Source organism: Chelmon rostratus, chromosome 8, assembly GCF_017976325.1.
Source record: "Chelmon rostratus isolate fCheRos1 chromosome 8, fCheRos1.pri, whole genome shotgun sequence".
Taxonomy (NCBI): Eukaryota; Metazoa; Chordata; class Actinopteri; order Chaetodontiformes; family Chaetodontidae; genus Chelmon; species Chelmon rostratus.
The window spans coordinates 19,269,601-19,341,689 of NC_055665.1; the positions used below are offsets into that span (position 1 = coordinate 19,269,601).

The 72,089-nt window shown below is 41.0% G+C and overlaps 4 protein-coding genes across 4 annotated transcripts in view; 3 read left to right on the top strand and 1 right to left on the bottom strand.

Moving 5' to 3' along the window:
• The first annotated feature begins 36,544 nt into the window (after positions 1-36,544).
• Positions 36,545-40,650, top strand: cmtm8b (CKLF-like MARVEL transmembrane domain containing 8b). Its single transcript, XM_041942902.1, has 4 exons — positions 36,545-36,676; positions 37,984-38,157; positions 38,252-38,371; positions 39,774-40,650. Exons 1-4 carry the CDS (start codon positions 36,545-36,547, stop codon positions 39,858-39,860), a joined length of 513 nt encoding a protein of 170 aa, XP_041798836.1. The 3' UTR covers positions 39,861-40,650.
• Positions 40,466-42,367, bottom strand: LOC121610675 (zymogen granule membrane protein 16-like). Its single transcript, XM_041942901.1, has 6 exons — positions 42,348-42,367; positions 42,091-42,167; positions 41,854-41,980; positions 41,561-41,660; positions 41,153-41,245; positions 40,466-41,066 (listed from the first exon to the last, which is right to left on the bottom strand). The coding sequence occupies exons 2-6, from the start codon at positions 42,140-42,142 to the stop codon at positions 40,920-40,922; spliced, it is 519 nt and encodes a 172-aa protein (XP_041798835.1). The 5' UTR covers positions 42,143-42,167; positions 42,348-42,367; the 3' UTR covers positions 40,466-40,919.
• Positions 42,368-66,937: 24,570 nt separating this feature from the next.
• On the top strand, positions 66,938-69,917 carry LOC121610702 (nuclear receptor coactivator 7). The gene is made up of 6 exons (XM_041942939.1): positions 66,938-67,094; positions 67,455-67,607; positions 67,719-67,871; positions 67,986-68,081; positions 68,340-68,413; positions 68,580-69,917. Exons 1-6 carry the CDS (start codon positions 66,987-66,989, stop codon positions 68,716-68,718), a joined length of 723 nt encoding a protein of 240 aa, XP_041798873.1. The 5' UTR covers positions 66,938-66,986; the 3' UTR covers positions 68,719-69,917.
• Positions 69,918-71,483: 1,566 nt separating this feature from the next.
• Positions 71,484-72,089, top strand: part of hint3 (histidine triad nucleotide binding protein 3) — a 3,523-nt gene continuing 2,917 nt past the window's right edge. The window contains exon 1 of the mRNA XM_041942985.1: positions 71,484-71,621. Within this exon, the coding sequence (XP_041798919.1) occupies positions 71,484-71,621 (138 nt within the window). The remainder of the gene's footprint in view (positions 71,622-72,089) is intronic.

Sequence of the window (72,089 nt, forward strand, 5' to 3'; positions counted from 1 at the left end):
GGTCTTTTGGTAGCATGTCAGTAAGTACTGTGTCACTGCAGGTTGTTAGTCTTTGTTATAATGTATTTACTTTATATCTCAGATACAATTGTCATCATGTTCCAGTTGTTAATACTATTTATTTGAATCAATCAATTTAAAGTCTAACACTGAAGGGTATTCACAAATCCTTGTACCTGTACTGTCCAGATATTTAAGATATTTCATATTCTATGAAAACACCATCAGGAGGAAAAATGTAGCTGCTATTTTTCTTTAAACTGTTCTTATGATGATGCAACATGGAAAATGTGTGAACGTTGAATTGCATCTATTCTCACTCACTTATAATCACAATCATTGTATAATTTTATGATTATCTAACTGGCTGATATGAGCGTGCATCAAAGTCTGTATACAGGCTGAACAGGGAGCTAAAGATAGTGGGGATACTGTTGTGCATAATATCAGTGCCATAAGTTTATTTCTATGACTTACAATATATTTCTAGAAAATGTTATGTCGATGTGGAGAGGCTCTTCCTGCTGCTCCAGGTTTAACCTGCGGATTGATGCTACTAAATAAAGAAAATGTTGGACTCAGAGGGCCCCATTTCTTTCTACCTAAGGCCTTCTTCATTTGTTACAGAAAACATAGAAAATAAGAATTATGAAAATGTTCATTCAGAATTAACACTTTTTTTGATTTATTCCTTTTTAATTTATTACCAGATATATCTCTAGTGTGCTGGCATACGTGATTATTTACCGTTTTGTCTTATTGCCATCACTCAATAATTATTATTTTTATAAATAATATACATCTTAATTGGCCAAAGACTGTTGCAGTAATAGGATATCTGTTTTTCCAATAATAAATACTAATTTTATGAGTCCGTTTTTTTTTTTTTTTATCATAGCATGTTGATGTTTTTGCTTCAACTGTTTGCTCTGTGATCCTTTTTGGAATTTCAAAGACAGCTATTTGGCAGCATTTTTGCACAATATATCATCGTCTTTTTAAATATCAAACTTGAAACTGAAAGTTATGGTAAAAGAGCAACTGTCTTGAAGAGTAAATTGAATAGTTTTGTGGTTGTAAAGGTGTGCATGTGCGGCAGGCTGAGTGAACAGTGACTTTGTTAGGTGAAAAGCTCTGTTCTGTTTGTCAGTTCTCTCACCTTGATGTCTGAACTTCAGCTCTGAAAAACAACTCTGGTGCCAAGAACCGTCCATGAAACATCATTGCCACGGTGCTTTTTATGTTACTCCAGCTTAATTAATTATCAGAAAAACACAGCACCAATCTCAGCTGAAGCCTGTGTATTTTCAGGATGTTGCAGCTGATGTTTTGGACACACATCTGCGATCAGATCAGTAACTCTGGACTCTCAGAAAACCATTAATCACTTTCTCCGTCTCTCAATCTCTCTCTCTCCTTTCAAAAAGTCCTTTAGAGGCACACAAACCATCTCCAGCAGACAAAACAGTGGACAAGGGAGTGTGATGTCCTGACTCATTCTGCTCTTCTCCTCTCCAAAGCCTTGGGGCCGACGCAATGGGACCCAAAACCAACACGCACATAATAGGGCCTTGTTGGAGCCGCCTTAATGTTTCTAATGTTATGTAAATGAGGAGGGAAGAGGGCAGGAAAGGAGAAGAGAGGAGCAGAGCGGAGGTGGAGGCAGAGGGAGTGTTTGTGTGTCCGAGGAGGCTGCTAAGCTCCCATTACCAGGGGATTAGGCAAATGCTGCCGTTGTATCGATGCTGGTTCGACAGCGAACCGCCAACCCTAATCCCCTCCTCTCTTCTCCTTCCGACAACGCCTCGTCAACGCCTCCTCTACGCCTCCTCTCCTCCTCTCTATATAGCCCCCCCCCATAGTCGTTTGTTAAAAATCTTCACAGAACTTTCTGGATTCAACTTTTAAACCCTCTCCTCTTGTTTTTCAGTCATGCATATACACTCGATCTCACATAAACTCAAAAAACACAGATACTACCAGAATTACTTGGTCCACAGCCAGTGTAAATTTGTCTGTTCATTGATTTCTCTGACATGTGAAGTGTGTGTGTGAGTGTGTGTGTGCTTGTGAGTGTGTGAGAAGTGATCAATATTGAAAGCCAGAGAGTGCCTTTCTGGTTTGTCTGTGATGTGTTTGCCTGGAGCCTCAGAGTACAGCTATGACCTACTGGCTTCTGAACGCATCAACTCTTTAGTTCACTGCTCCTCAGACTCCAGGCAGGGGACGAGTACTGGTCTCTGGATGCTGCTCACTGGTCCCTGGGCACACTGGTGGCTCCTTTAAAGGGATTCTCAAGACATCTTTCTGCTTTGTCTTCCTGCGGATGGGAGAAAGAGAGGGAGAGAGCACATTATGTTCTATTTGTAGGCAAGCAGTCGCCTTTAAACTTTGTGTGTTACGTGTTGTCTCTTACATCTGTCGTGTTTTGCACACATTTAATTATCCAGAAATCACATATAAATAACAGGTGATTTTGGTTTATTAGCATGGCTGTTAAATCATCTTTTAGCATGTTTTGCCTATAAGGTTTTCACATATGTTTTGGAAAAAACATGGAGTTAAGATGATGCCACACATGCATCTAATGCACAAAAACAACAAATAAAGAACAGATTCATCTCTGCTTGTGTTATCACAGCTAAAGCTGAAGAACGTCATCAAGAAGTGAGGAAGCTATTCTGAGACAAACTAGCTGTGTGATGTTTGTGCATGTGTGTACGTGCACGCATTTGGTGTGTGTGTGTGTGTGAGAGAGAGAGAGAGAGAGAGAGAGAGTGAGTGCTTGGTGACACAGTTGTAGGAAGAACTTGGAATACTCAATTATCACATTAGCACATCCAGGAAGAAGCCGAAAGGCTACACACACACATGCCTGTGCACAAACACACACATATGCGCACACACACACACACACACGCACACACCACCCCCACATATCTCTGGAACTGCAGGCCCCCCGCTGAGAAGCTCAAACACACCAACTGAGGGCGGGTGGTGGTGGTGTTGTGGGGTGGAGGAAGAGGGGAGGGCTGGGTTGTGGAGAAGCGTGAGGATGGTGAGTGACATTGAGACCAAGGTTAAACACAAACCACCCGTTCTGTTCTGCTATAGGCCACGTTCAGACCGGCAGCAGCACTGCGTCACAGCCATTCATTTGTACGAGGCCGCTGCTTTCGTGCAGCAGGGGTGATGCTGCTCAGGGCTCCAACAAAATACTGTAGTTGATCTCAGTTCAACCTTTGCTGCATCGCAACGCAACATCTTCCAGCTACACATTGCCTTAGCCAATTAAAATGCGAGGATGTGAGAATTCCATGTAGATTACCCTGCAGAGTGTAGCTTGTAGCATAGCACTAATTCCACTGTTTACCCTGCAAACAGGCAGCTTTCCAGAGCCAGGAGCTTCAGATTGTAGTAAGCAGACTGCTCAGGCTGGCAGCAAAACAACACCAAATTTGGCACAAGGACAAAACGGCAGGGTTGTGGCTGACTCAGTGTGCGAAGGCCGGTCAGCCGAAGCTGATGAAACTTTTGTGCGGTCTTGTTAAACACCCACCAGTAGTTTACCTGCAATCGTTAACAATGTCAAGGACTGCATAGTTACACTTCACCTCCACACTGTTATTTATACAGCTGAATGATTCTTCTGTATTGTGAGGTTGTGTGGTACGTGCAGCGGCTCTGCAGGGTCCTGCCATAGCTGATGTTCACGTCCTCCAAAACAACTTGAAACTGCAGCATGTTTTTTTGCCTTTCTTCCACAATTTTATGTTGTCAAAAAAGTTGATTTGTTGTTGATTTTTAAAACCAGCAATGTTTAGCAATGTTAAGACTAATGACTATCTTTTTTATAAGTCAGTGCAAAGCTTCTGGCCAATTATTGCGATCCATTTCAAAGTAAATTGGCATATAATGAATGTACTGCCTGATCATGCATAACACAGCAATCTATTGCAGAGGAGGTAGGACAAGGAAAAAAATTCAAAAATTCTGCACTGAACTATGAATAAATGTATTTGCTGTAAGAAACGTACTGACAAATACGATTTGACCACACTCCCACTCAAGGAGAACCACTGATATGATCAACAAATACATGTACAATATACGTTAAAGAGAAGTTTAGTTTCTGTCCTGACGTGTGTGGTCTATTACATCCCATTGAAATACCCCAATCATGGCAATCACAGTTATGTCATCGGTGACTGAAACTATTCTGAGAATGGAAATAATGGTTGTTGAAATATCTTGGCCAGCAGAGTAAGGTTCCTGATGCTGTTTGATGGTTCATGGAGCGCTAGAGACAGACGGTTTTGTTATGGGAATTCACACAGGATACAACAGATAGAAAACAAAGTGCAGAGACAACTGTTTTCAGTGCTAGGAACACAATTAATATGTTTGAACAGAGATGATCAAAATCTGCTTCTTTAGCTCTTAAAGAAATAATTGAAATGAACAATTTTTACACTGTCAAATTAAACTGCTGTTCTCTCTACCTGGAGGTCATTATTTATTAGAAGATTCAGTCTGGAAAATGTTTTTATTTAGACACGGTTTGGACTGAGATGAGCTATCTCCGATAGCATTGCTATATTGCGTGAGTACTGTAGCTTGCTGCTTTTGAAGAGTTGGTATCTTGTAACAGTAGGGCCTTGCATTTCTATTAGCTATCCACACAATTATTACAGAGAGAAGCCAGAAAAACAAACAGGTGGCTACTGCTGTTAATTCCTTTGTGTAACAGTTGTTCCTAAGGAAACGCTGAGGAAAAGTGAAGGGAAACAGCTTCCACTGGTCTTTATTCTGGGTAGACACCTGGAAAATGCAGCAGTAGGTGTATCACTAACAAACATGTACACTATTCATTTGTGAATCACCCCTATTGCACTTTCCCCCCCTAATTAGCATTTTGTGAGAAAATGTATCTAAATTAAAAATCCCATACAGATATCAGACTATACAGCAAATAGCAGAGGTTTAAATTCCCGGCTTACAAAATATCGACAGCTTCTCCTCACTGCTTCGACAGCTGTAAGGAGACCGAGAAGCATATAGTCCTGGTTTAGTGATGGTGAATTACTGCTCAGCGTCAGCTTGGCTCGCTGTCAGCTGATATGTCGTAAGAGGTGTGTCTATTTAAAGTCCAGTGGTTAGCCATTCAGAGACAGACCCGTTACTAACTTGAAAAGAAAAAAAAAAAAAACAAGTGTTGTGTGTGTGCATGTGTGTGTGCTGCGCCATGTGTGAGACTTTAGTGTGTCTCAGCTGAGGTGTTGGTATGGCACTTTGACTCCACTGGTATGTTGTATGGAAAGAGGGGGAGAGCAGAAATGTAACTGTGATGGGTGAAAACAGACATAAGCCAGGCAGAGAGGCTTGTTGGGAGTGTAATGAGCGCTCTACAGTGTGAGATATGATTATTACAAATGATGATTACCTGGTACCTGAAGGAACGTGCTCCAACTAATGCCACTTTTGCTTTTTTTTTTTTTTTTTTAAATGCAGTGCTATTTGTGGCTCAATGCCTGGCAAAACAGATACTCTAACACCAGGCTGCTCCTGCCCTGTTACAAATCCAACTCAATCATAATGACAGTCAGCTTAAAGTTTACATGATAAACTTTGAATTCTCAGGATAGTTAAGATAAAATGTAAGAAAATACACAGGCTTGTTCTACTCATTGAAAATAGGAGAAATAGGAAAAATGAAGAGAGAAATCAAAACAGAGAGGTAAGAAAGTAAAGGTGGAGCAGTGGTGATGAGTTCAGATATTTTCCTCAGTTTCCATGAAATATACTTATTTATTCCAGACACATAACTTTGCATTGTTTGTGTCCATGGAAGTTAGATAGTGATTGACAACAAAACCTGCACTGATCTCAGCATTTTCATGATTCAGCACATGTTCCAAGTAGACACGTAGATTTTCTTCAAAAATGGAACAACACAAACAAGTTCTACCCCAACACTTTCCTCGCCTTTTATGCTTTTGGCCTTCAGTCTACTCTTTCTTCCCTCCTCCCATACACTGTAAAAACTGTCCACCTGAACAAATAATTTCATCTCTAAAAACATGTTTACCGCACATCAGAGTGAATCCTCGCTGTTGTGTGCCATTTTCTGTACAGCGTCTATTCAATAACTTAGTGGACACATCTTGACTTTTTGAACAGAGATGTAACTAATATTGTTGATAAAGGCTACTTTGCTTTTTGTTCTTCAAATCCCAGGGTTTTTGTTCATGGTGGCACCTAAACTAAACAAGCCCTTATTAATTATTGGCTACACCTGTACACCTTTTATGCCTCTGTTAACAAGCTTTAGCAAGTTTCTTTTGAGTGATAACAGTCAGCTGTTATTCAGCTAGCCTTTGAGTCACCTGTCTGCATGAATTCACATTTATAAAGACTAATTAGCATCAGTAGATATCGCTGACTGAATTACATTTTTTTATGAGGTAATGTTGTTAATTAAAGTACCTGGCAAGTCGCAAAAATGTCGATACAGAACGTATGTTTTCTGACAAGGTATTTCATTAGTTTTACGTCAAAATACGCAGTCTTACAATGCACAGTGCACTTGTAGTGACCAAAGTATTATTTAACTTTTCTATGGTTATGTTTAGGCACTGGCAGTGCTCAGGAAAAGATCTGGTCTGTTTTAATACAGAACAAGTAAGCAGTGACTTGTGGCGTATGTTTTTTCATCCACATTCAAGTGAAATTGCTTCGTTTCCCTAATCAAAGTGCTTTTGTCACCTGAACCTAACCACAGACAGTGGCCTGGATGTGAACCTTGACCTGGTGTCACAGTCCTTGCACTTGGTACAGCCAGCATCCACCAGGACCACCTCCTGGCCTGACTCGAGCATGTTACATGATATGTCGTGCTTCTTCCACTCAGACAAACGTTGACTCTGAATATAATCCAAGCAGCAATTACATTTCATCTCAACTTAAGTCTGAATACAAATTAGTTGCATATAAACAGAATTTTTAGGAGACAGGGATGAGAATCAGCAGTGAAATGTGTGTGCTGATGAAAAAGACCAGACTAATGCTGCATTCACACCATGTTGTCAGAGAGGCAAGGACTGGGAAACCTCCTGTTTTCCTGGTGGGGGTGTTCATGCAGTTCTCCAGGATGGTTCACATATGTTGTTAGCCTTGCAGTCACAGTAGAAAAAGGAAAATTAAACCAATTTTTTTTTCTTTCATAGTGTAGCATATTTTGTAGTTCATTAAAACAGATGTGTTGCTCAGTTTTAATTAACTCAACATTTTGGTTTCAATATTGTATTAATAATGGATTATTATTTAAATGTAACTTCAAATTAGTTATTTTAGGAAATTCTCCATATCTGTGATTTATAACCAGGCTGGTATTAATGGTCCTTGTCCCTCGATTGTGTGAATTGTATCATAACAGCTAGCAAAGTTTACCTATAGCTAGCTAACAAGCTAGCCAACACAACAGCCTAGTTATTATCAGTTTGAAACCTCAAAAACATGTAAAAAAGTGGAAAGAACTTACCCATCTCCATTCAATGTGTTTTTAATTGCCTTAGCTGTATTTTATAGCTCCATTTAGTAACACTCTCTAAATCGAGTGCCATTACTTCCTGTAGTGAGAAAGGAAAGCTAGCAGTAGCTTTCTGACAGGCGCCACCATCCCTCCAGTATAAAAGCATGGGCCAATTAAAGATCCAAAATTAAACTAGGTTTTTTTTGAGGAAAGGACCAAATCATTGTTAAAATATCAGTAACTACTACTCTTACATTCAGCGTTGTTCCTTTACTACTTGGTACTTTTACTGTACAGTTATTTCCAATACTCATCTATGCAAGTCAAATGAAGCTCTTTGATATCAGTCAGTACAAGAGGATATGCCACACACAATCTTGCACAGAATATAAACAGGCACTGTTTTGTATAGGAGGTCTTTGGTCCTTGCTTGAAGTGTTAGTCCAGTTTCCAGTTAAAACTTGAGTTATCATGTTTTTGTTATTCTATTTTCTTATCAAATTCTTGGTCTGTGTTGTTTGCTTTGTGTTGTGATTCATGTGTAACTTGGCTGCTGTAATGCTCCAATTCCCCAATGGGATTAATAAAGTACTCTCATCCTGTTTATCTTACTGGTTGCAGTTGTTTGAGAACATGTTAACCACAAAAACCTGATCAGTGATACATCAAGACTGTATTTTTGTTCCTAGTGGTTAGAAAAAATTGATGAATGCTGCCATAAATATGGATATTTTTAACAGTACAATTACTTACTGTTGCAAATCCTTCCTATTTCCTCTTTCCTTGTGTCTTCTCAGCCAACATCAGGCTACACACTTCTGTAGCCTAATCTATAAACTTTATTGCTGCTTGTAAAGTTTATTATTTTATTTTTTTATATTGATCCATTGTAATAGACTTTCAGCTTCTTATTTATGAGTGTAATGTTTTTCCTGTCCAATTGTCTAATTGGCTGATAAATCACAGCTGCAGAAATGGGGTGATTTAATTGGATGGTGACTCACGGGGGCCAAACGGCGCCTTTAATATGCGATACCTCTCGATGCGTGTCCACCTTTGTTTATGTGTTTAAAGTTGTGTGTGCGTGGGAGGATTTCACGCTCTATAGCATGTTAGAGACAGCAAAGAAATGAGAAGGAAGAGAGTTAAAGGCAGCATAAGAAAGTCAGACAGACAAGAGAGAAAAATCAGATGATTGAGGAGAGAGGTTGTTCTATTACACAGTAGATGAACAGAAGGCACTTTGACAGGTCACAGTAGGAAAAGCACAGGTGTGAATAACAAAATGAACAATGCTGAATTCCATTGAGCTGCTTGTGCATTTTGTCCATATCGAAAATCAAACATGGTCATGCATGACATGTACTGCATGTGCATGTTCACACACACACACACACACACACACACACACACACACACACATACACACACACACACACGTACATCAGAGTTAAAGCCAGTCATTCTCTTCTGTCTATTACATAAACTGCTAAAAGAAATCCACTTCGGCCTGAGGGCAAGAGAAATATAAACAAGCAGCCGTGAAATTAAACATCAGTAGAAAAAAATGGAGGTCCTCTAAACAGGGTAATTGCAGGTAACTCATTAAAGAATGAGTGAGCCATATGTTGACAACACTTGAATAATAAATCATTTCTCACCTGCACAGAGATGAAATATGGTTTCCTGGTAAAAACAAACAAGCAAAAAAAGTTGGCTGCTTGTATACAGTGCTGAACAGACCTTCAGCAGCTCTGATGGCACAGATCACACACATCACAGTTAAATTTAAGGGACAACTGACCTTCAAAATGGTGCAGTTTACAATAAAAAATCTGTCCAACGACGTCCCCTTGGCACCTGGGGCTGTAGCCCCAAAGATCTTTTCTTTAGCCTTGCATAATTTCTCTCCACTTTGAATAATTGAATTCAATAAAATTGAATAATTTCTCTCCACTTTGACCGGTTTGTCAGGTTGTCACTAAAGAAGATGCTATAATTTTGTATCTTCAGTGAAAAGAATGGAGGCAACAACAATCAGAGAGGGTTTACAGGAAAATACGTGGGAAAACTCTTGTCTTATTGGCTGACAGGTCTCTGTCATTTCTTCAGTGGATGGGGTTACTATACCAAAGAGTCAGCTGACAGTCAGTCAATCATGGATAGAAGAAGATTTCTCACAGTAAAAGGGAAGCAGTGGCACAAACATCCTCTCATACTGACCAGGAAAACAAGGTGTGTAAATGTCTGTATGTCTGTAAACATGATATGTAAGCTATATGATGTAATGTAGTTTGCAATGCACTGTAGCCAGCTAAACCATTAGCAACGATAGCATAGTTGTGCCTCCCCCCTGAACTCGGCAAGCCAGTACTGGGACACACAAAGAAAGGAATTATTTCATGTATTACATTTGCCGAATTTACAAGAGTGGATAAATAATTAAGAGTTTTTTACATGGAAAATGTTTCACAAAATGTATAAAGCTTACTCTAACTCAACAACTCATAAAACTTTGCAATTTTTAAGGGAGTCTGGGGACTTTCTCTGCGACAAAGGATCAAATTGAAGTTACTGTTGTTGTAAAATTTTACAATTTTAATGTCAGTGTGTTCACAAATATCTGCTGCTTGGCGGGTCAAACACACTTGAGGCACAGAGGAGACCAACAGTAATGTTTTACTTTGCTGAATTCACATGCTGAGCTTTCTCCTAATTGAACAACTTGAGAAAATTCAGCAATCTGTTTTTTTAAGGAATGCTGATTCTTTCTCCCAGGGTAACAAAGGAATACTGTATATTGTGGTTCCTCTTTATAGATTGTGCCCCAAACACATCAAATCGGCTGCACTGCACCATTGATTTGACCCAACTTTCTCTGTCAGAGCATCAAGTGATTTTATTTGCCAGCATTTCAACTCCTGTTCTTTTTTATGCACCTTGACATCCTAAATTCACTTTCTAGCTACAACTCACAAGCTCAGTTTGAAACTGGTGGCGGGGTGCTAACATAAATACATTTAATTGTTTTTTCGGTAGGAGGCGATGGAGAGAGAGAAGAGAACGGCGGCAGCAGATGATGGAGAGGTGAACAGTGCTCGCAGTGCTTGAGCTGTATCTAAAAATTGTTTGTGTGTGTGTGCGTGTATGAAAGAGTGAAAGAAAAATTAATATTCCAATAAGCGACATTTAAATGTTTTTCACAGCTCTAGTCAATACATATTTAATGATAGTAGTTGTGAAGTATTCTCTTTCTACTCAATACGAATACTAATTATCAACAACTGCTAATATTTTTAACATCACAACTCGTAATGAATGTGGAAAGTAAACAACAGTTGATGAGGTACACATTTCAGTTTAATCAATGATCAAGATGTTGAATGTACAAAAAGTGCCAGAGTGCATAAATAGATAAGATTAGATCAGAAAAGCATAAAAATAGATCTTGTTTGTATAAGATAATTCTGGGGGAGGATCCCCCTGTTACGCCCAACAGAGGCCTGGGTGTTGCCCTGAATGTCCCCAAATCATAGAAATGGCCCTGTTTGTAACTTAAGTAGTCTTGGGTTATCATGCTTTGTGCGTTTCTACATCTTACATATAAAATGGCAGAAGGGTTAACAATGCTAAACCATGCTACACCTTCATCTCTGCAAAAATGATTCACTCGAGGGTACTTCTTTTTGTTTTTGAAATAAATCATAACCTTGGCCAACCTTTGTAATCCACAATCAAAGCTGGCTGCCAGAAATTTGGAGCCTCTTTGATTTTGGTTTGCATTCTGGGACTCGAAAGCAAAAGGTTATTCAGATATGTTTCCCTCTTAAGAAAATCATCTCCATCTCTTTGTGATTTTTGAATTCATTTATTTTATTGCCTGTGTTGTAATATATATGCCATAGTTCATAGGGATTTTGTTACATTGGTGCTGAGGTGCTCGCCCATGAGGACGTTGTGACGTGGGGTGACCATATCAAGAAAATATAGAATAATTTACTTTATCCATTTTATTTGCTGTTGTTTTGCTTGATAAACTGACTGGCATAATATGGTGATGCAATGTTTTTTTCCCACTTAGTGAGCTTCATATAAAGATTCATGTTTCAGATATTCCTTGCAAAATAAATAATTTGGTACCTATGTTGCAGTGTTTACTTAAAAGAGGCCGTTGCGTGTATAGTTGAAGAAATACGTAAAACTTTCTCGACAGCTCTACCCCCAAAAGGCATGGTATTGCAGTATTGTGGTAGTATTGTACGCTAATTAGCATTTGGTTTTGTTTTTCTATGATGAAAGCTCTTTGAAGTGAGCAGCGTTATTTGGCATCAGTCAGGTCAATTTATGGCAAATAACATAAGCACATCCCCAATCGTCAAAAACTGGCCCCAGATGGTCTTTGAGTCTTTCTCGCAACAAGTTAGGTCAAGTTAGGAACAGTGCCTACACAATTAAAGTATGTTTGGCCGTTGCGAAGGTTGTGTATCTCTTATTAGCTTATTTTTCTCTGGACAACCTGATTTTTCATTCGGCCCTCACTCAGTCTATCCTGGCTCATGTCCATCTTACATTCAGTCTGCTCACCTAACAGCTGATGCAATTATCTCTCTACAGATTCCTCCGGCCAACTGAGACTGTGGCAGGGACACCTGAGTGTGTTTGAGAGTGTCAGGTGTGGCTGTGCCAGCCTAGCCGAGTCGGTTTGATAGATTCTGACTTAATCCGAAGGGGTGAAAATGTGTTTGTGTGTGTGTGTGTGGTGTGTGTGTGTGGGGTCAAGCGAGTGTAAAGAGGTAACCTTTAGTCTTGGCATGGCACGGCCTGGGAAACAGCAGAGTGGGGTCAGGTGTGCTACTTCCCGCGTAGCTAGCTAACCTGGCTGGGACTGTGTGTGCATATGTGCGTGGGTCAGCTGTGGTATCTGACCTGAGAATTTGGGGATTAGCTTGGATTTATCTGGAACACTTACTGTTTACAGCGTGGGGTCGACAGATGATGACAAAATGGCAGGTCAGACCATCTCAGATGATAATAACCATGTTCTGCGTGTGTGTGCGGCTGCTCGAGGCTCACCAGATGAATCATGTTTCAACTGAAGACCGAATACATGACTGCTGCCTGACGCTGTATGTGGGCCCACCAGAGTTTGTTCCACGATGCAGTGATTGAACAAAGGTGTAGCCCGCAGATATTCTGTGTACATGTGCATGTGTGTGTCTGACAGACTGCAGTGCCTGTAAGATAACAGTCTTTTTGTTCCTCTTTCTGTTAAGCTGCCCAGTTTGCAACCTGCAGCTCTGTTGCTTTATCTCTTTATCTCCCCCTTTATATCTCTCTCTCTCTCTCTCTCTCTCTCTCTCTCTCACACACACACACACACACGCTCAAATCATTTTATAAATCTCGCTCATGTTATCCTCTTTCCAAAACAAACTGTATGTGAATGTACCAGAAAACAATATACCATCTTTAGTCTATGTGATATGATTGGACAATCATGACCTGGCAAGAAATAGCATCATAATTTAGCACACCAATATGTGTGTATTTGTCAGTGTGTGTGTAGATGTGTGTGTGTCTGTGTGTGTGTGGTGTGTGTGTCTGTGTGTCTGTGTACCAAATCCTCAATAATCTGACTGTACTCTCTCACTGTACTGTTGGCAGCACATCTGGGCTGACACAGAAACCCAAGGGACGATCCACCCTGCAACTCTGTGTCAGACATGGTGGTTTTTCGTTGTCAGTGGCAAAAATGCAATGCAGTTACACGCTTGTATATGCACACACACACTACAACACAGACCATGCAAATAAATTGACGAACTTTCTTTTGCAAAAGACCCATAGAGCTGTGAAACATGCTGCCAGAAATACGTGCAAATTGTAAAGTGTGCAAAATGTCCTGTTCCCCCTTCCCCCTGATCATGTGAAATGGACAGGTTGTCTCTCTTGGAATGAGGTGATATAACGTCCTGCACGAACTTGATTCAGAATCTGGAGATTTCCCAGCCAGCTCGTGATAGGTGAGCCCAAGCTGAGCTGCAGCTCAAACGGGTGTAAAAGAAAAGCAAATCGGGCAGCATCACAGCATGCACTATGATGTTGTAGTCATCCACAACACAGTATGCAGGGACTGCTTTTTTGCACGCCAGTGTGTTGCTAAGCACTACAGCCTTGGCTCGTTAGCTGTTGGATTGAGCGTGCACGACTGAGCTACAACACCGGCGTTCAGTGAACTTCAACAGTATTTGGTTTAAGATACTAGATAGATAGAAAGAAGACACCTAAAGATGCATGATGCATGTTGTGTTTATATGAATCAGTGGATATCATGATCATCAAAGTGCTCAGACTTTTAAAAATATGCACATTAAGTCCTCACTCAGTACTCATTCACTTCTAATAATAGAGAGAGAGAAAAAAACTTCTTAAAACTAAACAAATTTGTGTTGACACTGCAAATGGCATTTTCAAAATTCTATATAATCCTCCGTTTCTCTTACCATTTTAATATTGAAGATAAACATGGATAAATAAACTCTCGGAACTAAAAACTAAAACAAGAGCCTAAGAGCCGGGACTGTGCTGCGTAGTCTTAGACAAGGTGCTTTTCTAGCTTTATTTTTTAAAAACAAAATACCAGGTCTATGTCACCTTTGCACCGAATATGAAAACCTGAAAGCGTTCAACGGTGAACCTGATCCCTCTGAGATCTTTTAAGGCTTCGTGTCAAAAAACCCATCAGATAGGCCGCTGAACTCACCAAGAGGACAATATGATGTCTGTGTTTCTCCTGTCTGAAATTCTCTCCCACAGACACAGGTGCAAACTGAGAGCTAGTGTTTGGGTGTGTGTGTCTGTGTGTGTGTGTTCGTGTTTATGTGTGTGTGCGTGTGGGGAGCAGGGGGCTGCTATGGGAGAGATGGCACAGGTGGCACGGAGCCCTGGCAGTGCCGAGGGCATCGGATCGGCATGTGGCGCACAGCCAACCACACACAACATATGCCAAAGGGGGAGGAGAGAGAGACAGAGGGAGAGAGAGAGAGGAATAAGAGTTTTTCTAACTACCACATGGGTTCACAGGTCTCCTGTCTTGCACCATATGCTGTCAGCCTGTCTGTCTACCTGTCTGTCTGTCTCCCTGTCTGTCTGCCAACAGAACAAAGTGCTGTCAATGGTCAAACTGTCAGTGCCAAGATGATGGGAGTGTGATGCGACTGGGGCATCCTCTGCCTTTGCCCTGAACATCCAGTGTACACACAAATATGTACACACACACACACACACACACACACACACACAGACCTACACCCTCGTGTACACACAAATGCCCACATGAACACAGTGCCAGCTTGTGTCATTATCATATTCATCAATTATGTAAACAGTTATGTGAACAGAGTAGTAACACACACACACATACACACACAAACACACACACACACATTCTCCAAAACACATGCATTTTAATGAACTGCCGTGGGGCTAGACATGACCTCTGCATTGCCTCTACACACACAAATACACACATGCACACAAACATGTACACACAGGTGTTTGACAGTGCATAGCTGAGGGCAGAAAGTGTGTGTTTGTGTTTAGATACAGATACAGATACAGATGCGTGAGCACGAGTGTGAGTAGAGTTTTTTGTGGAATATTTATGGCAGAAAATATCAGATTTTTTTTTCGTAAAATGAAAGTTAAATGTTCTTTCATGATAGAACACTGATGCATGTCTTAAATACTGTATCTGTTAGGCAGTGTAATCTAGATCTAGAACGCAGTCTAAGGTAAACGTACGTACATAAGAACATTATGTGCATTATGCACTTTAAGTATTGTATGTGATGCACATCTGCACAAAAACAAGAGAAGAAAAATCAGCTGAAAGCCTACAAACTTGACAAGGATGCACCTTGGGTAAAAAGGTAACAACAGAGATGAACTACGGAGAAGCTTGTATCATTTGGCATGTGTCTGGTAGAGGTAGAAAAGTGCAATGCCCGGGAAAAGTTGCTGTCAGTTTTGAACTGGACTTGTGTGAGTGCTCCAGTACAGCTAGTGACATCTGATCGTGGATCTGTCAGCTGTAGGTCCTGACAAAGGTTCAAGCTCTGACATTGACCAATAAAATTTCAACGGTAATAAAACAGTGCAATGTGTCCTGCAGGTAGAGAAATACCTTTAATGGGATATACTCGAAATTAAATGAGTTTCACAGAAACCTCCACTGACAGTGACACAATGACAGTTCACTTAATCTCCCAAACTTGAAGTTATGTTTATTAAATTAACCAAAAATGAGCACCGCAGCGTGCAAATACTGTTTTATGACTCTGGAATCAAGACAAACCACCGATTATACACTGTACAATGTGTAAAACATGCAGCAACACACTGTGAGCAGCTTGTCAGTCTTAAAGTGTACTTTTCTGGATTAGCTTCTGCAGAAGGCCACTGCCAGGAGAATATGAAACAAATTGCTGAGCATGCATATTTCATTTGTTTGTCAGGTCTGGTTTGGAGTGGGTGGAGTAGCAAGAGTGGATTTGTCAGTTTCATTAACACACACACACATACACACAAATGCATAGACACACTCAGACACACCTGGCTGACAGCGCTGTTGTGATGGGGGGGTGAATGCACAGGAGAGAGAGAGAGAGCTGGATGCAGGAAACCATGAAAGACAAAGACAGTGAGGCTTCTCAGTACAAGCTGAGGTGGATTCATGCAGGTAAATGAAGATGAATAATAATACTAATGAATACACTTAGGACCACAATTCATTCATTCAGGCAACATTTGGCACAAGAAGGCAGCCATATACACCTGAAAAAGAAACATTAAAAAAATACAGTACTGAACACACCTTCTATAAACGCTTTAAAGATGAATGCCTTATCAAAGCAATACACTCTATAAATGCAAAGATTAATGATGCATCTCAGTTGTGAAAAGACAAAACAAAATCTGCTTCCAACTGGTGAGCACATATGACTGACTGAAAAAAACGAGGTCAGTTCATGAATGGCTTTAAAAAACAACACAATCAGAAATCTGTGGTATTTTTGTTCAAGTAAAACTAGCCAGCGTATGAACGCCCTCTTTTTTAATTTGTCTCACAACTACATCTATCACTTTCCATGCACACAACCCATGTATTAAAAAAGCTTTGCTGGCAGTTTACCCCAGTGGCCAACTGCAGTACTGCAACTACAAACAGCTCAAAAAGCATACTACCCATGGACCACCGTAATATAAAAGAGATATCTGCTGAGCAGAGTCAAGTTGGCGGGGCCAGGGAGGAAAACACTCATGTGCATGTGCAGTGGGACTGAAAAACACAAACCAGAGAGCAAGAAAAACTCTTTCGTTTTTTTTTTTTTGGTTTATATGCTCCATAAGCAATTCTTACTGACTGAATGGATGGCATTTTGTGGTACGACTGAGTGCAACACCATGAAGGATCGTCCAGGTTGTGCTTTCATCCCCTTTTGTATGATTAACAGAGTCAAAGCCACAAAGACATACAAAAGACAGACTCCTTGGAGAGAGGTCAGGGAGGTATCAGGATGCAGCCAGGAGGAGGCTACGACAGGTGTTGTTGGATAACATGTCTTATGAAAACATTAACTCAAAGCATAGGGCGACCTTTAAAGGGCTACATCTGTCCCACTTGTCCTAGATGATAATGTAATTTGCAATTTTGTTTGCCCATCAAAAGAGAAGGATTTCTTTTAATGTGGATGAGGATGTTTACAATAAAAATATGAAAATGTAACGTGTGGACACAAGTCATTTGCACATGTGAAACCCCTCCCAAATATATCCAACTGACTGTAGTGTTCATATGGTCTAAACTTGTACAGGGAAAACCCACTGGAAAACAAAGCCATCTATGGCCTTTTGCTTTGTTTTCTGTATATCTGCCCCTCTGGGTGTGTCTCCAGTTTCGGCAGGTAATAAATAAAACAAATAAATAAATAACAGAATTGAGGCACTGACTTATTTTTCCAGAACCAGAGTTCAAGAGGCTACGCTTGAGAGGGTCCGGCACACATCCTCTTCTGTCCGTCTATCTGCTGAATTCCGTGGGGTTCAGTAAACCGTGCCAGCTAAATGAGTGGCAGACTCAAAAGGGGTGCCGACTTAATAGCAACAATTTCCACAGGCGGTAAGTCAAGGCTTTGACACCCAGACAACATTTGGAGCCAAAGCAGACAGGCAAATTAGCCAACGATTATGACCAACAGTATTTTTCCATGATACTTTGCTCCCTTACAGCCCACTGTGTTGTAGACATTGATTTTGTCTGAGTTGGCAATCCCAACCTTGCTGAGGGCAATACTGTCTAGCTATATTCCCTTGAATAGTTGTGATGGTGTAAAAGCAAAGCAAAACAAAACAAAACAAACAACAAACAACAAACAACAAAAAATAAATGAAAAAATAAAAACTGAAGAATATTCTCCCAGGCAATGTAAAATACGCGTAAAAAAGGAACAGCGTTCTTTCAAACTTGGGGCCATCACGTTGTGCTTTCAGCTGGCAGAGTCATCTAATATCCATTATAGTTTGGGCATTTACAATCGCTGAGGCTCCTGAGCTATTGTACTGCTCAAGCTGGTAAGTAATGGTGTGGAAAGTAAAGCTAGAAATGTAACAAGTGCAAAGCATGTCTAAAAAGTGACAGACCGATGAATAGACAAAGAGAGGGATGTGCTCTGTGAACAGCAGCATGCAGGGAACACAGCTTTCAGTGGCCTCTGCTGTTTGCTGACTAATGAGTGAATAATTGAGTGCAGTCGGCCCTGCGTCTCCCTGATTAGAGCAAGACTGGGCCCCTGAAAAGACAGAAAGACAGGAGTCAGGTCTTTCTTTCTTTCTATTTTATCTTGCGATCTCTGCTCTGCTCTCCACTCTCAACCGCACAGATACTCATCGCATCAGATAATAAATTATGTGCACACACACTTGCACAAATAGACACAATCTCTTACACAGTGGCACTGATTGCTGAAACAATATGTTGTCCAATCAGACAATACACGCTGCATAATTGGCCCACGGGACAGTGACAATGACATTAGCGGCACAGAGCGTGGCGCGAAAGAACTGAACAGAATAGCAGGACTCACAGGTTTTGTTTCAGAAATTAGGTTTGAGCAGCAAAAAATGGTCTTGTCGGATCAGCAAACCACATCCACAGAGGTTGAAGTGTCCCTGAAGAAGACCTGATGAAGTGGTTTTCAAAGTATGGAGCTCAACCTGTAGCTGCAACGTGGAGAAGTTATCGGTCAGCTGTGTTCTCCCACTGAAATCTGTCAAGTCTCCGCCGTGAAGGACATACTCCATACGATTTCAAATAGCAAAACATGTTGAAATTAGCGGATTAATTGACACATGTAGAAATGTGCTCTCACCCTTACCATTACGTTTGGCATGAAAGTGACAAAGCTTGAATTTGAATATCATTTCATAATGACAGGGAAATAAAATCTTACAAATACAATAGAAACAAACACTAATACAAGCTTTGCACCAGTTGCTACAGGAAGAAATTTCAGCAAAAAGCATTATGGTTTCTACTGAATGAACAGCAAGTCCGCAAAATAGGATGAGGATGAGCCTCATCTCAGGACTGATGAACACATGGAGTTTTACCAATTTGGTCCACCATGGTCCACTGTGTCCCATTTAGCCTCACCTGGGTGTGAAAACAACGTCTTCTTATTCTGGTCAAGTTAGCAAAAATAGATATGCAATGTACAGTTGGCCTTTCAAAATAAAGCTGGGTGAGAAACACTTCAGGTTGTACTTTGGCGAGGTTTAGGCACTAAAACTACTTGGTTAGATTTGGGAAAAGGTGATGGTTTGGATTAAAATAAATGCGCTAGCTATGTGGTTATGAACTTACTTTCTGTATGGGACGCAAGTTAAGTATGTTTTGTCAGTTAATTTATGTGCCTAAGTACACGGGACACAAACAGTGATCTCCTGAGGGAAGGTCCAGCCACCTTGACCTCCTCCCTACATGGACTTTGTCACTGTTTTGCTATGTTCGTCCTTTATTGTCATTATCGCCCCCTGCTGGTACTGTTCCTTCATACGTATGTACTTTTCACACCTCGGTGGGGCAAAACATGACAATGGCATGCTATCCTGTAGTGGATCGATGGGTCTATTACACACATTGGGCAGCATGTGACAGAATCAAGCCACCTTCCTTTCTGCACGGCTTAATTTTTCAAGTTGCTGCTGTTCTCCAACAGTGGTATCCATTGTCGACAGGAGGAAAAAAATATTTCTCTATCCTCAACAGTCATGTGTGAAAATGTGTCGAAATGAGATTGTTACGTATGGGAGGCTCGAGTGTGAACCACAACCTTACACAGATATCTGAAGTAAGCAATGTTCCATTTTCCATGTGTGAAAAGGGCTGTTGTGCCTTTCACATGCTCCCAATTCTTCAGCATTTGTCTCTTGTGGTCTGTGAAAATGGAGAAAAGTGGAAGCAACACACACACACACACACACACACACACACATGCACGTACACCAACACACAAAACCCTGATGCTGCAGTGCCTGCAGCCACAGTGCAGCAAGAGTGGAGGTGTGTGTATGTGTGTGTGTGTGTGTGTGTTAGCGGGACCAGTGCCAGTCCTGGCATGGCTGGATGCCTGTTTGTGAACCTCCTGAGAGGGGACCAGGGGCACAACAAATTGGCACACTACACTCCTTAGTCCCACCTGCGTGTGTTTGTGTGTTTATGTGTGTGTCTGTGTGGAGAACAGGCTAATATGTGTGTGTGTGTGTGTGTGCACATGTGCATAGAGAAGGCTACTTTGTGTGTTTTCTCTGGAACCCTCTGGCTCAGAGCAGCATCAGCTGCAGATGCCCTCTCTCCTTCCTCCTTTTCCTCCTTCTCTTCTTCTCTTCGTTTTCTTTCTCTCTCTTTATGTCTTCAACTCACTTTTGTTTCACTTTCGGCCCTTTCACGCACGTATACTCAGTAACACGAACAGAATAAATTGCACGTTTCAGCCAAGCCAGCAGCTTCTATTGTTTACACAAGTGACATCTGAAAGCATAATGCTGGCAATATTCTATATTTATCTTATTGTCAACAAATGCCATGGCAAAACAAGAAACAACAATGTGTCAGTCTCAATAATTTCCAACTTTCACAGCTTGCCTGTGGCTTTACCCAAAGCCCATTTGTTCCAACTGAAGATGTTCATATGTAAAAACAAGTCACACTTTTACTATTAAAAAATGTAAAACAATTTCGAACAACAGCTGGGCGCTGCAGTTTTTAGCAAGTGGCACTCAACCAGGAGTAATTTGTTAGAGTTTGCAGCAGCAGGATATCGTATGTAGGACTGACTCAAAACAAACTACAGTGCTCATATTCATCGTAATGAAGGAACACGGGAACATCATAAGGAATGAACATAATTCATTTTGGATATGTTGGGACTGCATCACGCTTCTGCAAACAAAATGTTTTACTGTTATTGTTTGCATTAATTATTTTTTAAGGGAAGAAAACACTAAGCGGAAGAGTCCCTGCAGCCTTGACCAACAGCTCTGTTGGAAATGTGAACAAACTCGCGCTCTGATGACAGCTTTACATTGACCGAGCTTTGATGTAGACTGTTTTGAGCTGTTGAAAAACTGCTACAGCTAGCCAGCTAAACAACAATCTCTACACACCTCCACTTCTAGAGCAGTTGACATGTGTTGGATTGGTTAATAATCCAAGACATGCAAGACAAGATATATTTCTGTACTTGCGAGCAAAATATTCAAGTGACAGCTAGCAAGGGAGTTTCTGCTGTGGTGCACAATCTGTGGTCCCTTTGGGTCCATGTCTTAGGGGGCGTGTCCACCAAAGTGTTTTTTTTTCCAGCTGAAAATGTCAGGTGAATATGTTAATTCGTGTTGCAACGGCCTAATTTTGCAGAGTTTTTTTTGCAATCAACAAATACTTAATGTAAAAATGTTGGAAATGTCTGCGTCAGGAAGAAAGTATTTGACTGACACAGCCTCTTACTCTATGCTGCTGTCTGGTTATCAATCAGAGTCACGCAATGGCTGCTACTGTTTAATGAATAGAATATGATGTTTGTTTGTATGTTGTCTGTTTAGCCGTTTCCTTTATCTTCGTTTCTTCACTGTATTCATCATTTACAAGGACACTCAGTGGCACAATTGAAGAACCAAAAAAATTAAATGTAAATTTGAGTTTCAAAAAACCTCACTTCTTTGCTCTTGACATTTAATAAAGGGCAGTCCCGTTCCTTCATTACCAAAAGGTGAACAGTGAGGATGGTTTTTCCTGTTTCCGAGAACCTTAGAGATATTAACCTAGAGGTTAACCTTTAGACTGTTTATTTAAACTGCTCTTAATATTCAGTTAATCTCTAATTTACAGACCCCACAAACAATCAGAGCAAAACTAGACTATAGACAGAATATTTCCATACAAATACATGGTGACTCTATCTGCAACAGTTGTAGTCTAAGTGAAGCTTCTTATATTGTTCTATACAGAGAGCAGCAAGCATGTTGAAAGTCAGTGGCTGCTGCTTGTATTGAATCATGTGCTACTGTACGCACACACACACACACACACACACACACCCACACACTCATGCATCACGACTATTTCAGCTTCATTGCAATTCAGAACGTCACTGACATGAATACATCTCCAGACCTCGTGGTTTACAATGATCTTTTTTTTTTAACAACACTTGCTTATCTTGTCATTATTGGTAATTGTGTTCTTTATACTTTCGCAGCAGGAGAGAAGAGGGGGTGGGCAAGAGGGATTTGATCCTCGGGGCAGAAAGAGAACACATGTGGTTGCAGAAGCAGGGGTCATAACCACTCGTCTATCCTTTAGCACCCATGTCAGTAACTTTTACAATCACTTACTGATCCTATACAGAACATTTCAGCAGAAAATAAAGGAGAAAAAAACGCACTTCAGACCTGTTTCACCCATGAACCTTTGGCCTGTGAAATGGTGGATGTAGATTTAGTCTGGTCTGACCTGAGGCCTGTAAGGATTTTGGATCATATTTGGATATATTTCCATGGAGGAAAAGCCATTCTTGTCTGTTTTTCTTAGCATGGAGTCACAAGGGGAATCACAGAACACCTTTAATTCAGAGACAATAAAAATCAACCAGACGTAGTGCTTGTCAGTAAGCCAGTGTTTGCACATGGTATTACTATACACCTGCAGCTTGAGGGAAATGCTTTGTTTGCTCAAATCAAACATTTGCACCGCCACGATATATAAAGGTTGTCTTTAAGGATGGCCTCCTTTAACTTCTTTCTGCTCCTCACAAAATCAGCAAGTGGTCTGAGAACACGGGCACGCATGTCACTGAGGCACGCAGCAAGACAAATACTGCAAGTAGAGAAGCAGAAAAGCAGAGTGAAGGGCAGAGGACCAGAGCGTGGAGGAGAGAAAGCTTAGCAGGCAGAGAGACAGAAAAACAGACAGATTTTCAGACAGGCGGGCAGACAGATAATCTGTGGATTCAAAGGAAGGGAATGTCATTGATCTCCCAGAGGACAATACAATACTGGGCCCTCTGCAATGTTACCACCAGCCCTACACACACACACACACTAACACACACACACACAGAGAGGCACAGGCACACAGGGGTCAGACCTTTTGGGTGTGGTGGTGAATAGAGTCTAATTCCTATTCAGTCAGTTGGAAGCGGTCTAAGTCTATAGAGAGTCATTGTCAGGAAGCATTACCCAGCATGCCACACACCGCATCAGGCTACACAAGCACCATGCGTCCCTTTGGCTTTCTTTCACGACTATTTCATAACATAAGCTGCAAATTTGCAAAGTTGTCAGCATCCACTCCATTTTCAGAATTACATTTTATCATGGGGGCAAAGTTGAGGCGATCACACAGCAAGGTTCACCTGTGGGTCCGTCAGGGTCAACAGAAAAGCTTATTACTCTGGTTTTATTGTTTTTGCATGTCAGTGCAGTGGCCTCCCTGAGTAGAACACAGATAGGGAGTTCACATTGTGGTCAAACAAACATGCAATTGAACGAGAAAGGTGTGATTTAACAGGTTTCCTTTTCTATTTTGGCTGTTTTCTTTGTGTGATCCTCTTCATCACTGTCTTCACAGACTCCCACTCATCAAGGCATTTTTGAGTATTTATTTAGGACTTTTACTTGCTCGATTTTAATGAGGCAACTTTTGTCACTATACCTGCCTTTGAACAAACATTACAAACATTCATTACCTGAACTGTGAGCATATATTAATCGACTGTATTCTTCCATGCTGACAGTCACAAAGCAGACAAATCATCATCCTGTAATTACTGTTGCGGTTTGAATTACAACCATTGCCCATTTGTAAGATGATATGTGGTGATTATGTGTTCTTGATGTGTGATTATAGATTCACACAAAGGTGTTGTGTATATGTACAGCTGCTTTTTGTGCATTGTACCTGAGACCATATCAGTTGACATGACAACGAAGGCCAGAATGAATATGACCCATATCTTTATTGATAGCTCTACTCTAATTCTGTTAAGATAAAGAAGCACCAACCCGACTGTCTGACAACTGCAAGGTAATAACTACATAATAATAATTTTATTGTAACCAATTCATGCACCACAATAATTGGTTTGGCCCTGGGCAGCTTTCAGTTTTTTACTGGTGCACATTGTACCACACATTTGTGAAATGCTGAAGGTCCACTTAAGTGGGACTGTGCTCATGAATACAATTTGAAATGAAATATTATGGTTCAGCCAAGCGAGACAGCCTCAAAAATATCTTCTTTTCACAAAACCTACTGCGCTTGTACCACATAATCAAAGTGAGACCCGTCCACACGCTTCTAAATGTTTTAGTTGCATGTTCAACGTTCGTGACATACAGTATGGTGAGATGATGAATGATAAATGGGACAAAACCAACTGGGCTAAAGGGAGCAAAACCTCCACACTGAAGTCTGCCATGTGAATATTTTTATTATCTTATCCCAGGAGACTGAAAATGCCTCGTAAAATGGAAAAAAAAAGTTGGAAAAAACCCATCTTAAAACAGTTCTGTAACATACATTTTCTACAGAAACCACCAGTTTCCCAAAATACCCTAAAACAACAACGTTTTTCCAGAGAGAAAAACTGAATTCTCTCTTGACAAGCATGTTCCCATGCATTATCAATGGTTTAGCTCGGCCCCATGGTGATAAAACATTTTCTACACATGAGAGACAATGTTGGCTGTCAGTTACTTAAAAGAAATGTTAAAACTGGAGCTATGGTTGTTGGAAACACAGGCATATAAATAATGGACGACAGCTGGAAAAAAGAGAGCCAATTACAGAGAGAGCTGGGAAACTGATCCTTGTCAATAAGAGACAGAAATGGACAGATCCATCCATGGGGTTTCAGTACATGTAAATATTTACAGCCTGACTAGTCAATACAGCGAGAGGAGGAGACAGTGGATGTTTAGGACAAAGAGAAAGGCAGAGAGGTCGACAGAAATTTGGAGAAAAAAAGCAAGGAACGAGGTCTGATTGGACAGAAAAGTAATTCCACACACACACACACACACACACACACACACACACACGCTCATGCACAGCCCACCGTGATAATGGTGACATTTGCAGTGTGCCAGTGGTTGTGTGCGGCTGGCTGATGGCCCACAGCGATGGCCTTTAGAAGAGTGACAGGCCAAAATTACCATTAAGAGGCAGCAGCATTAAGCCTCCATTATATATACACCTCTCTCTCTCTGTCTCTCCATCTCTCTCTCTCTCTCTCACACACACACACACACACACACAGTTCATATATTACTGCTCTATGTGAGTTCAATAGCTTAATAACCTCTGTGTTGAAAATATTTGATTGGTCTCTCCTTCTCCTCTGCTCACCTATCTATCCCTCTCTCATCTGCTGCTGCTTCCATTTGTTGCTCCGTGCAGCTGGGCGCTCTCCACCTCTTCTGCTCTTATAAACCCTCCCATTTCTCCTCTTCACTTATCTATTTCCTTTCCCATCTCAACTCTCTTTCTTTCCCTTCTCTTTCCGCTGCTCGGCCTCTGGTTTGCTCTGCACAGCTCTTCCTCCGCCCTTATCTATCCGATGCCATCTCTTCATCCATCGGCCTTTTCCTTTCTCCACTCTCTCCTTTGTTGTCCAAGTTGTCCACTTACATGTATTTACTATTTCAGCGAAGTCTCCGTTCTAGTCAGTAGTTGGATTAAAACACCAAATCATGTTGTTTCTGATTCACACCAGTGGATAGTTAATGAAGAAACATCTTAATTTTTAACAGCATTAAACCTGTGGTGAAAAACTTACTGTATCATACTTTACTGCTGCAGCTGTCTTTTAACAAATGTAAACCAAAAGGCACTAAACAGGCTTTAACTAGAACAACATGTGTCTGCTACACCAGGAGAAGTGATCACAGTGCTCCACTTTTAGCACTCTGGTTACCCATCAGTCTCAGGAGTGAGTTCAGGATTTTATTGATTTCTTTTAAGGTTCTTCGGAGTTGCTCTCCCTTTATTTGTTCCCGGTGCATTATCTCCCTTTAAATCACTTCTTAAAACTCATTTGATTGATTAGTCTCTTAATACCTTCGATGTCCTTCATGCTTGACATCTTTTTTGTATTATTCGCTGCAGATCTTGAGTTTTACTGCCTTCAGCCTTCTTTATTCTGTTTCTTTTGCTTTGGTTTTATTGTTTTATCTAAAGAACTTAATGTAAGTGCTACAGAAATGAATCAATAGCTTTCTTTTGATTGTTGAGTCGTATCTATGTATGTAGGTGATTTTTTAAATACATACACAGAATGCAAGGCAAAGAAAATACCAGCCAACGCAAGTTTTAGTCTTTACATTGTGTTTACATAACCCCGACAGCACTGCAGAACAGAGCCTCACTGGCTAACAGATAAAGAAGCCTTTCCTAACAATACTGACCTTGGCAGCAGGGGACAGACAGGCAGGGCAGTAACCAAACAGACAGACAAATACACTGGCTCATACTCCACAGGCTGCTGTATTTACTGGTCTGTAAAGTCAAGGTGGGAGGCTGTGCACGGCCTTGATGCATGTGTGTGTATGTATATATGCTTGTGTGTCGAAGCGAGCATGAGAGAAAGCTGCAGCTTGTATGTGAGACTTTGTGTGTGTGTGTGTAATGTGTGCGTACATGTGTGTTATCAGGGTAGTGCAGACTCTGCTGTCCAGCGGTGTGTGAGATGAGACAGAACGAACGATTTACCACCATGAAACACTAAGCAGACTATTAAACACACACACACACACACACACACACACACACACACACACACACACACACTCATACGGGCACAGAAACAGCCACATACAGACATGCTTTTCAGCCACACTCTTATCTGCTATACTACACACACCACACATACATGCACACACACACATACTCATATTTAGCAGTAGTGTTATCAGAGGTCACTACTGGTCCATATCTTGGCCAGGGGCAAGCACTTGGGCCTCTATGATGACAGGCATATCTGCAGATGGAAAACTAACCAGCCAGTGGCCCACCACTCAACCTCACACAGCACACACTTAAACACAGCACTTCGCTAATACTGGGTTGGAGCCCAATGATGGATCTGTGAAGAAACTCTCTTTTAGCTCACCCCCTTCAAAAGGCAGGTTAGAAGCAAGGTCAGCTGCAGACTGTGGAGCTGGAGTCAAAATCAAGCCAAAGAATGAGGACCCCCCATTCCACCCTTTGCCATCTCTTTTTCTTAATTTTGGACTCGATTCTATCAAAAGTTAATTATTGCCTTTGCACTAATTATTTAAACTGAGCGTGAGTTCTGCAGCACATCTGCAGATTCCTTTGAGTGTTTTTGTTCAGTATTAATGTGAGAAGCAATGCGGGCCTTTTCATTTTGCATGATGCAAACTCAACATGTTATTAACTATGAATCAGAGAACCGCACTGGGAACACAAGCAAGAACCGTCTGAATGATATTCATTTAAACTGGCACATGATTCAAACAAAAACAAGGCCACAAAAAGACTACTATGCTGCTAAAAGTCATTTTGCCTGCGTGTGGGTGTATGTGAAAAATAAAAAGAGAGAGAGCAAGGTAGGGTGCGTTTGGCAAATGCATGTACTTAAAAATGGAAAAAAAAAGTCTAGTGCGTCCTCTGAAACATACTAAATTGTTCTTATCGACAAGAGTTTTGTCTGAAGGATGAAGACTTGTTCAAACAGAAATGCAGATACTTTTCGACAATTTTGAGACAACCGAACTGTCATACTTTCATAACCTTCAGTTGAATTTAACACGACTGTGTAGCTGTATAAATCGCTGTCTTGTGACCTCACTATCTGTAGTTTTCAACCGCAATTATCTCCCTGCAACAAGGCAGACCAGACTCCATCATCATCATCAGCATTGTTTGACCTTAAACTCGGCACATTCAAAAGAAGGTTGAGAAGAACACTGGATTTAGAAGCTCTTGTATTGTTTTATGTTATTTAATTTCAATTATCTGCTTGTTTTTGGAATAAGAACAGGAATAGCTTTCCTTTAAGGCAGGGTATAGTTTCATCATGCTTTCCTCAGTGTCACACATGATATTTAAAGGTTGATCAGTGGTACTGTTCATATTCAGTGTACTCATCATGAGAACTTCTTCTCAGCCTGTGAAAACAGTCTGATTTTGTCTTCTGTGCCCGGTTGGAGCCTTCTAATACTTGAGAAGAAGATGACGTCATCAGGGTTGTCTTGGCTTGAGCGTGGAGGCTACACATTTGGGGAGCGTAGAGTATTTTCCACACACGGAGGGTCATGGAGGAAAAAGATGCTATTATTTGCATTACAGGGAGTGTAGGATGCACTTACCGCTATACAAATAAGTGCCAGCCAGCTTCAGACGCCTTGGCACGAACACTGATGGAGAAAAAAAAAAAAAAATAATTCGGCTGTATCTGTACAGGATATTTAGGTTGGAGGCTATTTGGCTGGCCTCTTATATTGGCACTATCAGCAAGGCCTCTGTTACAATCCCAACAGAAACAGTCTGAATTAGCCCGTCCATTTGGCTGATATAACAAAACAATAGCAAACAAATAATGGATCCACCATTATAAGTGATTATGGCCTCAAGGCATTGTGGGTGCCACATCTCACCCAACGTTAGACTTGAGCATGAAATAGAAATAATTCCTCTTCTCACATCAACCACACAAAGGTCTCAAAATAAAAAAAAAATTAACAGTCAATTTTGCTTCCGACAAATATCCTCAACAACCAGTTGTATGATAAATTTTTTTGAGCAATGGCTTAACTCATAAAAATGAGCGAATCAGCGGCAGAAGCTTCTTAAACTGGATGCATGAGACACTTTAAATCCCCCATTCCCTCAAAGTTACTGATGACAAACTCCTGGCAACCCAAGGGTTTTGTTTATTTTGGGTATGGTGCCAAAAATACGAGCCAGACACTGCTACACAGATCAAGTCTGAATATTATTCAAATAAATTTCCCAATCTCAAGTGACTTGTTTTACTCAAACTTAAAACGTACACTTTCTAGACAAATGTACTTTTTTTTTTTTTGCAGAAAAAAAGTTCAGATCACACAAAGTGCTCCTGCAGGCGACACCTCACCTTAATCATGTGTTCCGCATCCAAATTTCATATCACAGCTGTATACAGTTGCCCCATCATTCCTTATTACTGATCAAGGGATTTCTATTGATCAATCATTAGTTGTTATCATTGCCCCAATACACAGACCAGCTTTACAGGCTCACGTATAAATAAACTCATACTCTAATTTTAAAAAGATAACAAGATTGCTAAAAATAAACAACAAATAAGAAAAAGGCTTGTTAAATTAAAAATAATAGACTTAAAAATCTATTTGGGTCTCCGGAGAACCTCAATGCCTGCTGATATTTGTTCTGTTCCGTTCATTCTGTTTTTATTGTCTAACTACCTCAGGCCAAACCATCACAAGTGTCTAGCTGGGGGTGGGGGTGGGGGGTTGGGGAAGCAGCCAAGTTGAGGCAACACTCTGCTGCTTTCCCGGATTTACATTCAGGAGCCATTTTCTGATTCTGCTACCCAGAATTCAGTCCGAGCAGGTCTCTCTCTCTCTCTCTCTCTCCACCTCTATCACTCCCTTCATTATTACTGTCCACTCCACAAGAGAGTAAAGGAAGAGAAGCAGAGGGTGGGGGTGGTGGAGGGTTAAGAGGGAGGGAGGTGGAGAGAAGGAAAAGGTGAGAGACAGAGAGAGAGAGACAGAGAGGGAGAGATAGAGAGAGAGAGGGAGAGGGAGGGAGAGAGAGAGAGAGAGGTACAGAGGGCTCGAGCTATCTGCTGAAATATTCATGTTGGTGCCAGCAGCTTTTCCATTCCCCGCTCAGCAGGGGGCTGCTGTTTGATACATCCATCGCTCTCTCTCTCCCTCTCCCTCTCCCTCTCCCTCTCTCCCTCTCTCACTCTCTCTCCCTCTCTCTTTGCTCACCCCCTCTCCCCTCCGTCCCTCCCTCCTCCTGTCTCTCTTAACTAGTAAGGTTAGCAGATAGTAAATGCTCATCGAGAGATGGAGGGCCGATCTCTCTCCCAACCAGGAGAAAGCAGCAATTATAGTATTATTATAGTATTATTATAGTAATATTTCCAAAAATTACAAAGATCTTTGAGAAATCAAAGCTTCTGCACACGAGTCTCTCTTGCATACTAATTAATTGTCCTAAATGACCAACATTTAGACCACAGACTGTATGTAAAGGATTTACAAACATTATCAGCTGCTTGGGGTGGATGATATGATCACATATGCACCAGGAGTTGAAATGTGTCTCACTTATATATTTCTGGGTGTATGCTGAACATTATGGGCAATCATTGAACAGGACTGCTGCATGCTGATATTAGATTTTTCTATGATTTTTGGATCAATGTGATGAATGTGTTGATTTGTCAGGTATGTAATGCACTGGATTAGACCGAAACATTCCCATTTGGTCTTAAGTTTCTCAACAGATTTAAAATGTATTACATTATAACATATATTGATATCCTAATTTAAACTTCACTCACTTTTATCAGCTGTCAGTTTAATATTACTTAACAAACAATGAAATATGACAATAATAAACAATAGTAAAAATGAAATCCTACCATTTTAGGTCGTAATTCAAAGACATAAGCTGCATTACAATATTAGAAGATTAAAACAATATTATTGTCCATTTTTAGACAATAGAAAGTAATGTATATGCAATGCCAATAAACCTGCCCATCGATGATGTCAAATGAACTGAAATTAAAGTCATTGTAAATTATATCAGCTCACCCTATTAGTCATTAACGCAGACCCGTCAAGGTGAAAGCTGCCACGGCGTCTCCTCCACTATTTTCTAATTAGGAGAATTCATTTATTATTTTGTACTGAGCTCCAGCCTCAAATAGCTACCAGCTAGAGGTACTGTCAAAGCATGTTTTAACTCAGCCAAACTCACATGGGCAGCAACACTCAAGGTAAACAGAAAAAGATAATTGAATGGTCCCTCCTTGCCCTATAACCACAGTTACGACCTTTGGGGAAATCGTGTCTTTTTGAACAATTTGACATTATTGAGGCTGAAAATTGAGCTCAAGTTGAGGACAGAGAAAGACAACAACACAGAAAGAAATTTAAATTTAACACTGAAGACAACGTTGAAATGAGAATATTCGTCGTCCCACGTAAGAATAGTTGCTGGGCTCTGATAGATGCCAGTGCCCGTTTTAAATGATATTTATCCATTCTCACTAGAAGTTTTCCACACAGCCAAGAAAACAATCCAAGGGAAAGCAGCTGAAGTCTGAGAGGGCGAGGCTGTGCCTTTCGGTGTACAACCACATCATTTTATTTAGAACTGATGTCAGGGCTGGTGGTTAAGCAGGGAGGGGCTGCCTGCACGGTGACACTGGGTACGTGCATGATGTGTGTGTATGTGTTTGTGCGTGAGTGCGTGGTTGCATTTAACCAGCACATGTGTTGGAGGATGTGGCAGATGTTGCAGAGGCAAGGATTAGTGTGTGTGTCTTTAAGTGTGTGCATTAAAAATATCTTCGCCACAGCAGGAAGCCACAGTGGCCAATTACAGTGCAGCATCTGGGCTTGCACACATTTATTAGCGTGTGCGTGTGTGTGACAGTGGTGAGGCTTTGTGTCACAGCAGCAGACTCTAAACACACACCATGAAGAAGTAGACGACAGAACAGGGGAGAGAGAATTAGAGGGAAAGACAGAAGAGTAAACACAGTGTAGAAAAGTAGACAATGGTGAGAATGGAAAAGACACTTTAAGGTTGGGAGGGGAGCTGAGAAAAACAAAATAAAAGCTCTGTCATCTTCAGCAGAGATGTGACAGAGTGCTCTTTTCCTCTGCACACTCTCAGGAACGAAGGTGTAGAGTGGAAGTACAACCCCAGCAACAAAAGGTACAACTGCACATTTTTAGTCTATTGCATAATTCCCTCTGGAGTCTGTGGAAAAGCAGTTCCATTCATTTCATTTTCTCTTTTTCAATTAGATCACTGCTTATAGGCTGACTGAGCAACTGTTGGATAATTGCGAGCCATTGTTCGGCCCAGGTTCACTTTAACTCCATTTAAATGGGTTGAATCAACACAGGAGGTGAAATGCTACGACATAAAGTTCATGTCCAGATACTGTCGTGAATTTACGCATTCCTTCAAGAAATGTTTCGTTGTTTTCCCACTGTCTAATTATAGTAGGGAAATGACAGGTCTGGTCCCGTGCTAAATTTACTGTGAGTATGATTCTGATTCTGCAGCTTGGTTGTCATTGGTGCACTATATTTTTCTCACATGTGTGCCCTGCTAGTGTATCAGTTGTTTCCTATTTTCCTGCTTGGATCATATAAAGCTAAAGTCGACTAAAGCCAAATAATGAGAATTCTATGGAAAACCACAACATGAATGGGCAAAGTGAAATCTTGTCTATCTTCATTATTATTATTGTTATCATTAGTTAAACAATCCAAAAACCTATAAAAGGCCAAGGGGAGTGTGGGTGCAAACCTACAGAGAAAAACATTACCAGTACCCATTAATCACCTGTGAGCTTCAAGGCTTTGTGGTATTTCTGAGAGCTAAAGGAGAAACCCAGTTTTAAGTGAGCTGCTTAAACAATAGAGCATAACAATTACTTTATAGCACTAAGAAAGCGGCTACTGCAGGAGGCACTATTGATGAGTGGAAAAGCCTGCTGTATTGCTTCTAATTATGATTAGGACTATGCGAGATCATGCTGGCTACCTGGTATTGATTGATATGATCCAGCCCACTGACACCTGTATGCTCATCAGTGATGAGCACATTTTCTGGCATTTAAAAGGTTTTTATCTACTGTACAAGTTCCTTCAAAATCTAATGAAAATATCAAAGCTTTGGGTCATTCATCTCCACATACTGCATTTTTTACACATGAAAAGTTAAGTCCAGTCAGTAAAACAAACCCAATTCATGCAGCCTGTCATGCAGCCGGAAGTCTCACTGTGTTGTTATGGAGCCAATTGTGGGGACAAATAATGGCAGCAGATGATTGGAGATGTAAAAAGAAGAGTCATGAGGCTTGACAGTGGGCAGAGCAGAAAGAAAAGGTGGAGAAAGGGGTAGTAGAGGAAAATGGAGGTTGCTTTCAATGAGTAAGAAAAGCTCACAAATAACTTTAGAGCAACTCCGATCGACCATGTCATCAATCAAGGTTTTCCCGTGTGTGTGGCTGAGGAGAGAGTCAGCTCTAATGTGAGCACATCGACAAGTGGCTTCCATTATTCATATGTTCGGCACAGATCCTGTGTTGGCAGCACATTTTGTTAGAGCACAGCTTTGTTAACAAGCTTGCTTGTGTGTGTGTGTGTGTGTGTGTGTGTGTGTGTGTGTGTGTGTGTGTGTGTGTGTGTGTGAGATGAGAAAGTGTTGGACTTTAAGTGCTTGTAATTGGACACCCATAACAAATGTGATACATGTTTCACCTCCGCAGAGTGGCAACACTAACACATCAATGACCAAAACACTACATAACAATGTACTATATTTTAGAGATTTTAGAGAACTTATTGGTTTTTAATACAAGTAAAATCAAACAAACGCAGTCATAAAAGCCACTCGTCATCTACACCAGAATATTTCACACAAAATTACAGCAAAGGATTTATTTATTGGGTTTATTAAGCACTCATAAGTACAATTAACCTTCCAGACAAAAAAAACAAAAAACACATGCCATAGTCTACAACCTAAAGAGACTGACAGACAGAGTTCCTATAAATGGGTAAAACCAAAGACTTTCTGAAGGTGGTCACACTCAATCTGTCAAGAAATAATTAAGAATGTGCTCTGACGTTAGTAAATGACATTGAGATTGTGTTTCCATTTTTAATTAATTGAATGAAAGTGAAATGACCCCAGTCCTGCTGTGATAATTAGCTCATATAGAAAATCTATTGGTTGCAAAGAAAGACTAATGTCTCTTGGTGCAGGCTACCGATCCCATATGCAAAAGTGCCTTGGTTGGCCATTTGTTTTTGTTTTCTATTACATTGGCTATATGTTGCCACTGACCAGCACAAGGAAGACAAGGCAAGCCGGCCTGTTGGTTCAGCAAATGCAGAGCAGTGCAGAGTGGAGTATAGATTGCTGCAGTGGAAATATTGCTGTACAGAGCAGAATGTGCTCATCAGGGCAGAATTAGTCCATCAAGTAGCATAAGATAAAACATGTAAAACATCCAGTCAGATAATAAATGGCGCCACAAAGCATCCCAGTGTGAAGGTTACTGGTATGTGCTGAAGAGGAGGAAGAGCTGTTTTGATTTTACTCAAAAAAAAAAAGCTTGTTGGCTTCATCAACATTTAATATGAGACGCATAATAAGAATTTATAGTCACCTGGTTGTTTCAGCCACTTCTGTCCAATCAGAGGTAAAGCTGGACTTGCCTCCATGGGGAACTGCAACCCAGAGCAGGGACGCAAATAATCTCACTGATTAAATTCAAATGCAAATGAAAGGAAAATCTGTTTCATAAAGATGGATTTTTGTTTATCAATATATACCCTGCAGCACTTCTCTTCTTTCTCTCCTTCTCTGCTCTGAAAAGGCGCGACCATCAGCACAGACATGCACAGCTATATATGTCCATGCTGTTCAGTCCTCCAAGTTTCTGCTCTATGCAGACATGCTTCTGTGGGGACGAAGCATTCAGGTAGTAGCTGAATCTGTAGTGCTGCCTTCTCCTTATCAACAACACAAATGAATAATAGATGGGTAATGAATAGCACAACTGGCGTCAGTTAATCAGTCCAGCGCCTATTGTTGGCCTCGACCTTGCATCTTTTGTGCCTGTACTCTGCTGTTTCCTCTTATTTCGGTCCATGTGTAACTACTGCCCCCCAGTGGTCAAGGCCACTCACTTCCACCACAGCTGCACTGCAGCAGGGGCACACTTTTGATAGCATGCAGGGTCTTAATTGGACCATAAATCTTTGTTTTCTTTTAGTGGTCAGAAATGAGTTAATGCAGCAACAAGGTCTCACCAAGAAATTCCCCTTAAAGTCCCCTCTTGTCTCAAAAATCTACTTTGCATTTTGTTTCTTCCCTTGGATGTTTGGCCTCCGCTGTGCAGAATGATGATGACGATAGAAGGCCCTTTTCACATTCATCTGGTGAAGGGGGAAGTTTCTTTGTGCTCACTTTTAAAACTGAGTTTAACTCATGTACGTATGAGCACGATTTTGTGACATCACAACTATCTTGGATCCAATCCAGTGTGGGTCCAGTGTGCAACTTCCATCAGTGTAATTTGGAAACTTCTCAGTGTGCACATACACTGAGAATGGACTGTGTGGACACTGAAGCAGGAGACATCTTCTGTCCAGTAGTCAAACTTCTGAAATAAACAATCTTTGTATATTCATAGCTTGTGGTTTTGTTTTTGTTCTGTTCTGTTTTGATTGTTTTACTAGGGTGGGGGGCAGTAGATGTAAATTTAAGAATCTTCAACAACGTAACTGAGTTGTTTCTGGAGTATTTATGTCAAAACACAGAGGGGGTCTTTAAATTGGTCTCAGTTCATTTGACTGAAACTAATGGGTTTACAGATTAAACCTTGACATACATAATGCATCAAAGTGTATATTTGTTGGTCCTATTTTCAAATACTGACTTATTAGAGCAGGCCACCTTTAAATCAGGAAAGGCAGCCTGCTCTAATTAGTCAGCTGCCTTGTCAGTGGTTTAGTATACTAATGAAATTATTGGCATCACGATTTAAACCACAGCCATTTCCTGTTTGTCTTCTGTTTATTTTTCTTTCTGCTCTTGTCATTGTAGTTTAGCAGCCCTCTGTCTATTCGATATCGCAGCATCCGTAAATGCACCACAGAAATAAATAGTTCACTGTGGCTTGTGCGGATTACCTCACTCAAGCGAGACTGAATCTCTGCAAATTGATTTTCACAGTATCACTGAAAACAACTACAGCCTGAAATGAAGCATTTCAGCCTCAGTAATCAATAACTGTGGTTCGGGGGCTAAAATGTGAAAATAAACACAATAAAAGAATAAACAAAAGAGACAGAGCAATAAACCTAGCAGGTAACTATCTTTCTATCTATCTTATTTAGGACCAAATTGAGTGTAAATATGTTAACTTTTTAAAATATCCATAAAAAGTCTATTGACGTGAGTGATTTTAAAATGCAAATGAATGAGATGGGGCACAGTTTATATATGCAACATGCAAGTGTTGTCAGTGTGAGCTGATTGCAGTATTTATCAGTTCAGAGAGGGACGTCCTTGTCCGAGTCCGGGACAGGAACACAACTTCCTCTCAGCAGCGACAACGGGACTGACCGCACACACACTGTCTGCGTCAGTGCACCATGGACAGAGTCGCTGTGGTGGCAGCCCGCCGGACTCCTGCAGTACCAGAATGCAGCATCTCGACCTCCACCTTAGCCTTCGACCACAACTTCACCACAACGGCCAAGGGACTACTCCTCCTGGCTGAGATAGTAAGTGTGAACATGGATTTTAAGATGTTCAGTGTTTTAAGTGTGTGTAATTATAAAATTCTGAAATACTATCATCACAGCAGAGCCGATAACATGAAGTTCCCAGCAAGTAAAAACTGATTGATAAGCATTGTCAGCAAGGGGCAATCATTTAGAAAAAAAACTTAGAAAAACTAAGAACTTTTTTTCTATGAAAATAGGAAGTTAACCAAAAACACACCAAGCAAATCACCCCTTCCGCCCTTCCCTCTCTCATTGTGTCTCTTCCTTTCTAAACCAGCTGAGGGAAAAAGTCAGGACAGTTTCTCTGTAAATACAGTCTGGCTGGCTGCCATGCAGAGGCTGGCCTCGCCACCGTCGGGGTCATCTGATTGCAAACGACTGCAACAAGTTTTAAGTCAAACCTAGCTGGTAACCTGTAAGATGTTTCATTTAAAAATAAACTAACCCTGCTTAAAGTCATGCTTCCCACCAGAAAACATTTTCTTCCTGTGATATGAAACATCCAGCAGGAATCTTTTTCTGTGAAACAGGAAGGGTGGGTTTGGACTAGTGTTGGGGGGGAAAGTGATTCAGTTCCTTACCACAACGCTTTGATTCAGTGGAGATGGGTTGCGTTGGGTTAAACACATGAAAAGCACAGGCTGTTGAAAACAAGTGACATGAAACCTTATATTTTCTGATGTTTTTTTTAGTTTGGTTTATTCTAATTTTGCCAACTGGCCAAGTTGTCCATGAACTGCTTCAAAATTCTGCATTTCATGCCTCATATGTGTCTCCTTTTCAGGTTTCACTGGTGAAATAAATTAGGGTTTGAAGCTTGTGGTCTCTCTGTCAGTATTTCATAGAAATCACAACTGTGCCAAATGTTTTCTTCGTTCAGTGATATATAACGTGCTTCAGTAGGTGTAAAAATACAGCCAGTCATACCTCATTTGTCTCTTCTCACCTCGTCTTATTTTATTTCCTTCTTTCACTCTAAAGTAAATCAAGAAGTATCTCAAGGACTTAAATTCCTCTCCTCTCCTCTCCTCTCCTCTTCTCTCCCCTCCCCTCCCCTCTTCTCCTCTCTTCTACTCACCCCTCCCTTTCCCTCCTCTCCTCTCCTCTCCGCTCCTCTCCTCTCCTCTCCTCTCCTCTCCTCTCCTCTCCTCTCCCCTCCTCTCCTCTTCTCTTGTCTCCCTTCCCCTCCCCTGCTCTCCTCTTCTCTCTCCTCCCCTCTTCTCCTCTCTTCTCCTCTCCTCTTCTCTCCTCTCCTCTCCTCTCCTCTCCTCTCCTCTCCTCTCCTCTCCTCTCCTCTCCTCCAGGTGTGTGGTATGTTGGTGTGGATTCTAGTAGGGGGAACAGAGTATTTTCACCTGTCTGCTCTCTGCTGGGTGATGTTTGTTGCCGTCTTGTTCTGGGCTCTGACCGTTTGCCTGTTTATAATTTACCTCACTGGAGCCCACAACAGGATACCATGGGTCCCCTGGACTACACTGGTAACACACACACACACACACACACACGGTTTGTCTTTTAACAGAACTGCTCTGTCTTTTGATGTGTAATTCACTGTCTGTGTCTGTCTTCTAGTCGCTGTGTTTGAACTGTTGTGCCACGGCTCTGTATCTGGTGACAGCGGTCGTAGACGCTCTCTCAGTCAACCAGGCCATTAGGGGGCGACACAACTACAACTGCTGGGCAGCATCTGCAGTAAGAGCACTTCTGTCAGTATGATCTGTTGAGGGAAATGATCTCCAAGTTTGTGTGTCCACATTACACACAACAAGACCAGGAGCAGGGCTTCAAAGTGCATTCTTATGATCTGGGATTAGCTTGTCAAAATCAAAAGAGCAGATGACACGATAGCCTAACTTTTAATCTCCAGCGTGGGTGTATCTCCCGAATCACTGGACCCTACTTTTCCCATAATGCAACTGGAGAGCATGTTAAACAGATGATTTCACTGATGTCGTCAGACTTCCTCCAGACTTTAGAAAGCTGCCCTCAGAAACACAGAGAACATTATACAGCTGTTGACCTGGGCTGAGCAGTCCTTCTCATGACAGTCGGTGGATTGGCCCTTTAGAGTGAGCGCTTTTAGGAACAAAAAGAGTATTTGATTGTTATGTTTGGTATTTTTTCAACAGAACCGTATTCCTGGCTGTGTGGAGGGCATTTTGAAACAGCCTTTATACAACTACTTAGTATAAATATCTAATATCTAATATGACAGCACAGGTAAACAAATAAAGAAAATGTGAAACATAAATTTTACCAACTCCTATTGGCTACAGTCAAAATGTACCAGGGTGGAGTTGTGCTGCTGGAATCTGGACTCATGACTAGAGATGCACTGATCCAATGTTTTCTCTTCTGATACTGATTCTGATACACCAACTCAAGGAATCTGCTCCTATCAAGAAAACCGGTCTTCTCCTTTTTGGCATGTCGTGCTTCCACAAACATCTGAAAATAAACTTAACAAATCAAGTAAATCAACTACAAATGAGAACCTTTTTACACACAGAATCAGGGCTCATTTGGTTATTTCTGACTGAAATATTTAAAACAAGGGACATTTCACAGCCACTTCAGCTGTTTTAAAGTCGGCGACCATGTTTGACTCTGGACTGGGTATCATTATTCATGTTATTCTTTTTTGGTACTAAGGTTTCCCTACAACTTGGGAGTCACTACATGAGTTGTTGGAAGAAGGTTGTCTGTATTGTTTTCTGCCAGGAAGCCCTTTTTGCCCATTTTGGATATTGCATTCATAGGCCGTGCATAGATAATCCACCAGAAGGAGGAACCACGTGTGCCTGCCTGCAAACAGCACGTTTTGGGGGCATTATTGATCATGTTGATGACATACAGGTCTCAGAAAGTAGCAAACAGGATACAACTGGTGTGATATGCATCACCTGTGTGTTATGTGGACACAGATTTCACCAGTGCTTTGACTTGGAGTGAATAGCTGAAGTAATGAGTAAATTATGCGTTTAAGATATTAAAATCACTTTTACTCCTCCTCACTGTTTCCCTGCACCGCCCCCCACCCCCACCCCATTGTTCATTTTTTTCCTACTTTTCCTCCACCTTTCATGCTTTCCAGTTCTTTGCGTTTCTCACCACACTGTGCTATGCAGGAAGCAGTTACCTGAGCTACCGTGGCTGGAAAACCACAGAAGAGGGGCAGTAGAAGAGAAACATCGTTCAGACTTTCTCTGTGGATCCAGCGAGGACAAGGCTTTAGTCAAATTAAAAATTTTATAGAAAATGTAAACATGATCTTGATGATCCTCTGATCCTTTGTTGCATGTCATGTTTTCAGCATGCAGACATGGAGGCAGAGGGGGCTTTTGCTCTCAACAAGCTTTTGTGGACTCACAGTAATAACTCAGGCGTAAAGCTGAATTCATTGAGGACAAGTCAGTTAAAAATGTGGAACACTTGAACAATTTTTAGCATGTCTGCTGTTGCATGTTTAAGGCTGCTGTAGTATACAGCATGTGCTGTAAGGATGTAACTTTTTACTTCATGTAAACTTAAGTGCATTTTGTCGCTGGAGTGGAGCATAACATTAAGATGCAGGTCACACAATTCAGAATGAGACACTGAGTATGCTGTGTGAGACAGAACGGCAGAGTTGGCCCTTTTTAAATTCTTTACTTTAAATGTTTCCAAATGTTTTCCTTCATTGTTATTGCATACAACCCAGTTGCTTTTATTTTGTCGGTTTATGAATTTTGCATAATTGCCACAAGCTCACAAGAGGAAAAAAGTCGAATACAAGAGTATGCTGCATGCCAGAGAATTTAATATGTCTCAGAGTGAACATTTCTACAACCATTAAAAACATTCAGAAAGAAAAATCATGTAGACATTTGCATAATCTCTTGGTATCCTCAGAATATATCTGATTTTGATAAAGTGTGATAAATCATTGCTTTGTTTCCTTCATTGCTGCAGATGCGAAAATAAATCCCCTTCATTTGATAGATGAAAAAGAACATGGTTTGACATGTCAATGTACATGTTTAGTAGATCCTACATATTTAACTGCACCACAAAAGCTAACAGACAAAGTTTATCTTTAGCAGCCATCACTGATTTTTTTCTGTCATTGTTAATAAACCCTTGTTCCATGACAGAAACAATTTACCAAAGGGATACAAAAAGTGGTATAATATTGCAGTGCACGTATGCATGACAATACGTGTTGCAGTAATTAAGAAGCACGCATTATTTCAGTTGCTCCTTATGTGCTAAGATCGGTGCTGTTGCCTTCACCCACGTAGATCGTCCCCCAGTGAGCTGCCAGTGCAGTAATCCCAGCGGAATTGGTGCGGCCACTCAGCATTCTGAGCTCCGATTCAGAGTGGATCGGGTAGAAGTTAAAGGATTTCTGTAACACAGCATCAAAAGTTAATACATGGTCACGAGTATGAGGACTGATAATTGTAAGAAACAGAAAGGGTAGAAGGTAAAGACCTGTGTTGGCTGGCCGGCGATCAGAAAGCGTCCTTTGGAGGTTACGAACATCAGCTGATAGATGTAGTTGCTGATGTAGTATTTACCAGAGACCTGAAGTGTGACAGCACATTAACACAGCTGTTAGAGTGCTTAGTCCTCGAAAAGTAAACAAATGATTTATTTAATACATAATCATAGATGAATATTGTGTAAACCAAATTACAGTATATACTTCTAACACTTCCTGGGCCTGTGTAATGAAATGTTTGTCTAATTATCAGAAAATATCCCTTCAATAAGTACTACATTTAGATGGTTTAAATTATTAGCGACATTAAAGTTTCTTTTCTGAGGCACGATGCTCTCATCACACTTTCCCTGGATCAATACCATGCTGATATTTTAGCATCAATAAAAATCTCTGACCTGAACAATGACCTCGTCATCAAAGAGTGTCAGCTCAAGCACGTCGCCATATGCGCGACCAGCGATTGCAGTCCAGCTGTTTTCGTAGCGCAGCTGGATACTGCAAGGGCAGACACAGGAGAGAGGAAACCGTCAAGCACCAAAGATAATGCAACAGAGAATAATGTATTCATCAAAGTCACCCTGTTTACATATATATAATACAAAAATGTCTCCCTTTTTTGACCCCCTCTTCCCTCTAATCATTTTCATAAAGGCCCTAACACATGTGAGAAGAAGGCAAAGAGACTGACCCAGTGATGTAAGCGCTGGTAACCTCCCAGAGCCTGACCCCTGTGATCCTTCCCTCTCCATATGTGGAGAAGGAAGTGCCGGAACCCCCTCCAACAGCAGCAGAGAAGGAGTAGTACACCAAGGCAGCTGGAGAGGTGGAAAAATAAAAACAGTTATTATGTGGAGGACAAGAGGAAGCTATAAGGCTATAAGTATAAAATTGGTGTCAAAAGGAAGCAGATTGGTTAACTTCTTACGGTTTGCCAGGCAGCTGGTGCAGAGCACAGCAAAGACCAGGAAGGAGAGCATTGCGGTGTGTGAGGGCACCCGGAGACTGGAATCAGAAACCAATTCAACAAGCATCATCATTATAATCATCATCATCATCATCATATAATTATGAACAGCGTGAAACCGGTCTGGTGTCTGACTGAAAGGCAAAAATAAATATATACATTTTATAATATGATAGAAAATTTAATTAAAACCCGCACATACAGCTCTTCCAACTCACCTGCAGTTGAGATCTCTTGAAACCACCTTGAGTCCTCAGCAGAGTGTGGTCTGACTGGGTGCTTATATAGTGTCATAACCTATACCATCATTCCTTGGCGCACACACACACACACACACACACACACACACACACTGAAATTTCTACGTGACAGCTTCTGTGCGAAGAGCACACCTGTTTTTCTTTGGCTGACAGGTGTACTGTTCTGGGAAATTTGAAATTGAACCAGGAAGAATAACAAAAATAATTTTTTGGCTTGTCAAGAAGTTTAGCAACATATTTCGCCCTACACTTCAAAGCACTCATGTCCAACTCAAACCTGTTTGGAAACTCCATCTCTCATTAGTCTGACTTATAATTTGCTGTAATTCGAAGCTGGCTAGAGCTGTAGCATCAAGATGTTCTGGATCTTTCAATCAAGTCACATTATCTTCATTAGCAGATGGAGTCTGGCCAGTTTGTCGTGGAAACGTGGATGTTCAAATTTCCATTTTCGCAACAAGATTGAACACTGGCGTTGCTCATAGATACATACACACCTCACTGAAAAATCAGTTGAGAAAATGTAAACGTGATAGTACTTTTTATCCAGAAAAACTGCAGCTCTTCCATTTACTTGTATTTGTTTAAAGGCCAGTTTCTCCAAATGGTGGCGACGTCAACATACAATCCTGTGGCCAATGAGGTATCTATGTTTCGACTGGCAATGCAAATGTATTTACTCTCAACTTGTATAGCTCTCAAGTACAAATGTAGGTTTTGTCAGTGGAGGTAGTCAGTGTCATGCTTTGCTTAATTGCAGCCATGGTGATTCTTCCTCAGGTTGAGAGTCGGGAGGTTTGTCCATGATGGCACTGTTGCTGTGTGAGCAGTGAGCAAACCTGACACCTTTGTACATGCACTACAAAAAAAGTCATGCGCGAGGTGCAGGCTGCCTGACAAATGCATCACCTGGGCGTGCAGTCACAGCGGTCGGGACGAGAGAAAAAGGGGTCGGGGCTGGTCAAAGGCTTGGTAAAATGAAAAATAAAAAATCATTCCTTTCTTTTTAAGACGCAAAATTGTTTGTAGTTTCAGTGGAAAGCTATGTAATGACTTGCAAAAACGCAATTGGCTAATTAAATCACCATGAAAATATGAATGTAGCTGAACTACCAGCAAGCAACTGCAAAACTACTACTTTAATTACAAGTCTTTCACTACTCACCTGAACTCACAACATTTCTTCTAGACCAGTGAGAAATTAGCTGGTAATGCTAACGCAGGCTATTTTGTCCCAGTGCTTTTAAAGACATTTAAAAACAAGGTTAAAGGTTGAATTGCTAAAATGTTGTCTTTTTTTTGTCTGATGGCCACTTGTGTATGACACAGTCCTCCATGTCACGTCATTTAAATACATTCAAATATTTCTCATTCATTTCAGTGTTTAGCAAAAAAAGAGATGAACATGCTAGTCATACATTTGCATGAAAAATAAAATATGTGAGATAAAAAAGAATAACATAAAATAAAGCAAATGCAGAAAAAAAATAATAAAGGAAGGTGCAAAGTGCAAATGATGGTGCCATGCATGAATGAAAGTGCAAGGAATCAGTTTGATCAATGGTAGATCAATAGCACTGTATAGCTGTGATGATACATTTCTACTGCACTAGACTTCCTTTTGAGAGCATCTGAAACTAATGAAATGTACAAAAAGTCAGTGCTCTGTATAAAATGATGACCTTTCTTGTCAATTTTTTTTGTTTTGCACACTGTAGAAGTGTGTTTTTCATTGCTTCTCTACAGCACAAGAAAACAAGTTATTTTTTATCCACACCTAATTGTCAGTTATGTGCTTTTATATGATCTTAAACAATGAAGTAAGACAAGGAAATAGTTTCTGACTGTAAACATATCTGAACAAAGACATGATAGACTGTGGGAAGTCGGAGATCACCGCACCTCTCACTGTAACTGTCAAAGTGCAAGATGCTGCAAAACTGATGAGCTCACCAGCGTGCCAACCTGCATTCCATCATGAAACGATGATGAAATGCCCTCTGCTGGTCACAAAGAACACCAGCAGGAAAGGAAATTTCAGAAATGACCCAAAGACAGGGCTGACATTTGAGATGGCAAAAGAAATGTATCCATTGTTTCTTTTTCAGCTGCTGAAGAGGGAAACACTAAAAATAAATCCCTCAGACGAGACAGTATCATCTGCAGGGGTGAAGAAGAAGGTGTCACTGTTGAACACCTTAAACACACGATTCCAGCGGATCTTGAACATCATAGGGTTATAGTTTACGGCTTAAAAACTGCTTTTCTGTGTACTGTTTACTGCTGCTGCTGCTGTCAGTCTTGTGCATTTACTCATTTATTTTGGCATTTTGGTTTTACAACAACTCCTTTAAAACCAACCTTTGCTGATGTCTTTGCTGATGGTTATGTTTATTATGTGGCGTGCTTTTGCACAAAACCAGTTTGACTAAACCACTCTCTTGACACGTGCAAATGTTCTATTTCCATTTGAACCATGACACTTGTGCGTGACAGAAACCTGGCTTGGAGTCACTCTTGAACTCAATTATCTTAGGTCTGTATTTCTCACAGAGCAGCCTGACATTGTCAGTGTGAGAACCACAGCTGGCCTGCAAACACTGGATAGCTTGAATAAATGGGAATAAAGCTAGAACATTATTTAGATCACTGCTCTCAGGCTTTGGTGATAGTAATGTGTCCAAACCTCTACCTGGCCGTAAGTCTGACAGATCGAATCTAGAGAAAACATCCACCATATGTTTTATTATAACCCCATGTGGATATGGCATGGCATCATTTTTTAATGACAGTGACAGTAATGGTATTAACAATTATCAGTCAATCTATCTTCAGTCAGTTTCAATTTCAGTTATCAATTAGTCAATCTGTCTGGCCAGCCGGGTCAGAGCATGGGGTTGATAAGGAGGATATGGACGCTGGGGAGGGGTAAATAAGAGGAGAAGGGGGTCATGTCATGTACAACACTGGGGTAAAACTTCACAAAAAGATCACAGTTCTCACGTGGGTGGATGGTACAGGGCTGCGTCCCCATTGGTCAGAAGCTTACCACAACAGGTAGCGTAATAGAGGACACACATGAGTACTTGATAGCTTATCATTCATACCATTAGCCTTATTAGTTGAAACCAGTCAAACAACATATCATCAAGAAAAAGGGAACTTCTTCTTCACTAAGTGAGTGTTGTTTTGAAAACCTTCCAGGAAATTTCAGATAATTACTTCAAGCTGCTGTCATGTGTTGTTCTACAGCATGAAGGTGGTGTAATGACTGGAAGATTTCTCTCAGTGCCGTAGCCTGTGGCTATAGGACACATGTAATTTGAGATGAGTGATGAAGATTCAGAAGTCACATGAACATAAGCACATGTCCAAACGCCATAAAGTACAGTGCTGAGAAGAAGAAATACTGTTCACCAAGCTCTGTTTATTTAGCAAAAACAGCACATTCTGCGTGTTACCCTGTTACCATAGCAGAATGGAGAAACGGAGAACCTTGAAAACAAAATAAAGAGGTTTCAGGTTTTGTTGTCCTGGTAAATCAGCAAACCGCTTCTTACAGCAATCCCCTGAACACACCTTCCGTGTTGTTTCGTGATCAGTTTTCGGTGACAAAATCCAGTTTGACTTTTCTATGTTAATGATAATGAAATCTGCACACTTGTTGGCTCTTATTTTACGTTATAGCTGTTCTGAAAGGCCACACTCACAATGGGCAGGGCGAAAAGCTGGCTGTCATGGAGTGAAGTGAGAAAAAGGTTTAATATGAGGATAATGGTGCACACTTTTACACCATCCAGCAAGCTCTTCTGTTGAAGCATAGTGACCTCTGAATGCTTGCTAAAGTGTGACACAGTCTTTATAGTTAATGTTAGGGTACACGTCTTAACACCAAATAGTTTGCACTTAGGCTTATCACCTGCACAGAATACATACATCATAACAGAGCACTTGGCTGCAACCAGCTTAGATGTTTGTCTTGAGAGAACAACAAAAGGTAATTGGTGTACCACTGTTTGTGAGTCCTGTAATTCCTCATCCCCCCGGTAGATGTCCTCATTGAGCTTCTGAAATCTCTCCTGCATGTTCTCCATTTAGGAGTCATGCTGTATAAAGTATATACTCTATACTGCATGACTATATATGTAGCTTGTAAGTCATTACAATATTAACATGCGTGATTCCAGTGAATAATTTCCAATGAGAAACATGCTGTCTACACTTAGACTTAGACTGTTTTCCCAGAGGAGCACAGGGGACTGATAAAGAGCTTCATCACATGGTGACAATCACCTGAAGATCAATATCAGCAGATCCAATGAGCTTGTGGTGGACGACAAGGCTTCAAAAATGGATGTTGCTGCAAAGAAGCAACAAATTGTAAAATGTGGATGCTTCACACACATCTTCAACCCGGCAGCACAGAAGATCTCTACAATCAGCACAGTTTGAAGGTGGACACCCAAGATTAGTGTCACCAATTCAGCATCTGAATAAATGTGAAATATGGTCACAATCTGTTCCTGAGTTGTGGTGTTGAATAACGGCCAGAAAAGTGTTTTTTTTTTCAACGTTGTTATGTCACAGCGAAGACAACCTTTTGCATATAAATATCATAACTTAATCATTTTATCCTATGAGGCAAAATGTGTGAAATTGTGTTAATTAGAGCATGGAATGTTGTTATGTGAAAGCATAATGATGAAAGTAAACTTCTAGTTTTACTTAAACCAAAGGTGCCTGGTTTGGCGTCTGAAGCTAGGCGACCACATTTGGCACAGGAAGTGACCTGTTTGACCTATAACTGCTCTTTGTTTTCCATTTCAGTTTTCCACAATAACAAACTCCGATGCTCCACTCTTAAAGCTTTGGTGCTCAATCCTTCATAACAGTTAATGAATTTTCTAAAAGTTACAAAGAGGCAAACAAAAAAAATATTCGGGCGCTCTCAGGTGTCTCCTTTAAAACGTCTGTCAGTTTCAAACAGAGCAAACTTTTAAACACCATCCCAGTAACCACGAAGCAAAGAACAAAATTCATTTTGTACATATCATTCAATTCTTTTTATCATCCTAATAATTATCAATAGTAATATTTTTACTTGAAAAGCTTAAACTAAAGATCAAGTTGAAAAGGGTTTATTTCTCTATTTTATCTCACAAATATAACATGTGCACGTACTGAAATTTTCTAAATTTGATGACAGTACAATAACTCTTCACTGTACATATTGACATGTGGCTATATAAAGACACACTTGAAAGTGTGAACCCGTCCTTTAAGCTACTCACTATAGACTGTATAAATAGGCCCTTCTCACCGTTTGTGTTGACCCACATGGTCACAGGAAATGCTAGACTGCGCTTTATTACTTTGTCACATGAAGTACAAGAGTGGCTGTAGCAGTGCATGTACAGCACTTCTGGCTCTCTACAGGAGCTGGGTTTTATGGACTTCACATCATTCCTACACCTCCACAGTAGGTGCAGCAAGATGGAGATGGGGGTGTACTCAAATGTGTCTTTCTTTCTAATTTTATATTTTCTGTTTTCATTTCGCTCGTTGTTTTCCTTGTCTTGATCAAATAACTGATTTGCACTGCTGGTGTCTGTTGGTCAAGTAACTGACTGTATCTGAGCTGCTACACCTACAGGCGATGCTTCATAATGCGAATGAAACCTCAGCAGGCGCCCAGGTGTCAAAAAAAAAAGGGATTGTGTCTCTCTGCGTGTGAGGCACAGTATACTGTACAGTGAATAAAGACAATATCAAAATTTCTGCAACATCACTTCAAGTATGTTTAACGTAATTCCTCATATACAAGTTTTTTTTAACCTAAATTTAGGTTGTCATGTTTTTAATGACAATATCAACCATTACATAGGATAATTAATGTCTTGTTGGATACATATTCTCATAATTCAGCATGGCCACTTAGTATCTTTGGAAATGTGGAGTGTTTTGAGTAAACGTGGTTATGAACAATGTTAGTTTATGTATTTGGAATGACTGACTCACTAGTTGGTCCAACATTTTGCATGCACCCTACCAGCACCTTGAAAGTGAAGCAGCTAAATAAAAAATGTCGAGCTGTTATAGCGTTATACACCAACAGCGCTGTCATCATATCAACTTCAGGATGTGAACTCCTCGCACTGGATTGGCTGCTGCAAACCACCTTGTAGGCTATCATTTTTAACTAAGGGAAACAGATTGAAATACTTCCTGAAACTCTGAGGCAACATCCTTAACTTAGAGAAACACTTATGTGTATCCTCAAGTGACATCTCAAGTGGCAAAAGCATCAGTTTTGCAACCTTCCTCTGTCCTTTAAATGTGTGGTACTGCTTATTGAATGCAGTGTAATGGTTATGTTAATTTATTAAACCACTTTTATTCATGTTTATTTAGTTGTTGCGTAACTCATCACAATACAGTGCTTTAAGTGAAAAGTTAAAATCTGACCTTGCGACTGGTAGGGACAAGCACAGTACCGAGCTTGTTGATACACTCTAAATTTGCAACTTAGTTGTGAAACGGTAACTTTACTCCACTGCGAAGTTGCTTTAATCTCAGTGAGTCTGGGGCTAAGTATACCACATACCTAGGAGTGAGCTTGGGTTTCATAATGCTTTCATAACACAGACAAAGCTTTTGGTTTGTATCACATATTGCCTAACTGCTACCAATACTACATCTGCTCCCAATGTACATCTGTAAAGACAACAAAAAATAATACCACATTTTCATAACATAGTTACAAAGTGCTTTACTGTAAAACTAGAGTCAGAAACTGAAGCATTTCCATTGCCAAGTAGGTTTTCACATACAAGGAATTTGCCTTGGCGATGTGGTGAAGTATTGCAAAAGTGATCTAAAATCTAAAAAATAAATTTCCAATAAAAATATGTGCAATGTATATTCTACAGCACGAAGAGCTGTACCGTGATTTAAACAGACTGACATGTTGACAGTTTTGAGTGGGGGATGTGCAGAAAATGTGGAAAGCAATAGCAGACTGACAGGTAAATGCTCACATCTTTCTTTTAACACAGAATTGCCTTTAATTTGTTGTCTCCAAGTCCAAGCTGATATTACTTTTTTGATTAATTCTAGTTAAGATCACTTGAATAGCTTTCTCACACAAGGATATACCTGTGTTGCTCTAGAGGAATCCTCCTGACATTTATTGTAAAACGGCTTGAATTCCCCCATACTTACTGACATCCAGTATTATTTCGTTACGTTCAATCAACATCAAAAGTGAAACATTCGCTTTAAGAGAGACTGATATGCAGTGTTTATCATGTGCTTTGTCACAAAAATCACACTGAGTGCCGCGTCAGCAATCTTGGCTGTGCGCGGTAGAATATTAACAAATTAGTTTAAGTCAACCAGCGTTGGATTCTGCATGGAGAAACATCTGCATTCTTCATTTCATAGCTTGTAGCAAAACATTTTGGTTGAATTTGATGTTTGAATTGTCAGTTCTGTTGAATTAGGTTGGGTAATTTTCAGTAAGCACCACCACCTGTAGTCAAGCACTACAGGAAATACTACATTCTCTTGAAATGTGCTGAGCTGAAACTTGGATGACCCAGGTTGAAATCTGCAACGCAAGAGGACTTTACTATCAGCAATGATGGGCCCACACCGCGAGCTGCTGTGCTGAAGGTTTCATAGCTGGTTTTACACTAAAATGCCATACCTCTTGTCAACATTTACGAGTTTAGCACCTTAACCTAAATACGTGAAGAAAACAGGTCACTTCCACAGACCTCTGGTTGTGAAGTGGAATCCTGCCAGTCGTCGAGAAAGAGAGATAGAGCACACATACATGTTTATGTATATGTGTATTTATGAGGTTTATGCAAAAACAAACAAACATACAGTACAAACAAAGAGAACACCTCTTCATGACTTATTGTTCTAACGTACTTACAATGTTTAGGAGGATTGTGCAACTGCCTGACAGATTCAGTCCCCTCCTACTCTTTTTCCAAACAAATTAGTAAAAAACACATCCACCCCACCTAAAGTACAACTAATCCACTTTCTTTCCGTGTTCTTAATTACTGATTGCATCTCTGCTTCTGCGGCTTTGAGTGAGTCACTTCGACAAAAACAGTTGCTCCGTTAACTTGTGCGAAAACGTAATATATTTACAGCAGCGTCATTTAACAGGTGAATTAATGCAACACTGTTCATAGAAAGGCCTGTCCAGCTTTAAGGCAGTCCCAGACGACTGCACAGCTATACAGCAGAGTGGACAGGGAGCACAACACTGTCCTTGGCTTTGTAAAGGTCTGGTCTAAAGTGCAAAAGTGTTGAGAGTAAAAAGTTTGCTGAGAGCCAGGGTGGTTTTGGCAGGCCACCAGAGTCTGTTAATCGGACATTGTGACATAGGTACAACCTTCTTTAAAAAGAGAAAAAAATCTCCATGTCAATAGCAGTAACAGTCAGAATTATGAGCTCAGAGGTGATTATGTGAGTATTACTGGTCTCAAATGATGTGACTGCTCTCTATTCTACTTCTGAGAAAACACTGAAAATAAAAAGTGCAGCAGCCTACATCCTTAACTTCTCTACATACAGTATTCATGCATTCATTATGCACTTGGTGAGAGAGCCAGCCACTGCTATCTTGTCCAAGTGAACTGAATGTATAAACTTTGTCAGGGACACAAGGTAAAGGGTCCAGTTAATTTGGATTCATTTGGCAGGTAATTGTTTATAAACCAAAGGTTGACTTGATGGTGGAGTTAGATGAACAGTTAAGGCATCACCAAGGTCATAAAATTCATCATCTGGTGACCATGAATGAGCCAACTGACATTCCTACATCCATGGAGCCAAGAAAGGACATAAAGTACCAGTTACTTTGGAAACAGGTAGAGGTCCCATCTTTACATTATAGATGGCAGAAATAGTAAAGCTTTCTCCCCTGGACAGAATGCAGTTCTAAATATTAAACTAACTGTATCAGCTCAACAGGATTTGGCATCCCCCTCTCTAACACACTGATAAGTTAAACTGAATAGCTGTACAATATTGATGACCCTCTTCAGAGTGACATGATGTTAAGTCCCAGAAAGTGGGGAACGAGGGTGGTAGACAACATTCAATGGTTCATAGAGAAAAACACAAAATCATTGGTAATGTAAGTGTGGGTCACCTTTGCTTTTCTGTATTTTTTTTTTTTGAAACATAGTAGTGGGTTTTGGTTTAAGTCGACAAAGGAAATATTTTTTAGCAGCAGATTCAATAACAAATTACGCACATTTACGTGGTCTCTTATCTTTTTCATGTTGCACCGACTCAAATTTCCCATGAAGCAAGACCTCAGATTCTGAGGAAGTCCCATTGTGGCTTCTTCTTATACATGTCAAGAAAAACTCACTTGTGGTCTCTCTTAACCTCTGTGTCACACAATGCTTCATATTCTGCACAGCATGTAGGTCATTGGAAACTCGACTCTCTCACTGATTAACCCTGACTGACACAGCAGAGTCAGGGCTATTACACTGTCATCAGGCTTAAACCTGTCTTTTACTGTCTGCTGCTACACACGTTACATCAGAGCGTCACTAAATGGCATTTAAAGGTAAATGTCTCTGGGAACAAACTGCAAGGTCAGCAGGTTAACTCTGGAGGGGTTGCAAATGGGTAAGAGAGAAGGAAAAGAGACATAAAGAGAGAGCAAGAATATTGGTACCATATATATGCATGTAGCTTTACAACCCGGAGGTATGTGGCATGTACTGTGAGCTAATGCTTTGCATTGCTATTTTCTTTTCCTAAAAAGTAGCCCATGACAGAAACACACTCACACACACATAGCACAAAATCAGCGCCTTATCCAGCCCAAACCAGTTCCTGTGAGCTCTGAGATTTGGCTTCTGTGCACGCAGGCAAAAAAAACAGAACAAAAGCATCATTGCATTAACCTGCTTTTGAGCACTAATACTTCTCAATGAGCAGCCATGAGGGAAACAAGTTCATGACCGTGTGCAAACGATCAGGGAAAGAGGTGTTAAACTGTAAACATTTATCAATACACGATTCAGCTGTCACAAACAAGGCAAGTTAGACCCGTCCAAAGGCTCCAGGTTAGCCTGAGTTCTCTTTAAAACTTAAAGTGGAATGCGTTGAAGAAGCAAAGCCGGATAAAGGGGGGATAAATACTACATCACACTTTGAACTCTACAATTTTAGCTACTGTAAGTGCACAATGATGTGTCAGAAAGAAAGTCAAGGCACTGAAAGCTTTTTTAACACTATGAATATTCACATTGAAATATAACACGAAAGAATATCTTGAGATTCAAGGCCTAATTAAAGTAACTGTATTCAGACAGATTCATTTGATTCATTCTAGTTAAGATCACATGTTTGTATCATACAATTCACATGTAAACCTGATCCAGCAGGACACTCGAGATGATACACTTTCACCTGTAACCTGCATGTGAACTCAGCGCTGTGGCCATGCTCTTCAATTGATTGACAAATGTTCAGTCCTGTTTTATTATCATTGAGACACGTACGCTGTTGACTTGCATGCACGTACACCCACACATAAACAGATGAGGATGACTTACATATAAATACACACCAAATCTAAGCAGGGGTGCTCCCACAGGACACACACACACACACACGCACGCAGACACATGTACCTACAGGCATGCATTCGCTTTGTGAGTTTCACCAAACACCCCTAATGGACTTTTGGAACGACAGAAATCAATGTCCCGCAGGGTTCAACCTGTGGCCATGTCACTTTAAATGACCTCTGCTTGCAGAAACACACAAAGCTAAAGATTAAAGTAAAGACAGAATTGAGTTTGTGCCAAATTAGAAAAAAATTCCCTCGAGGCGCTGCTGAGATGTCACTTTCGGATGAACGGCATAATGACTCGAATCACATCCATTGTGATTGGAGGCCCTGAGAGCTCAGCTCACTGCAACATCAGAAAACACATGAAAATAGACAAAACACAAGCAAAAGCTGCAGCTGAATAAAGCACAAATACAGAAAACGCAACCACATTATCTGAAAATAACACAGACGACAACAGAAACTGTTTCCGGCTTGTTCCAGCTGTGTTCATTTCTTCTTCATGGAGTTTCCATTGTCGTCTGTGCCTCTTGTTTCTGCATTTGCTTGTGTTTTGTCTATTTGTGTGTGTTTTCTTCAGCTGCAGTGCGTTGAGCCTTCAGGGCCGCTGTAATTTCGGCTATTGTTTATTGTATCTCTTTTTAAAATGTGAAACGTGATGACACATTTCGTCATTTTTTCAACATTTCAATTTACTCAGTTAATTCAATTACTTTAATCTTAGTCTGTCATTAAAATATGAGTCAGTGTGGTTCTAACAAAGCCAATACAGTATGTACATTAGATTGTCAGATTTTTGCTTATTGTGAACATCCATGTTTACTTGCCAGCACTCATCTTCATTGCTACACTTGTGCCACCAACTGCCAATCAGCAGACCGGTGTGAAACAACTGCAGGAACATGCATTGCATCATCCACATGCTCACACGCACGATACAAACAAAACAGGGACCAGCTCATTAAAACAGAGGAGCTTTAAGCTTAGCTGTCCCTCTTATTTTACAGACTGAAAGTCAAGCACATACATTACATACGACAGACAAATACAAACACAAACACAATTGACAAACAAATAATGCAGAACAATGTATGTACACAAAAGTGAACAAAGGAATATGAAAAAGGTGTGTGTGTTCCTGGCAACCGCATCCCGTAACTTATCATTATACCCTGTCTGTCACCATTGGCCAACCCTTTATAATCATTCATGGAGTATATTTGGTGGTAAGGCAAGAAGAGGGCCTCATTTAAGTTTTCTAAATTCCTAAGCAATTAATTATAAATCAATATTGATTCTTTTTTTCCATTCTTCTTCTTTTCCTGTAGGAAAATACATGTGTTTTGAGCTCTTACATCAGCAGTGGGAGGAAGCATTAGCCACAGCTACAATAGCTACAGCTCTCTAGCCATACCGCAAAGGTGACAAACAATGCTGTGATGGCCAAGGCCACACGGGACAGGTTTTGGTAATACTGTGCACACACTCACCTTACTTTCAGTACATGTTTTAATATGCAGTCAACCACACTATACAGGTTTATCTGATTTGCAGTCAACCACACCCCAAACAATTCATGTCCACACTACATAGTTTTTGATTCATAATGTCTTTATTTTCATTTAGCTTTACACTGTTTAAATGGAGTGCACACATTTTCACATTGTAAGGTTAGGACAAGTATTTTTTTTTTTTTTTTCTGTTATATTAATCATTTTTTTCTTTCTTTTGAGTTACTGTGCTGCATGTGGGAGGTGTCATCTGGGAGAGGAAAAAGGTGTGGCCAAGGGGCTGGACCCATTAAATCCTGTGGCAAGCTCATCAGGCCAGACCATCTCCAGCCATGTCAGAGGGGGGGATTTAGTCTTAGTTAGGTTTTCCTTTGTATTAGTTTTAGTTGATGTCCATTTTGTTTCCCCTTCTTGTGTTTGTTGGTTTGGCCAAACCGATATATATGTTCCCTTATGTTTCAGTTTGTTAAGTTAACACCCTGTTTGTTGCTATTTTGAGTAGAGTTATCTTTTGTTGACCTCTTTTATAGGCTGTAATTTTTGAATTCTTGGTTTATATTGTTTGCATCTTTGTTTGGGGAAATAAAAACCCTTTCTTTTTCATCAACTGCCTGTTTTCCTCATTTACTTACTGCTTGGTCCCTGACAAATGCAAACGACCAAATTTTGCAGGCGGCAGTCAGAGAGGCATTTGCTTATGTCTGTTGTTTCAATAAGTAATCATTTGAAGCTGCAGCCAGTAGAATTTGAAGCTTGACGTTGGTATATTGTATGACACTCAAAGTCTGCTGTCTAATTGACTCGCATGCCGAGGGGAGTTAGCTGTCAGCATGATGTCTGTTGTGTATGTAGAAGGATTGAAGCAGATTGTGAACAGACACAGGTGATAGTATTCATAACTTCTTTACTTCTTCGTGCATCATTCTGAATCATAGTTCAAGGTCACACATGACATCAGACAGTAGTACAGTGTCAATGCTGGACGGGGAGTGTATTGCACTATACCACATATTCCTCTTTTGTTAGAATTAAACTCTAACTGTAGCATAAGAATCCTAGTACTTAATGAACAACTAGAAAGAACAGATATAGTAACTTGAATTGGTGAAATAAGCAATTCCTTTTTGGGAAGTATCAAAACCTGTAGAAAAACATAAATTTCATTCATGATCTAAAGGCAGGTAAGTATGTAACAAAAGATGAAGCAATTTATACTGTAAGACTGTATACTATCAATAACAATAAAGCAATGAGTATGTAAGCCATGTAAACACTGCAAGCACATAGCTGTTCTAAAGGTAAGTATGTCACAATATTAACCACATGAAATTACTGTAGGTTAGTAAGTAAAGTGTATAATGATTACAAGTCATAAACAATTAACTTTTTTTTTTTTTTTTTACAACACCACATCTTTCTTTCCTCTTTCTTTGAACATCACCACATCTTCTTTTAAGTCACATAATCCTCAAGCCATGTCAGCCGTGTCGTACTCTCGGTAGCCTTGGAGACGGATGCGGTGAGTGCACAGTTTCAGGTTCAGGTGGCTCGGCACCTTGGTTGCTTGGCAGGAGACAAGCATCAGCAGGCTGTGATGCTGGAACAGCAGCACAGGTGGAAGATGAGGAGGCAAGGTGGAAGGCATTCCACACTTTTCCGTCGGACAGCAGGTAAGTGGCAGGAGCTTTTTGGGATACCACCGTCAGGGTTTGGGTAAATTTTGAGTGTCCTTTGGCAATGATTCCAGGTCTGCTGATGCGGACAGCAGATCCGATCTGGATGGTGGGTGGTTTTGCACCATGCCGGTAGTCTGTGTATTGTTTTGACTTTTCTTGTCTCTTTTTGATGTTCTGTAGCATGTTTGTTTTGTCAGTTCAGGGGCGCATGGAGACCTCTGCAGCTTGGTATTGAGTGGTCTACCATGTAACAGTTCAGCAGGGGACACTGAAGTCACGGCATGTTGTGTGGCTCTGTATGTGTGTAGGAACTCAGTGAAGAAGCGCTCAATTTCCCCATTTTCTTGTGGCTAGTACACAGAGCTGCAACAGTGTTTGATGTTCCTGTCAGCAAGAAAAGACTCAAACTCAGCCGAAACAAACTGAGGGCCATTGTCAGTGACCAGTTCCAGTGGATTCCCTTCTCTGCTAAACACAGTGGCAAGAAATGTCATAACAGAGGCTGAGGTAACACTGGAGCAGAAATCAATCTCAGGCCACTGGCTGTAGTAGTCGATGAGAGTGATGGCAAAGCGGCAATCAGCAGGTGCAGTGTGAATGGGACCAACAATGTCCACAGCTACCCTTTTCCAGGCTGCAGTAGGGGTAGGTACAGGTTGAACGGGGCAGTACGAGTGGTTGCCGTTTTATCGTGCTGCAGGCAGGTGGTGCATGATTTGATGGAAGACTCAACCTGCGAATCCATTCCAGGCCACCAGTACAAGTCTCTCAGTCTTTGTTTGGTGGGAACGATTCCTGGGTGTGTAGCATGAGCAAGCTGGATCATCTTTGCCTGTAGTTGTTGTTGCACCACTACACGGCGAGTGCCACGCACTATGACACTGTTCTGCAAAGCCAGCTTGTTCTGCACACGTGAAGTATGGCACGATGAGGGGTCCAGGCCTTTTGCTCAGCCGAAACAAACTGAGGGCCATTGTCAGTGACCAGTTCCAGTGCATTCCCTTCTCTGCTAAACACAGTGGCAAGAAATGTCATAACATCCCTTGGCAATGTAGTGTCGCACTGGCTGTAGCACAGGACATGCATCACAGGCACTGGAGGGCTCTTCAGCTGTGACAGCTGTGTTCATTTCTGCTGTAACATTCTCATTGCCAGGTTAGTATTCGATGGTGTAGTTAAAACACAGCAGGCGAGCAGACCAGTGAGCTATTCTCATGCCTGTGCGTCCAAGGCCCTTGTTAGTGTGTAGAGTGGTCAGGGGGCTGTTCAGTCCGTAAAGTGAAGTGGCGGCCCCAGAAGTAAGTACGCCACTTTTCAGACGCCCAGACGCATGCCAAGGCCTCTTTTTCAACTGTCGAGTAGTTGCGCTCACATGCAGTAAGCGTTCTGGAAGTGAATGCGATGGTCTGTTCTGTATTGCCCTTTATCTGCGTCAGCAATGCCATAGTCTGATGCGTCTGTTGTAATGACTGTTGGCAGGGAAGGATCGAACGCGTTGGGACGCGTTGGAACACACTGGGTGCTGAGACCAGCCCGTAAGGCACTCGTGTGAAACAAAAAAGTCCATCTTGCGCTGTAAGGTCTCTGCTGCTTGGATGTAACTGCACTTGGTGGTATGCACTTTGTAGGTCAATTGTGGAGAACATTGTGGCACCTAGGTCTGTCACCACAGCCCTGTTTGGTTCACGTAGGTCCACACAAACACGAATGTCACCTGTCTTCTTGCTCACGACCACCAGAGGCGACACCCAGGCAGACGAGATGCTGTTGGCTTCCAGTCTTTTCAGGTCCTCCGACACCTCGTCGCGCACACCATATGGGAGTCTGCGTAGTTTCTGCTGGACTGGAGGCACATCTGAACACACTTTAACTTTGTGTATGAATCCAGTATTAACGCCTAATGCGCTTGTAGTGTTGACAGTGTGACTCACCATTGGTGAAGCAGGTGTTGCGATTTGCCCATCTTAGATGTGAAGGTGAAGTGCAGTGAACAGATCCATTCCAAGTAGTGGCGTGCCATCGGGAACAATGTAGAAGTCAGTTTGTGCGCTCTGGTTGTAGTATGTGGTGGTAAGCTGGAGACAGCCATGTACAGGAATGGGCTTCTTTGAGTAAGTCACCAGGCGTACAGTAGGCTTTGAGGCTGCAGCTGTAGGAGTGGCATGTAACACTGTAAGATCTGGAACAGCAACTTCTTGCACAGTTTGTGTAGGAACTGCGCTGCGGCACACATTACTAAAATGTCCCATTTTTCCACATTGGTTGCATTTTGCATTTTTGGCAGCACATTTGGGGTTTTTTGCTAAATGTGAGTTGGATCCACAACAGCAGCATGTTTTTGTGTTCAGCACCGCCGCCTCCTCTCGGCTGAACGAGTTTCACCGTAGTGTCAGGTACTGGAGCTTTCGCTTCGGCCATTGCGAATTCAATTTGTGTAGCAATCGTGATGGCGTTCTGTAATTTTAAGTCCGTCAATGCAGCAATGTACTGTACAGTTGTTTCGCCCTGTCTCTGAGCACGCTGACGGAATTTACTCCTCTTAGCCACGACATTCACTTTCGGCACAAAAAACTTCTTCAGTGCATCACAGGCAGACTTGTAAGAAGTGCCAGTGTCAGGGAGGGAAGGGGACCCTCTGTGCCTAAACAGTGAAGCAGTAAGGCACGCTTACGTTTGTCTGGCATGTCATTAGCAGTCAATGCTAGGAAGTAATTTTCGAACATCTGTATCCAAGTTGTATACAACATTGTAGGTTCACCCAGGGTTTCCAATAAAGCAGGGGGTTGTGAGATTTCGATACAAGCCATCCTCGTCGCCAATATGTTGTGTGTGTAGAAGGATTGAAGCAGATTGTAAACAGACATGGGCGGTAATATTCATAACTTCTTTACTTTACTTAACACCAGACAGTAGTACAGTGCCACCGCTGGACGGGGAGAGTATTGCACTATACCACAATGTCCTACTGCATAAGATGAATTCAACACGTTGAATGCAATTATTAGACACACAGTGTGCTCTCTGTGTATGCTAACTGACTCTTGCTTTCTATATTTCTATGTTGATGAAAAAGGTTTGATTAAAGCTCCATGCTGGTACAACACAGTTTAGAATAGGTAGATACATTTCGTTTCGGGCATTTAGCATTACAGAATTTAGCCATTGTTTTGTTTTTTACAGTTACAGGAATCCAAACATCTGGCTGGACTATATGAGATCATTATCAAACAACACAATGCATCAGTCTTTGGATTTGGATCTACCAGAGGAAATCACTGTGACGGCAGATTTCAGATCTATTTGCCACTCCAGGCTACAGAATGACCCAACGTGCAGCTATAATTCATGCACACAACATCCCAGGCAGCAAAAACCAAACACTTCCAGGAATAAACAAGACCTAATATGTCAGCCTGCAGATCTGTTTATGGGCATGTTTGCCTGCGTGCCTGAATACTGTGTGTGTGTGTGTGTGTGTGCGTGTGCGCGTGCTGAACCGAGGGGAAATGAGCATGCTGGCTCATAGAGGTTTTTCCCATGTCTGGTTGGAAACAGCATGGAGAGAAAGGATTTACAGGAATTGGAGAAGAGGTGAAGCAACAACGGTTCTGCAACCACTGACGCCACACCTACTGCCACCTGGTGCCAAGAAAATGAGGAAGGCGTGTTGTGTGTGTGTTTCTGTGAGGGTGTGTGCATGTACTGTATACACACATCGCAGCCTTTAGGACAACACCCAACACCCATCCTGCGGTCTGTGCACATTCATAAAGAAGACTTTAAAATTTTCTTGGACACAGTCGTTTCTAGTTACAATGGAAGGAATTTGCCACATTTATCAACACGACCATTAGATCATCTCTTGATCACTTTTTCTCACTAGCCAGCCTCAACAAGAGAAAAGACTAAAAGTCACAAATAGTTTAGTTTTCATCAGAATTCAGTGCTGTGAAATGCTTTATTTTTGTTTTTTTTCACACAAATCCTAAATCAAATGAAAAAAGATGACTTGCACAGCTATGTAAACTCATGAGGCAAAAATAATAGATATTATTAGATATAAACATGTATTTCCCTCTGTGAACTTTATTAAAAAGAAATCTTTTAGTATGTATTTTTATTTTATGACTTGCCTTTTTTCAATATATCCACAATGTTTCACTTTATATGAATGGATTCTCTAATAAGTTCTCAAATTGCTAAACATTTCTCGTTTTCTTCAGTTTCAGTAGCAACATGTTTTCTTATTTGTTTTGATGACAGGAAATGCTGTAAACCAAGCACGTGTGGTGCAGGTCTGTTGTAGGAGCGCCTTTAGTGGGAACCAAAACCTTCTCGTGTGAGCAGTTCATTCACCCATGCATGCAGGTGTCGTTCACTGCTGTTAACATGTCATTCTATACAGGCGAGGCCCACAGTCTTACTTCATTGACTCGGCCAGACCAGGTGAAGAGTTCTTCTACGTATGTCTGTGCACACGTGCAGGACTGACATGTAACATGCAGAGTGCCTAGTGCCTAGTGCCGGTGTGGTTCACAGGAACATTTTCAAACCCATATGAAATAGGCAGGGATGTGCATATGTGAGTGTGGGTGCGTGCACGTCTGCTGGTCTTTGCACATGCTGTATGCATGTATACATCTTTCTTTCTAAGTGTGCATATCTGTATATCTGTGTTCCTGTGTGTTTACCTATTGATCTTGTCTGTGTGTCAGACCCGACACTGTCTCAAATTGATCTCCTTCATGCTATTTCTCTTGTGTAAGAGTATCTTGACTGATTGTTGACCCCAGAGTGTCCATATTGTAATCTCATGAACTGATATTGGAACATGAGCAAACCTGCGTTTGAGCACTGGAACAGTTATCATTTTGTAATTCAGAAAAATATAAACCTGTCATTGTATTTAATGTAACTTCAAAGATGTTGTACGTGCCCTTTTGCTGTATAAATCCTGAATCAATATGATACAGTTCATCAAATTCCTTCATAAAATGTGCACAGATTATTATCTGCTGAAGTAGAAGACGATTGTAGAAAGATCCAGTCTTAAAAGTGAAGAAATTTGGACATAACATGCCCACAGCAGCTCTCACAAACAGGGTTAGTGTTTCAACAGCTCAGCATGTTCAGATGATCTGACCCAAAGAGATGTGTGTTTGTGTTGAGTACATAATCCTAATGACAACAGACAGAAGAAACAGACAACTCAGTGATTCTGTTTGAGCATTACCGGAGACAGATAATAGCCAACACTGGAAATTGATCAAGTTTGATTGGTTGGTATTCAACATTGATCATTTATGAAGGGTCAACAGTGCAATCAAGGTTTGCTGCTTTGATTAAATCTTGATATGAAGGCTTAAGCCTGAGACTAAGCATGATAGAGTAGAGATTGTTAAGATAAAGGCCTCAAATGACAGATGCAGGGAGACAGAGTTGAGATAAGTTTATGTAACCATCCATGTCACTGTGTGTACTAAAACCCAGTGTCTGAATAGACAAAGGAAACACAGACACACACCTATATACAGATTACACACAGTGAACATGAACAGTAGTCTTCTGCCACTGAATTAAGGAAAATGGATCCCTGTGTGATGCAATGTAATGCAACAGCAGGAGTATGTATCATCAAAAATTCTTGATGTTGCATAATCCCAAAACCCCCAAATCCTTTTCTAGCCTCGCTTTATGGTTGGTCTTTAATGCAGACCACAACCATGCTGTCATACCCTGTTCACTGTTCTCTGAGAAACTGACATTTAAGACTGGCCAATCGAAACGTTTATCACCGCCACATTTGGATGATTCAACAGAAATGGAAGCAAAAGTCATTGAAAATGATAAGTCAGGCTGCAAGAGACAAAAGAGATGAATGTGTTGGAATGCAGAAGTCTCTGTGTAAAACCTAAATAAAACAGAACGTGATCATTTTTCAAACCTTTTTGACAAAGACTAGAAAACAACAATCTATTGTTTTACCTCATCATCTTTACTTGTTTTTGTAAATATAGCTGTGGAATGCCCCAAAAACACCTGTTTGGAACATTCCACAGGTAAACAGGCTGATTGCTAACAGGTGATAGCATCATGATCGGGTATGAAAGGAGCATCCTGGAAAGGCTCAGTCGTTCACAAGCAAAGGATGGAGCGAGGTTCACCACTTTGAGAACACATGACTGTATAAAGGAGATTAATACATGGGCTCAGGGACACTTTGTCAGTCTGGAGAATGGAAAAAAAAATTACACTGCATTTCATTAGTAGTTTCACTTCCCCTCATCCACTTACTCTCAGCCTGGTGTTATGTAACGACATATGTTGCACAGATGCCACTTGGAGAGCAGAGGCAAAGTGGGGAGTGGGGTAGTCAGGTTTAGATTAAGCTTGCACACTTCCAGCCCAAACTAGCATGGATTGAACACCGGTTGCAGGCTTAACTATGCTGCTTATTACAAATCATCAGGAATACCTGCAGAGTAATTTCAATGAGGCGAGGGCATCTTCTGCAGATAATTGCAATATGTCAACACTTTGTAATTAACTACATAAGTGATTTTGAAATTTCTGTTTGTGATCTGTATCATGAGTTTCATAAGTATTACAGGCTTATGGTCTTGCAAAACAAGATTTTTTCCATGCATTTATAGACAATGTTGGGACAGTTGAGCAGTACAACAATCTACATAAATATTAACTTCGATTAATCGACTGTTCGTTTGCTTTTTTAATTTTATTTGTGAGGTTTTTTCATAAATGCAAATAATCTGACGAGACATAAGGTGGGTAGACAAATACGGTAAAAAAGCAAAGCAGATTCCCATCCCTTCCTCTCCCTCCCACACAGTTCCAACACACTTTTTTTATATAAATGTAACAACACTTACAATGGCGGGGGGACGGCTAACAAAAATGCAGCACCAGCCTGGCCCTGTTCAAAACCACCAACCAGCACCTCTAAATCTCACTAATTAACACATTACGTCGTGTTTGTACAAAAACCAAAGCAAAAATAGCCGATAGTTATGTACAAGATTAGCTCTTGGCTGTGCGCACTGACTTCCTGAAGACTTTTGTTACGTTTGGGCAGAGTCAGACTTGCAGTTCCCACTGTTTCTAGTCTTTATGCGAAGCCAAGCAAACAGGTTGCTGGTGCTCGATCTATGTTCACCATACAGACATCTAAGTGGAATTAATCTTCTCGGCTAACTCGCAAGATGAACTAACAAGTGAACAACCTTTAGTTCCCAAAATGTCAAAATTCAAGAATAAAAGTATTGTTAACTCACAGGCAAACAAAATGGAACAGAGACATCACGTTTAGCGTGATTTATTCATTAAACATGATAAAAGCAGATTCAGTCCCAAAAAAACCTCAAATGTTAATGCCAGCTTGCTATGTACGCTGGAGGAAAAGATAAAGATCAGTCAGCTCATGCACGGTTACCTAAACACAACAAAAGCACACAACAGTGCAGGGCTGAAAAGTGCGTACAGATATCACATTACACCACCACATGCAGTGAAGGGGAGAGGGGCGCCAACAGTGTGCCACCCTGTTCGTCTGGCAGGAACGCCGGGGAAAAAAAAGTAAAGATCACTTAGTAAAGGGAAAGCCCCCAAGAAATGTTGGCAAATGGCAGTTAGCACAAATATTTCCCTGACCCATTCACATATTAGGTGGGACTGATTCGAATCTATGTGCAAAATCAAGCCACAGATACAGCACAGTAGCAAAACAGAAGTATGACCACCCTAAAATGACAAAAATGACTAAAACCGGGTCATACAGTTTAGTTCAAAAATTACTTAATAATTTACAGTTTAGATGATTTACCTCAAACAAGGCACTATCTGGAAACCGAGATTTGGCGCCACAGAAAACTGCTACCTGAAGCAACTGCAGGATGTTAAACCAACTGCAGTATAATGTCATCCAGTGTTATACATCACAGGCAACACACACACACACACACACATACATAAAACTAAATGATTAAAGGGTAACTGCTACCTCAGTGGGGTAAAAGATGATCCAGCCTGCAGGGCCTGGGCAACAGCTTGCCTCAAGTGCCTGTAGCAAAGAGTTAAAGCTGATCAATGAGAGTCTTCAAAAGTGTTCATCCAGATTAAAACGAGGTCAACTTGTAAACATCAGGAGGGCAGCCTGTTCCCCGGCCATGCTGGACAACAGGCACCGAGAGTGAGCTCCGGGGTTCTACCTCCATCTACCAGCTCTCAATGAGTCCAGGTACCTGCCAGTGAGAGAGCCAGATCAAGTTTCCATGGAGAGAGAAACCAGGCCAAAAGCCTCCTATTCACAGCATCAAATGTAAAAGCACTCATTGTTCACAATGGCCTCTATCACTGTCATATTACTATATCTTATTTCAATGCTTTTACTGATGAATTTGCATGTTAGCAGCATTTTATTGTTGCATCTGGTTGAGGTGGGGCTGATTTGAGCTGCTTTATATATACTGTTACTTTCATGAACCGTCTAACAATGCACTGTGTTACATATACTTAATACAATTTTTTTTTTAAATCTTAAAATGGAAAGGAATTAGTAGCTCTAGCTATAAGATGAATGTACTGTAAAAAGTGCAATATTTCACCATGAAATGTAGCAGACTGGAAGAAAATGGATATACACAAGTGAAGTACAAGTAACTCAGAATTCACTTAGATGGAAATGTAATTGATTTACTTTTCGCCACTGATGCACTGGGAAAGAGACCAGATATCCGGCACGACTGAAAGACGCAAAGACAGACAGGAAGGCACGATGAAAAGACAGAGAGACAGACCGGCCTTTACCTTTCTGTCAAGCCACGTCATTCAGTCACTGAGCCACTACCTTGACACAGTAACTGTCTGAACTCCGGCCAAACTTAAGGACAGGGACCTGGAGCAGTTCAAGTTAATGTGTCACCACATTTGGCTTTCGGGCCCCATTGTGAAATCCTTGTGTGAATATGTGCAGGCCATGCAGTGCTGTCAGGGGGGAAAGGGAGGGTTTATGGTCAAAGGGGCTTATCTCAGCGATTGATCCTCTGGTATAAAATGCTGCCGATGGCAGAGACTCAGTGTGGACATGCTGCTTCAGCAGTGAGCCTCCAAACCACCTACTCTCTCCTTCTCCTCACACTTAACCATCAACGCCTTCCTCTTCAGTCAGCCATGGGAGTCGCATACAGCGTCGGAGAGTAAGTGAAACGAACCATCAGGATGTCTGAACGTGGTGGTGTTATCTGGAAGTTGAAAGGGACAGTATTCTGCAATGCTGTTTTCAACTATTTAAAGCAAGACAGTGTGAGCTCAGGCTTGTAAAGACCATTTAATCATGAGAAGATTTCAAATTCAGCCTTCAAAATTGATATGTGCAAAAGAAGCAAGTTATTTTTGTCACTCTATGCAGGCTGATATATGTAGGCCGAAGAGTTGGAGATTGTGTGCGTGCGTGTGAGTGTGGCAAAACGAGAGAGAGAGAGAGAGAGGGGGAGGGAGAGAGAGAGAGAGCGAGAGAGGGAGGGAGGCTGGATTGAGGTTAAACATCCCTAAATTCAAAGTGAGTTCAAATTGACTCCCAGGATTTCAGCGCTGAATTACCCAGAAGTGGTTCACTTCGGAGAAACTGGAGAAGGAAGCAGAATCCACTATAAAAAAATAACTCCAAAAAAGGGGCTCTTCTGATATCCTCAGTCTGGCATGATTAATGCATCCAACATTCAAAGCATGCTGCACTTTCCTGCTATTCATGCCCAGGCGTGTCTCAACAGATATCAGAGTATGTCAGGGTGGCATTTATTCAACTTTTTATGTGTGTTTTTCTCCTCTCATGGGAAATAGAGGTTTGGCCAACTGTCATTCATACTTCAGGTCTGCAGCAACGCTACCTGCTCAGAGTCAAGTCAAGTCAAAGACGTGCTTACAGTGTTAACTTAGAGTGATTCTGCTTTAGTTTAATTCGTGCCCAGTGTTTTCTGATATTGCATCATTGTAACTTGATTCTGGTGTTTGATGATAGAAACACTTTGCTTTTTCTGTTCAAAGCTATTTCAGCAGGCCACTTGAATAAACACTATCCATTTAAATACAATATATGATGATGATCTGTAAGTTAAAAAAAAACAAAAACAAAACACACGCTTTGTCCTTTTGCTTCCACAGGGTCGACCACCTCTACACCTTCTTCGTGCAGTGGTCACCAGAAATCTACACCAAGGGTAACAAGAAGCGCCGTCAACCCCACTACCACATTAGAGAGAAACATCAGAAGCGCTATCTGGTAGTGGAGAAGAACAAGGTGGCTGTGATGAACAAGCTCCTCAGTAACCCTGTCAACCCCACTGCTAACAACTGGGAGGTAAGGTTTGCACTAACGCACACACACACACACACAGTCGACTTAAGACGAAAACAAAAGCCCTCTGTGGCTCTTCAACTGCAGTTATTATTAGGTCAAGACAATAAACTCTACACAGTTCAAGCATCTCTTGACAAAAATCATCAAGTATCCCCGACTTACAGTAAATGAGGCACCAGAGTGCTTGGCAGTTATCCCAGAGGTTGTGGGAAATCCCACTGTCTCTATATATGGACATCCTATCTCCCCCCCTCCCTTCACTTTCCTGTTTAGAGAGAAAGGAAACTGTTCAATGTCAGAGCGAACCAATGAGAAGCCCCTCCAAACAAGTCTCCAACCAATGGCATTTCAAAAAGAGAGTGAAAGTAATCCAGAGGACGCATAAGTGATGAACGCTGGCCGGTGTGGTTAACAGACATGTGGTACTGCAGAGCGCAGAGCTTGACAGATAAATCAGGAGCTATGAAGCTGCTGCCGGAAAATATCAAAGTGCTTTATTTTGCCAGTGTGGAGCCGTATGTCGAGGTAGGACTTCTACGCTGCGTGTACTCGTGTACTGTACTGCATTTATGGGGTGTGGGTGAAATATACTTAACTTTGGGGTTAAAAAATGTTTTTATCATCCTTCCACCCATCCTTGCTAGCCGGCTGGTCACTTGTGGTGCTGCTTTGCTGTGATGCCTTGCATTTTGCAACTTACTGGAGCAGTAGCATGTGTACAGTTCAGATTTTACCTGTGCACTGTCTGCACATGAATCACTGAACCACAGACCACGGACCTGTGTGTGTGAAATGTCATCAAAACAAATGTAAGATGCGTGAAAAGCAAGAGTGTGAACACGTTTGATTTTGAACCGACTTGTTGCATCTTGTGCCCTCCTCCAGATTATCACGGTGAAGGACCCCAAGCGCCGCCTGAGTTTGTGTAGCTCGGAGGACTCTGAGGTAGAGGAGCCTGAGTACCAGGAGGAAGACGACAACGTTCTTCCTGTCCTGGGCGACCATAGCCAGCTGCTGGATGACCACCACCTAAAGAGAGTAAGTGGAGGATTACAGCCATCAACAAATTTTTGGCCTTGATGAACTGTGATGATTATTCTTATACATTTCAGTATGACATCTTCTGAGTAACAACTCCTTTTCCAACAGCTTGCAGCACACATGCCGGCGAGGACCCAGGGCTATCCATGGCAACTGGTGTACAGCACAGCCATCCATGGGAGCAGCCTGAAGACTCTGTACAGGAACATGGCTGGTCTGGACAGCCCTGTGCTGCTGGTCATCAAAGACATGCATGAAAAGGTTTGCATCTTTATCGTACAACTATAACACATTTCACTGCAGAAATGTAGTCACAGTGATGAAGAGTATAGCCGTGGGGACTCCTTTAATGACCTGGTGACTTACACTTTTCAGGTGTTTGGGGCTTTTTCTTCCGATCCGTTCAGAGTCAGTAAATACTGTTATGGCACAGGAGAGACCTTCCTGTTCAGCTTCAACCCTGACTTCCAGGTAAGAGTGCAAGTATTTTTTGTTACTTTTACAGTCTGGTTACAAATTATATCCACCAGAAAGTCTGAGAACTGGTGTATTGTTATTATAAGAAAAAAAAAAAACATTTAAAAGCAATTCTCCAGCTATGGAAACTAAACACTATTTCAGGAAAGTGACAACTTTCAGAAAATGTTACGTATGAATTTCACATATTTGAAACATGTGCACTGGGTTTGAATACAAGTTTCTTATGCATGACGTTTTACATTTGTACAGGCATACAGGTGGAGCGGAGAGAACTCCTACTTTGTGAGTGGCAACCTGGAATCTCTGCAGATTGGTGGAGGAGGGTAAGTTATATGGTTATTGATTTCCCCTATAAAATATAGATGTGCTTAGCAAAGGAGAAGGCAGAAGTTACATCGAGATTACAGCATCTGTTATCTGAGAGTATAAAACAGTAAAGCAAGTTTGAAAACAGTTGACGTTAAAGTGCTATTTTTTCTTGGTCTGTAGGGGTGGATTTGGTCTGTGGCTGGATGCTGATCTGTACCACGGTTCAAGCTTTTCCTGTCCCACCTTCCACAACGCGTCTCTCTCCACGCAGGAAGACTTCAACGTACAAGACCTCGAAGTCTGGACAGTGCAGAACTGAGAGAGAACGTCTGACAAGATGAGACAAAAACACAGTAGAACCCACTGTCCGGTCTGGAGGTACAAAACACCAGATTTTGAGGAGTGCATGTGGTGTAGCCATTACTGTACAAAACCTGATAGAGCAGTTGCGATTATCTGTGCACCTGCCTCAGATTAGCCCATACAGTATGAGGTCTGCTCCCGGGATTCTTGGGCTGGACTCTCTGCTAATGCTGGTTCGATCTGTGCCTGTTAAAGACAAGTGGCTGGATGCAATCCTGCGATTCAGGGTCCTGCTGCTGTAAACTACTGGCTGTTCATCAGTAGCCCTGTGCTAAGCCCAGTAAGTAACTGGCATCTGAAGCTTTAAGCCCTCCATGCCCTCCTTTGGCTGTGGAGAGCATTATAATACAAAGTTCACAGTAACACTGTTGGATAAAAGGTTTGCAACAACTGTAAGCACATTCAGGATTTAAGGAAAATGCTGTTTTTTAATTTTCTGTCTAACGACCAAATGTGTTTGTGAAATTTTAAAGTGTGTGTTTTCAGTACATATCTCTGTGTGTGTATAAGTGTGCTCATCTTCTGTTTGCTCTCATGGCCCCAAAGTTTAGACATACTTGACACATTAAGGGTCATATAAATATTTAAGACAAAAAAAGGTTCACTCTTATATAATAGGACACACACTGGCCTATCTGGATGCTAATCAAGTTTTTTTTTTCTTAAATGAGGTCTGGTTTAAATGTCGAACTACAAGACCTGTCCGTTCAGGTTAATAAATAAAAGTACAGAGTTGCACTATAAACAACTAAGTATCTGTGATGTGTGACGTTCGTGGAGGAAGGGACCTCAACTGTTAACTGTCACTTCTGTTTTTTGAAGGTGACACACCTGCCCGTCTATTTGCAGATACGGAAAATATTTTTCAGGAAGACTCAAGATTACATTTCAGATCTTTCAAATCTTTTTACTATCTATATATTTAAATGTATTTTTTATGAAAACTCAAGCAGAAAAGCAAAGCAACATTTCATGTTGTTCCTTTTTGTTTGTTTAACATTTCTTTATGTTTGTGTGTAAATCAGATCCTGCAAGGCAGTGCTGGCGCTGCCAATATTGTTTTGTGGAACCACATTAAAACTTTTTTCTTTCCTGGTGAAAAACAAGATTTTTATAGAATTCATATTTTATTATGAATAAACCCTTAAAACATCACCTTTTCCACTGAGGAAGCTGTTACCAATTGTCATGTTTGTGTGACTCCAATCTTTGCACCTGTGTCTCACTGTACTTGTGCTATAATATGGCAAAGGTACAGAGAGAACAAATACACAAGCATATATTAGGATAAACAGAGCAGCCACAAAATACATTTTCTTATTGGATATTCACACAAAAAGATGGAACAATGAAGTAAAGCAGAAGAAGTTCAGAAGAACTGAACAACTGTAATCGTGCAACTTGCACAGGTAGCACAGGTAGCTGTACCTGTAGGAACTTCAGACAGCAGAAAAGAGACTCCCCGCCCACCAAGCCTCCAGGACACCATACATGGACCTGATGCTGTTTAATGGTCTGCACTTCTCAACAACAAAACAACCCAAAAAATATTTACACCAAGCAAATCAGCAAATAAATGCTGGTGCTTTATGCCGCATGTTAATGTTCATATATCCATGACAGCATGCACGAGTAGTAGACAGAGTACACTCTGGACAGGCGGTCAGATGCATTCACACCACTCAATTTAACGTTTTCGTTTGATCAGACTTGCTTTCAATGAATTGTTTTTTTAGATCTTGATCTGCTGATACCAAATCTGATCAGACATTAATTTTTAATATATTTGATTTAATTTTCCTCTAAAATGGCTCACAGTGCGTACACATGTACACAAAAAGACCACACATAGACAGTATGAATGGGTTTGATTTCCTTTGCTGTTTTGTAGAGTATTTTATATTATGTTGTCTGATGTGGGGACAGACATGTTTTTTTAGACAGCCTCTTTTCATTTCAGGCAAGAACAAAACCATTTGAATGAATGAATGAATGAATGAAGGCTTTATTTCGAACGTGTAATCAACAAAACAATCTTCTTTACATGGAAAAAAAGGAGCAGGAAGAAGCATAAGCTTAAACACTGTGTGTCGAGGTTAGTAAGCAAAAATACCGCGGAAAAAGATGAAAACCACAGCGAATTCCCCAATGATGTAGGTTCTGTGGTAGGTGGGAGGGGAATAACTGCATCATACCTTGAACGGAAACAGGTACAGAAAGGCTAAAACCGTTAGGTTACAAAAACAAACAAACATACAATAATGTATTTAGTCTGTTTCTGTTTTCCGTCCTAAACGCCTGTAAGGAAACAGTCATATTCACAGAGTCATCAGCCCTCATGACAATGTGACCTGTGAATTTTTAATTAAAATATGCAGAAGAAAATTCTAAGCACTTCATTGATGAGCTGAACCAAGGCAATGACCACTGCGCCAAAAGAGGGACATGGAGAAATTAGACATGGATTTTGTTTAAGTGATAGAGTTGGTTTACCTAACATGCCAGGTATCGTGTGATCTCGCAAATTCGGCTTCCCAAAGTAAACAGCTAAAAACGGGTTAATTGACTTAATGTAATATGTTGAACTACACCGCTCTCTGGTGGTAGTTTTAGTCGCTTACACTTACACTGAATCAGCAATCTTTCGGTTTCCCCTTGCCAGCTCGTTGAGCTCTGGGCTCGATTGTGCAGGTCTTACTATTGACAGTTCAGTATACAGCAATGGCAGGAGTCGAGGTTGCACAGCTTGCTCAGGTGGATGTTTCCAAAACTAGCAGCCTGCCAGTTGAAGGATATGACAAGAAATGTATTTTCTGCAAGATTATAAACAAAGAAATGGACACGGAGCTTCTTCACTGTGTGAGGACATTGTAATAATCAAATAATATTGAGTGCCGAGCTCGCTAGCTAGCGTTAGCCTGTTGCTTTTGTAAACAGCTGTGTTTAGAAATAGCGTGATGCGTGATGTAACAGATACGGACTTTGTGGGGATGTAGCTAATATTTAATTTGATTGAATTCGTTCAGACTATGTTAGATAACTGTACATTAATTTAGCTGCCACATTTTTATTGAACATGTATGTTATAGTAAATATCTTTATAGATTTGTTGGCTATTGTATTGTCTTGCCGGGTGTGCTTTTACACACCAATGACCCTAAAGAAATTCAGCTGCATTTATTTTGCCTGACACATGCTCTCAGTGGAGGCTCCAGTTTGAAAACCACAGCTGCAGAGGAGATGAAAAAGAGCTGAAATAGCCTTCAGCTAGGTGACTAGATTTGTGATTTAATTAACTAACAACAAAAAGTTAATTAACAAACAGTT

What these genes read in the sequence shown, in the direction of transcription:
- cmtm8b (XM_041942902.1), top strand. Translation starts at nt 36,545, where the DNA reads ATGGACAGAGTCGCTGTGGTGGCAGCCCGCCGGACTCCTGCAGTACCA. An exon ending in GGGTCCCCTGGACTACACTG is followed by an intron (nt 38,158 to 38,251) that starts GTAACACACACA and finishes TCTGTCTTCTAG; the next exon opens with TCGCTGTGTTTGAACTGTTG. An exon ending in ACTGCTGGGCAGCATCTGCA is followed by an intron (nt 38,372 to 39,773) that starts GTAAGAGCACTT and finishes CATGCTTTCCAG; the next exon opens with TTCTTTGCGTTTCTCACCAC.
- LOC121610675 (XM_041942901.1), bottom strand. Translation starts at nt 42,142, where the DNA reads ATGCTCTCCTTCCTGGTCTTTGCTGTGCTCTGCACCAGCTGCCTGGCA. An exon ending in CACCAGCTGCCTGGCAAACC is followed by an intron (nt 41,981 to 42,090) that starts GTAAGAAGTTAA and finishes CCACCTCTCCAG; the next exon opens with CTGCCTTGGTGTACTACTCC. An exon ending in ATGACGAGGTCATTGTTCAG is followed by an intron (nt 41,246 to 41,560) that starts GTCAGAGATTTT and finishes GTCACACTTCAG; the next exon opens with GTCTCTGGTAAATACTACAT.
- LOC121610702 (XM_041942939.1), top strand. Translation starts at nt 66,987, where the DNA reads ATGTGGTACTGCAGAGCGCAGAGCTTGACAGATAAATCAGGAGCTATG. An exon ending in ATGACCACCACCTAAAGAGA is followed by an intron (nt 67,608 to 67,718) that starts GTAAGTGGAGGA and finishes CTTTTCCAACAG; the next exon opens with CTTGCAGCACACATGCCGGC. An exon ending in CTGCAGATTGGTGGAGGAGG is followed by an intron (nt 68,414 to 68,579) that starts GTAAGTTATATG and finishes CTTGGTCTGTAG; the next exon opens with GGGTGGATTTGGTCTGTGGC.